Below are 72,089 nucleotides of genomic sequence, written 5' to 3' on the forward strand. Positions count from 1 at the left end.
CAGCGAAGAGAAGATGGGTAGGAGCAGACACACCTCGAGGGCCTTTTAAGGCTTTGATTTCCTTTCTATGGAGAAGGTGCTTCAGACCTCTGCAGAGAACTTCTTCAGCAATAATAAATAACATTGGAGAAATGGGGTCACCTTGGCGAAGCCCCCGTTCAACTCCGAAGTAGCCAACTGGGCCTCCATTTAGCAGAATGGAAATTTTGGAAGTGGATAGGATTTGGGAAGTCCATTTCAGCCAAATATTGGAAAAACCAAAATTTTTAAGGACTTTTAGAATAAAATCCCAAGAAATTGTGTCGAAGGCCTTTTGAATATCAATTTTTGCTCCTAACACGCCACCTCTTGTAGCAGAATGCATAATATTCGCCAGCTCGGATGCCAAGGCAATGTTGTTATGAATAAGTTTCCCTTTCTGAAAAGCTTCATGTTCTTTTGAGATTAGTCTAGGGAGGAGGAAGGACAATCTAGTTGCGAGGATTTTAGATATAACTTTGCAGAAGAAATTACCCATGCAGAGAGGCCTAAATTTGTCAAGAGACATAGCCCCGTTAATTTTGGGAATTAAAACTAATAAGTTGTTGTTCATACCCGGTGGCATCAATCCAGAAGTAAAGAAATCATTCGCTGCTCTTTCAAAATCTCTAGAAATAATATTCCAACAACATCGAAAGAAATATCCAGGATAGCCATCTGGACCTGGAGAACTGTCAGGGTCCAGATCCCACACTGCACGCTTTATCTCATTCGGATCTGGGATCGCATCCAGAGATAGAAGATCCACCTCATCAATAAGCCTTGGGATAGCATCGAGTAAATCCAGATGATCTGTCACAGGAACTCCCTTGTGAAAATCTTCATAGAATTTGGACATGTAGCTTGCTATATCATCTCTGTCAGAAATTATCTTCGAATAGTATTTTTGGCTCTCTTGATTTTTGTGTAGAGATGAAAAAACTTGGAGTTACGATCTCCCTCTTTTAGCCATCTAATCCTTGACTTTTCAGCCCATAATTTTTCATGATTTTTCATAGCAACCAAATAGGCAGATCTTGCATCAGCTTCTTGGCTGAAGAGAGAGTCATCCATTCCCTGCAACGCAATTTGAATTTGAATCTGGTCTAAAGCCTCTCTCGTTCTGACCAGTTCAATCTCAAAGTTTGGAAAATTTTCCCTAGCCCAGATTTTAATGATCGGCTTTAGCCGTTTTAGCTTCTGGGCAAGAATATAAGATGGCGGCCCGCAAATGTTATGACTCCACGAATCAGCAACTTTCTTCAAAAAATCAGGGTGCTCTGTCCAAAACTTATGAAAGCGGAAAGGACAATTAGCAGGTCTAGGGCAAGCTTCAAAGAGAACAAGAATTGGGTTGTGATCAGAAAAATCCCTTGGAATGACCAATTGAGAACAATCCTAGAAGGTGTTCAGCCATTCCTCATTACAGAATCCTCTATCGAGAATTGTAGAGACATTGCCCCTTCTTCTATTATCGGTCCAAGTGAACTTTGGCCCTTGAGATGCTAGTTTTATCAATTTACATGAGTCTATCATAGCATCAAAATCCGCGGCAGAGCCGAGGTTAAAGGTACCAGGACTCCTCTTTTCATTAGATGCAAGGGTGGCATTGAAATCACCAACCATAGCCCATGGGTCAGCCAACACCGACACTGCCTCAAGATCCATCCAGAGCTCCCTTCTAATAGCTCTAAAATTGCTAGCATGAATGGATGAAATCATAATAGATTTTCCTTTCCAATCTACATTAACTGAAATTTGCTGATCAGAACTAGAAAAAAATCGAGGGTTTAGGAATACCTCGCTTCTAGAGCAGCCATAGATTTGGAATTTTATCCCTTCTGGTGTTGCAGATGACGTCTGCTTCAAAGCCCAATTTGCTGAAGTAGTGAGTTGGGCACTTGTACACATCAATCATCGGTTCAGCCAGGCAGAGAAAGTCTGGGTCATTATCTCCTACAATTTTCCTCAGAGCCATCCGCGCTGAGGCCTTCTTGATGCCTCTCACATTCCAGAAGAGAATCTTCATGAATTATGTTTTTGGGTTGCAAGTCGATCAGACCTTCTGGCCTGCAACACAGTGTCCATCCCTTTCTCGTTTCTTCAGGCATAATGTAACTTGGATTCAGCGGCTTCAACCAACTTATCAGCCATTTCTATCTCCTCATGGTGCACTTCCACAGCCCCTCCGCGTAGAGATATGCAAGGAATAGATGAAATGATATTCTCAGCCGCATGATTTTCCTGGTGGGTTGATCTAGGATTAGATACAGAATCCATTACATGTGATAGTCTCCCCTTGTTGCTGTGCGCTGGATGCCCATTATCTAGAGGAGTTTCTGTTATAGGGGAACGGCTACTCCCCAAATCTGGGTGTCTCTCACTTGAGATAGGAAGGAGAATCTGTATGGACCCCACGTTCTCTTGATCAAGAAGTGAATTTGAATTCAAATTCACGTTCTCTCCCGACAAGGAAGGAGATCGTGAGGTTTCCATCCCCGCATTAATTTCCATATTTGGTGCAATTGATTCTGCAACCCTGCTGCCGCCGGTCTCCTCTCCCTGCTGGACCGTAGCATCATCACCATTGTTGAGGTGGCCCTCATCACCATTGTTGACAAAAGGCGCATGGGAAGCCTCTGCATTGGCGTCATCTACAGACACCGCTCCAGGAGTCACATGTGTTTTGGATTTTTTCTTCTCCTCCACTGATTTCCTAATTCTGCAGTCAGAGGTCGAGTGGCCTGCCTTTTTGCAGAACCCACAAAGTCCCAAGCTGTCTTCGTATATAACTTGTTGTTTGAACAAGAAGATCTCATGGGAGCCTGGTACCCTTCTCTCAACATGTATCTCATCACCACGGCTAGCACCGACTTCCATCTCAACTTGAATTCTTGCAAAACCTCCCATTGTAACTGCGCGAGTGTGCTTGTCGATGGCCATGGGACGACCCGTTGCCTTAGCCATAGTAAGGAGAATTTTCTCATGCCAGTATTCTAAAGGAAGATCAAGAAATCTGATCCAGACCATTTTCTTATCAATCTGTTTTTCATGAATAATAAAATCCTGTCTCCATTTTTGGAATTTGACATGTTGCCCTCCAACCTTGATAGAGCTTCTGCGCCATATCATGGTCATGTCTGCTTTTAGTTGAAATTGAAAAATGATGAATCCTTTCCCCATTGCCGATAGAGCCACCTTTCCTTTCAGATTCCATGAGTTTGCTGCCTCCTTTCTTATAAAATCCATTGATATGAATCTAAAGTTCGCTTTACCGATTAAGGCAAAACGAAACCACTGCAGTCGCTCCTCATATGCCTCCTGAGGAATAACCACCTTGGTTAGGGATCCAGCGTGGATAGGATCAGGGAGATCATCCACCTCTGGCAATCCTCTTCCCACCACCATTGAGAAGGAGGGCCTTGGTGGCGGCACTGCAGGTCTATCCACCAACGTGGGTAGCAGGACAAGCCTCATGAAATCAGTAATCAAGGCCTATCGACCGCTGTTTCTCTGATCACTGACGGGGTCTTGGGCGTGCCCAAGGCGTTTCTTGGCCACTGGAAAGTTGCTCTCCCCTCTCTGCAAATTTAGGAGGAGACTTCAACTACAAGATTCAAACTCATTAAGAATTGAAATGGGAGATTAGATTTTAATGCTTCCCCCAACACCCAATAGGTGTTGGAGGGAAAAAAAATTAATCATGAAAACAGTCTTACTTAAGCTATTCTTGATTGGCTCAAAATCATCTAAAAATTGCTAATTCCGAGAAACAAACCAAAATAATTTATAAACAGCTGCTTGTGTTAGATGCAACTGAAAGTTTTGTGGTTTTTTCATGAAATAAGAATTTGTAGAAGATTTACTTACCATTACTTTGATTACAATGGATTTGAATTATCACATTAAGGGGACCTTATCGTACTTGCTCCCAATTGTAATTGGAGGTAGGACCTCCCCACATTAAGAGCTTTTGGAAGGGAAATTAAACTATTTGTTAATCATGTATTTCTAACCTAAACAATTTGTTCTTTAGAATTGTGACTTGTATTAAGCACATAATCCCAATAATAAGGTACCTTTCTTCAAGATGCTTTTATTTTCTTTAATATATGGTAGCTAGGGTTTTTATTCAATGCCTGGACCACAAGACTATAGAAACTAGATGAACAAGAGCTGGTAAAGGACATCCAAAACCCTTGGATAGTGATCCATGCCATTTTTTTTTATTCGGTGAATGTCAAATACAAATACAATAGAAGTATGATTTATTTTTTCTTTATAATGTATGATTTGACGTTATGAATGGACTCCTAATCCCTATTGTTCAAAGTCTAAAATATTATTTTTCAATTCATTCAATCAAAGGATGAAACCCCATGAATAAAGAGATTCTCTAGAGAAATTGGATCCAAAGAAATATGTCTTCTCATTTCATTCTTATCAAAAAAGGAAATGCACTGGTCATGAAGACTTTAAGACTGTAGAAACAAGACTAGCAAGGCAGGACCTTCATAACCCTTGGATTCTTACAACAATGAGATGGGTACATGGTTACAAAACATGGACCCACACCCATTTTTTTTTCATTTATTACCACATGGCACCTGATCAATTACTAACTTGATGAATATTAACATTTCCTAAACTATACTAACACAAGGTGATATATATCTGAAAATACAACCAAACCGTTTATTACAAACTCTATTGGCATCACTGGTTTGCGGGCTGTTCTTCAAAATGAAAACATCCATTTATTTTGTAAATTTACAATATTCTATGGTTTATTTGGGACAAGGTTTTAAAACTCAGGATCGATCTTGAGATTGGTCAACCAATACAGATATAGATCAGATTGGTATTGATTGAGATTGGATTGAATTAATCGAATTGATCTCAATTGATACTGTTCATTTGATCCAGACAATTCTGATCGATCCAATCCAATTTCAGAAGCAGCCAAAATTAAAGATTCTATATTAGTGCATGAGAGGTATATATTTCCAATCCACATCAATACATTGGACATTTTCACTAAAAGGACCTCAAGTGTATTAATCAACTTTTGTGTCTGTTGTGCTTGAGATCCAGCCCAATGTACAACAGAAATCTAATCAAGTTTAGGGAAGAAGATTGGGATAAATATTTTTATTGCGCGACATGACGTGTAGCATAGATCCAAGTGCTGGGCTGTCGCGCGCTATAGAGGAGCTTGGTTCAAAAGATTGCTACTTGGTTATGTGGTCTTTGCACCAGTGCGGAGGCCAATGGGGGGGGGTGCACTATGTCTGAAGTCTGGACACAAGGGTGAGTTTATATCCAATAGTACTAATCATTAAGTAACCTTCCAACATCGGAAAGGTGTGGGATGGGAAAAAAGCATCTTTTCTACCACTTAGGCTCGTGGAAATATTGTAGAAGCAGTGAAGTGAATATTGTCCAATCTTAACTGTTTTTTTGTATAGGAAATATCAATTTATTCAAAGAAAAGAAACAAATACAACAAACAAAGGTAGCCTAAGAAGGACTCATGAATAGGGATGTAAACGGATAGGATACAGATTGAATTTGGATTGGATGTGTTCGGATCCGGATATTTCTAGACCGGATACAGATACCCCTACTAAATGAATACGGATGCGGATTGAATTCGGATTTTCAACCATCCGTTTACTCTCTGACTTGTGTAATCCAGACCTTCCTCCCCCAATGACTATAATTTGCTCTTAACCCATTTTTCTAAGTTGTTTTAACTATTTTTCTTGTTCTCTAGAACCTGTTTAAACTTCATGAACCCTCAAAATCATTAATTAATTATTTAATCGGATCACATAATTATTTTTCAGATAATTCGGATTTTAATCCGAATACCCTTTAACCGAATATGAATACCCGTAAATAAATACAAATGCGAATTCAAATTCAAATTTCGACTATCCATTTCCATCTTTCCTCGTGAACAAGAACCATGAAACCCCGAGAAACTTCAACCCCAAGAAACAGGCAAAGGAGACAACGCCATCAGGCGGCCAATCCCCAAAACTGAAACATGGACAGATTCACATCACCACCCAAATTGGATGAACCCTCCATTTTTCAGCAAGGAATAAATTTCTAGGAGATTTCCTCCCCCTCGGAATGACATTTGATTCCAACCTAGATTTAGATCGACATCTGCTAGTAGCCTATTAGAATTATGACCGATTTGACATCCTTCCTTTTTTTTTTTTTTTTTTTACCAAAATCATGTTCTATTCTCCGCATTCAGAAATCAGAATCATGCATCAGCATGACCATTCTTTTATGAAATTTGACTAGTTATTTAACCAATACAATAGTTAATTAATGATAGGACTAAACAAGAATCTGATCCAATTCAAATTAGAACTCATGTTTAGACTGATAAAAAAATCATAACCAGTCAAAATCATGTTCTAATCCTCCACATACAGAATCATGCATCAGTCATAACCATTCTTTTAATATTTTTCTCAGCATTTTAATTAATGATTAGACTAAACAAGAATCTGATCCAATTCAAATTAGAAATTTAGAATATTGGTCATATACTCATATATATATGAAATCTTGGCCAAAGGAGACCAGAGAATTGTTGATACTCTGCCAAGCCAGCCCACAGGCCACAGCCCACATTTAATGAATTTAAATCCATCCACCCCAAATGTTTTTTGTTTAAATCTGATCAAGCCCAAATTTAGTTTTAGGGCTATTTCCAAACCCAATATGGAAGTGTATGTGTGGGCCTGACTAGGTTTTCGGACTTTTAATGTTCAGGCAGGCCCATATTAAAATTGACAAATGTGGCCTTCTTGAAGGAAACAAGAACTGTTTGTAATTTAGATTCTGAACCCTTCAACTTGGGTGAAGAGAAACTTTTCCTTTTTTTTTGAGAGTAGAGATGGGACATTAATGTTAATGCAAACTGCAATGGTGCAGTAGTTTGAAACAGCAAAATACAGGAAATTTATTCTGATCAAAATGAAGGAAACCCAGGTGACCAAGATACTTAACCTTCAATCATGGCTAAAAAAACGAATGGGGGTTAAAAGTAGAGAAGATTGTGTGGTAGGCATGACTCTGAGAAATAAATAGAAACAATCTCAAGGGGTAGTCGAGTTGGCAAGGGACTTTCACCTCATGAAGCGTGTGATTTTGAATTTGACTCCTCTTACTTCCTTTGGGCCACTCACGGGGTTTTTAGTGCTCTTCACTATTTTTGGTAAAAGTTAAATGGTTCTCATTCAACCCCAGTATTTCTCAATCCATGCAGTTGTGGGATCGGTATGGGCCTGTGGGACTAGTTAGACGGAAGGCCTGAATACCCGTTGTTACCAAAAAAAATAATAGAAAAAAGAAAATTCAACAGAGAAAAAGGTGAAGATGGCGGATGTGTGGGTACCAATGGAAAGAGGCAAAGAGGACTTGAGTGAGGTCCGTGAGGATAAATATGAGCAGCAGCAGGATCAGATGAATGCTGAACTCTATATTGAGGAAAATGGTAATTGCCTGAATGCAATAAGTTTTATGGGTTCAGATACAACCTTTCAATCTAATTGACCCAAGGGAAGACTGCTATTTTGTACAAAAATATCTCATCGAACATAGCAGCATTCAAATCAGAAGCAAAGGACACCTAGGTACAAAGTAGAAGAGAACAACTCCACAAACCTCTTGGAGTAATAGTAAGTGTAGAACACATATGGTCAGAGACCTCTATTATTGCTACTCAAGAGTAGGAAATGTCATACTGATTTCATTTCTCAAGACACTGACCATCTGGCATGGAATATTGCTGAATGCCTGTAGCCACACACACACACAGAGCAAGAGCTCTCCAGGATCTGAATTCTAAAAGGAGGATAAGACCTCTTATCCATATCTGTTCATTTTCCAAATTTGATGCCCGGAAGCATTGAGTGGTGTTTCACAACACTGTGTTCTCCTTGATTACTTGGGACACTATGGAATCAATCAGGTTAACCCCATACCTGGACCTTGTTCCACTATAACATGCAGGTTTGAGGTTTCTGCAAGTTAGAACTCGAACACAGGAAAGCATAGATACCATAATAATCTCTTATGAACAAAAATTACAGTAGAAAGCAATTATGAAATTTATTGATAAATATTTTAGGAAATCATTTGCAGGGCAGCCAGATCGATTAGGTGTCTGACCACCCAATAGCATCCTGTCAGGTAGAATAGAAAAACTTGGGGGGTTTTCAGCTGCTAAACCCTAATCTAAGCTCTGAGTTCAGATAGTTTGACATCCAGATGTTCTACATCAGATCCCCAATGCCACCAGCTCTCTCTACTAAATGGACAGGATTAAGTTTATTATACTTGTATTCATCCAACATGACATGGCAATGGCCCAAGTAGTCATTCAACTTCATATTAAAGATACTAACAGAAATAATACTTGAGAAAGAATTTAGACAAATTACTTACAATCATGGACCTGAGTTTTGATCCCTTGCATGACATGTGGTTAATTAGGGTGCTTCAACAGAGAAATCATTTTGACAGCTTGTTTTGTGATTAGTAACAGAGCTTTTGAGATAGATCCCTTAGAAGAAAACAGGAGAACTGAGTAGAGTGAAGAAATCAGGTGGTATGCACAGATTTTTCCTTCCAACATTGAGCCAAATGTATTAATGCTAACATAAGCTGTATTAACAACTTTAAGAGGATTCAAGAATGAGATAATGGCTTTTCCGTGCACCATGCTAAACTCCCTAAGAGTGACAAAGATGCATAGAAACCAACAACAAACAGATACACATTATCTCTTTGGCAATGCTTCAATGGAAATGTGTTGATATTAGGCTTAAAGTGGCTTCTGGAACTTTCCATGAACCCAAACTCTTCGCATCTGCTTCCCATTTCTTCGATTGACAGACTTAATGCAACAGTATTCAAGTTCAAGCTGCAAGCATACAAACTAATTAACATGAGCAGTACTCAAGAAGGGAAACAACTAGAAATTATTTTGACATCCAATCTCCATGTATAGCAATTAAATTTAGTAGCATCAACTTTCCTGCAACTTTTGTAGCTGATAACAGAGGAAATCCCAATTTAAAATATTTTACTGCACCAGCCCAAGGGCATGATGGAGGTTCATAGTTCTTGTCCTGCCTCAGCCTTACTAGTTATTTCTGGAAAGAGATTCAGGTCCCATTGTTTTGCTGCCTTCTTTTGATAAGATGAGTTTTCTAAAATATAAAGCTTCCCCAGAGAGAAGATAAGGATGACTTTAGAAAGCCAGATGTTTAGACCCTTAAGATTTCATCATACATGATGAAGTGCATGTGAGGCATAACTTATGTAGAGCGTTATTTTTTCATTTGGGTTCTCACAGAACCATGAACTATAAGCCCAATTCCTTTTCCTCCTCATTCTCCAAATTTCTTAAAATCCTCACTAAATTTGCTTTCAGGGTTTGAGATATATAGCATTTGAAGATTTCTCTCCAAGATCTGGATGCTTTGGATACATCAGCTCACAACATAGCCCCCCTCCCCCCTTGTTTGTGAGTGTTTTATCAAAATTGAGATCCACAAGTGTATCACCTTCAGATATATATTAGTGAGCAAATACTATTTGTTTTTCAAAATGCAAGTTGCCAAAAAGGTAAATCTTAGTGAGACATTTTCTTGCTTTCCAACCTTCTCTTTTCCAACATGAATATTGAGTTGCATTTTTCTAATTCTTCAATTTAAAAAGGGGAAGTCTTTCCAGTGGGGGAGTCCAGTTCCTATTAGTGCACGAGGGCCAATGGAAACGTATGAAGCAGCATCCACAGAAGCGTCATTTTCCATTTCAAGAGGGGGCAGGCTGGTCATTTCTCCCCCCCCCCACCCACCCCCCCAAAAAAAATCTGTCTGGGCACAGGGGCGACACACCCCTCACAAAAAACATTTTCCCTTTAAAAAAAATAAAAAATAGGCAAGGGAGGTAGCATGAGGCTCCTGCCTGAAGTTGTGGTCCAGGGTTTTACTTCACATCTGCCTTTTGAAACAGACTTAGAAAGTAGGGTGCAACCACTAAACGCTTTTCACATCAAAACGAAGAGAGGAAATATCATTATTACCACAACGAAGCCTGCACCTACAAAGAGATCCCTCACAGTATCCAAACAGAAGAAACAAGAAAGAGTGCCACCAGAACGCGTGTACTCTCTAAACCCCACTCTCTGTTCTAGCGGAAATCGAAGCATAGTCATGTCATAAAGGCCTGAGGTTCAGGAAACCAAGTTTTATTAAACTGTAACATAATAAACAGAAAAATGGTAGAAGAAATTTATTCATTAAAGGGTTAAAATCTACAATCGCTACTAATAAATAAATATTCTGCACCATTCTAGTATACTAGTACTGCACTGTTGGTTCAGGTTTTTTACCATAATCCCTGAATAAGAGCAGTCCACCAGGCTTTAAAACAGAAATGCAATCTTCCAGGGCTGTTGGCATCTTTTGGAATGGCAAGGAAGCCAATGTGAATATCTAAAATGAAATAAAAAAAAAAAAAGGTTAAAAATACATTCTATTCCATATTTTGCTAGATAAATAATTGATAAGACACAGAAATGAGAAATCTATGATCCTAGTCCACAATCAGATCAATTTCAACAAAAAACTGGAGGAGCTCAAAACCCCTTGGGCTTCCAGGAAGTTTTAGGGTTACTTGACTGTTACACCTTACGTTGTTTTCACTTGATCTATTCCTCATCTCCTCATGTCAATCATCATTCAATTGAATAAAATAAGCAATTAGATAAAAAAAGAAGGAATCACAACATATATTCAGCATTTCAGTTGACCAAAATGTCAAACCATTCAAGTAATATAAATGCAACACATGTAATGAAATAGAGTTGAACTAGTACACATACCAAGGTGAACTAGTACACATACCAAGGTAATAAAATCCAATACACCAATGCAACAATGATCTCTGTTGGAGGATAACTCATTCAACTCCATTTCATTACTCTTATTTCCACCTGGAAAATAACCAACAGAAGAGAATAAAGTCATGCTGTCCTTCAGGGCCATGGTAGTTTTTGCAAACTCAAGAACTATAAAAAAGGAAAGATCATTTGGAATTCAAAAAATATTTTCTCCAGTATTACAACTTCCAACCTGAAGGGAAATCATGATACTTTTGCAGAGAACCTCTTCGGCAAGAATCACAAACCAACCACTTTGGAAATCCATTAAGAGAAAAATCACAAACAAATGGATGGAATCTATCCTTGATTAAGATACCATCAGCTGCATCTATCATCTCCTTAGCCCTATCAAGAGCCCCCTTACTGCAATCACAAGCATAAACAGCAATGCTCTGCTTTCCACTAATAAGAATCAAAATCAGGTCAAGATATCTATCCCAAAAAAAAAAAAATGCAAGGATAGTGATAATAGAAACACTAAGATAAACATGTGCATGAAAGGTCTGATATGGATCAAGAATCTAAAGTAGAAAACTAGAATCAAAAGCAAATAACTATGAGAGAAAAATGCATTGTTGCCTTCTGCTTTATGAAGTATTTTGGTCCCTTAATGTGGTGCTAATCTCGAAGCGAGATCCAGTGGGAGATCAGCTTGCAATAGGATCATAGAGAAAAGGACAAACCCTGATTTTGGAGAAAATCAATAACTCAGAGAATTACTCAGACTGGTCTGAAATTCAATTTGATAGCTTACTTTATCAGGTAGAACGGTAGAGTAGGACTGTAAGTATGATCCAGATCTGATGGCTAGATCTCAAGAACTAGAACAAGACAAAATTTGAAGCAAGAAATTGAGATTGAAAAACTGAAATCAAATACTGAATCTGAAATCAGACTTTGAAAATCAAAACAGAAAACTGAGTTTTTAAAAGAAGTTGACTTCAACTAGGAAAACTGAAATTCGACTAGAAGGCTTGAAAACAGAACTTGAAAACAATAGTAGAACTAGTATGTGCACGATAGAAAAGAAGTTCAGAAACTTACTTGATTTGATGGAAGAAAAGATAGAGGGGGAAAAAAAAGGAATATCTAATCAGGAACCCCACCTGATTTGTAAGGCTGGAATCTCACCGGTACCCAACCTAGAACCTCACTAGGGTTCACTACAAAATTTCATAGCAATTAAACACTCTTGACTTTAACCAGAGTAAATACAACTAAATCCCATAGATGCAAACCTAAATCCACAGACCAAAAAAAGAAAAAAAAAACCTTTCATTAATGCATCAAAGTACGCCTCTACATATGTTCAAATAAAATTTCAAAAAGACAGACTTAAAATAAGCCTAAAACTCATCCAGCCAATAGCTTGCCATTGGAGTTAGTCTATTGCTACTAAAAACTCTGAATAAAATAATAAAGAAACAACTTAAACGAGGCTGGACTTGTAGAACCAAATCCAATTTAACTAAACATTATAATAACAATTAAAAATAAACAATTAAGACTCTAATTAGACTAACTAATAAAGTAAATCCCATATTCCTATCTCTTACTAATATTTTAGGCTCATTAAAGTGGCCTATTATAATGAAACTCATTGGACCCATGGCCCAACACATATGTAACTCAACCAAAGGCTTATTTCCACAAAAATAAGCCCCTCTCTATGTTTTATCTGCATCATTTCTGTTCCATAAGATACATGGTTTCTGCAATGTAACCAGTTGTCTGTTCCTCTTGCTGATTTATCATGTGCTGTAGAATATGGAAAAATAGCTAAACCATAAAGGACCCCAATGCTTCTGTAGTAAATAAAACAAGGATAAAGGAATATAATAATATGCAAGAGGAAGGTCAAGTAGATATAGTAATTACATCATCCTTTAAGCAATGTATTATTGTTTAGGTCCTTCAAGTCAATTATAAAAGTCCAGTAACAGATTGAAGAAATTACTTTTAACCTGAAAAGGGAAAAATAAAAAACTTGCTTTGCATGATCTGCACCTACATATCTCCCATGAGTCAGTTCTGCAGATATCCCAGAATGGAAGACGAAAGTAGCTGTAATGATTTAATACTTTAGCAAGGAGATCCATCTCAAAACTTACAGAGTTGGCTTCAAGCAGTTAATTATTCCTTCAAAGGCTTCATCGCCAGAAATCTAGAATATGTATGAAATTAAGAGTGTACTGTTGATCTTTCAAAGGCTTCATCACCAGAAGTCTAGAATATGTATGAAATTAAGAGTGTACTGTTGAGCATGATCCCATCAACCCACCATCTACATCACTATTTTTGTACCCATTCAAGTAGGTCCTCAGTAAAACCTGCTCCTGATATCCTAATTTTTGCAATCTTAGGCCACCTATCTGATATATTCATGATGATGCCATGGGAATTAGGCACTAAATGCCATGTAGTCTCCAATGTCCAATGTCTCTCTTTGTGGCTTCCTTTGAAATAGTTCTCTTCCCATGGTATCTAATCTCCAATGACTCTATTTAAATGGATATTTTCCAATGACTTTATGTCAACGGATCTAATCCAATGGCTCTTTTTCCCAACGGCTCTTTCTCCTCCCCTATACACATGTATCTTTTGGTTTAGAAGGTGGAGTTGATAATTTGTATTTTTGGAACTTGTGGGCGTGCCATGGTGAGCCCTATTATGAGTTTTAAGGCCCTCTAGCGGTGAGTGAATTCCACAATTGGGTGAGTGTAGGGGTATCAATTTTAGGCCCGGTCCGACAAGCCTAATCTAGCTCGTCCTATTAAAGCACAATGGAGATCAACCCAACAGTTTATAATCGGCCGCTCCCTATGCACAGTGTAGCCTGTCGGGAGCCCGCCCAACATGCCCGATTACAAACTCGACGCATTTAGCCAGACCGTTTATATGTATATTTTGATTTTTTTTTTTTTGGGGCAGAATAAGGTATAGATTGATATTTTTATCAATTATTGAATGTAATTAAGTGTAAAGTCCTTTCTAAATTATTGATGATTTATTAAAATTTCTAAAATCTAAGACAATTAAAGCCCGATTACGGCTCACTTACAGTCCAATTAGTAGAAGCCTGATTAAAGTCTGGAACCTGATCGAGGTTGATCGAGCCCGACCGAGACCAACTCATTCCTTAAATAGGCAAGTCACGGTGCAAGGGCACATGCCCGACCAAGACTAGCCAAGCCCAGCCAAATTGACACCCCTAGGTGAGTGATCCCCAATAGATCCATAGTTAAGTGGTCATCTTTGACCTTTGAGTTAAGTGGTCCTCTCTGATACTTATTATCTTGTACTTTTTTCTATTTTATAGTTTATTTCGGATCCTCCCCTTTTGAGCTCACTCACCCAAGAGACCTAGAATTAAGTGACCCTCTTTGACCCTTGCATTAAGAGTTTGCTGCAGTTTCCTGCTTAGCCAAGACCTATAGACCACTGATAATAAAATTGACCCGGAGGGTGATCCCGGGAAGGAGGCCACGATGCCTAAGTTAGTATTCCAATATAAGTCGGAGGGAAAACAGGCAAAGCTCTGAGTGTTCTGACTGTTTTGCCCTGAATTTTGCTAAGTCCTCTTTATATAAAGGTCGGTGGTTTCTCTTATTGGTTGATAGGTTGCTTTCGTAGCGAATGTGGACTCATGAGCTATTGGTGGACCAATCACCATCCAAGCTAAGGTGGCAAATCTCATGACAGCTAACCTGGTTTCAACGGTTAACTCAACCATGATCACCCTTAAGTTTGACAACCATCTAACCTAACCATGGTTAGGTTTGTTAGCATTGGTTGAGTTTGAAAACAGTTGTGGATGTCGTTATCGCATGATTAGGTAAACGATCTGGGTGACACATGGACTATGGATGCCAATAATTGGATAGACTGTAGATGGCAATTATGGGATAGGGCATCTGGTCGGCAGAGATTGTTGTTCAATAGATGAGGTGGTGAGGTCCCTGGTTTTCGGTACCATGAAGGATGACCACGCCTGGTTAGAGATGTCCACTCCTGAGACAAGTTGAGGCTTGGCTTGGTTGTCCTTAGACGTGACATAAATGTGGTCGGGAGATTAAGTACCGACCAGAAGCATCATTAATGGTATATAAGTTGCCCCTACTCCCTTAGGCTCCTAGTAGAGGAGGTTAAGGAAGTAGATTGAAAGTGTATTCCGTCACGAGCAAGGCTTGGCTTGGTTGTCCTTAGACGTGACATAAATGTGGTCGGGAGATTAAGTACCGACCAGAAGCATCATTAATGGTATATAAGTTGCCCCTACTCCCTTAGGCTCCTAGTAGAGGAGGTTAAGGAAGTAGATTGAAAGTGTATTCCGTCACGAGCCTTGTCACTCGCCTTTAGTCGTTTGCTATTCCCGTGTGCGGGTTCCAAGGGCCTCACATGCATTTGATGTCCCGTAGTTCTACCTCGATATGTGTTGTCACATCAAGGGCCATCATCATTAGCCTCCTAAAATGGCATGATACCAAGGATTAAAGTATCGGTATCGGTCGTCATATCGGTCGGCCAAAATTAAGATACGTATCGGAAGGTATCGTATCATATCGGAGATAAGGTAAGATACGCTAAAGATACGCACATAAATGGATAGGAAACACTTTTTTATATACATTTGCATAAAAAATAGTTAAAAAAAGTTATATATAACATGTATTATGCATAAAAAGTAAATTGAGAGTATCGCACTAAGAATCCAAGGTTTGTAATTGTCCCATATATGTAAAATCCTTGTTCCCAACCTTGATTTCCACTTTAGTTAGAGAGAAAAATGATTGGCAACAACTTTGGAACAAAAACACCTCAAAAAATTATGTTTTTCTAAAAAATTACCCATTTTGGCCATTTTATGACCGTATCGGTACGTATCGGTGTGTATCAGTCGATACATACCGAAACGCACCGATACGTACCGATACATATCGATACGTACCGATACATACCGAAACGTACATTTCACTTCAATTTTGAATTTTTCATAAAGTATCAGTACGTATCGGTGAGTATCGGTGCATATCGGTGGTGTATCGATGCGTATCGGTGTGTATCGTGGGATACGTATCGATACATAAGGGTTATAAAATTTTTATGATACGTACCGGTATGTATCATGCCGATGCCTACCGATACGGATACGTATCGGCCGATACGGCACGATACGCACCGATACTTAAAACCGCATGATACCCAGTTGTATGTGAGGGAGGATTCTATTTCTATGGAGTATGTGGTGGACACACATTTGTTATTTCAGGCTCAGAGAAAAGGCAGAACTTACTGATTCAAGTGAGTTAATAGAGGACAGAAACTCAAATCACGATGGCGAAGAACTACTAGAAAGACGGAGACGAGCCAACCACGAAGATTTGCCAACCAATGACACTTGTGTTCAGTAGTTAATCTCCCGACCATATTTGTTACATCTAAGGACGACCAACCCATAATGTAGGACTAGCCGACTAGATTTGACAAGTCAAACTAGACCCAAACAACAAGAACTTGTAGACCAAAGAACAACCATAATAACCAAGGTAGAAACAATACCACAGATCAAAATAAAGGTTAAAAAAATAGATCTATAACTCAGAGTTTCGAATCCAGAATCTGGAATTTATGAGATCAGAATATAGCCCAGATTAAAGGACTAAATCAGATATAGGAATAGGGTCATAACAGATCATAAATTGTGAACAAACATCCACAGAAATCAGGAACAACCAGATGCTTCTATCGATCTCAGAAAACAGAACAGATTAGGTCAAAATATCCAATAATAAATAATACTTAGAACAGACCAGCAGTGAACAAATAGGAATGAGTCAGCAGTAGTATTAGGATGATAACAGTTCCAAATCAACGATAGACACTACAGCAACAAAATAGGACTGCCCAGAACAATCGATTCTGGTTCTGTTCTAGTAAAGTCACTAGAGGACAAGAAAATAGAGATTCCTAATAACTTAAGAACCACATCCCAGATGGGGACCAAAACTGGATCGAGTTGCTCTTTTAATGAGGGGAACCTCTGATTCAAATATCGGCCAAAAGTGACTAGGGGTTGAGTCAGAACAGAAGTCGATATTCCTGCCCAGAAAACCTATCGCCTGGACAGAACTGTTAAGGGAAAAGAGGTAAATGCCTGTAGCAGTAGTAGACCTTGAAAGTAGACTTGAAAGAAGAAAGATAAGAAAGCTTAAAAAGACCACTCGGGCTTCACACCGCAAAGTGTTGAATGGATCAAACACCACTCCCTTCCACTGTGATCAAACACACAGAAAATCCGGTAGATGCATGGCAGCGACCAGCAGCAAGTTCTTTTTTTCCAAAATCAAAATTGTCTCTCTATGATGAGAGCTCTCCTTTATTTATAATAATGATGGGGAGGGTTTACAAGTAATAGTAACTCAGAGTTACTAAATCTGAGTTACTAAAAATTGATTACAAGAAGTTACTAAAAACTGGAAATTAGAATCTAATGAAAATAGAAACTAGTCTAGACAGAAATTAGAAACTAACAATGACTTGAAATTAGAAACTAATTTAGGTACTGAAATTAGAAACTAAATAACCCCATCTAAAAAGGAAACTAAAGAAAAAGGAAGCAAATCACTGAATCCCGTATGCAACCTTAGAACCCCTAGTTTAGACCCATAAAAGTAGCACAATACACTCCAAACCACATGGACTGAAGGCCCAACACGTATACAACCCAACTCTAAGCTTATTCCTAATAAAACAAGCCTAGTTTGGTGAAGAATCTGCATCAACCCAAGCCTCAACCTGTATTAAGAATGGATATCTCTAACCAAGCATGGTCATCCTGCATGGTACCGACCTGAAACCAAGGACCTTCACCACCTCATCTGTTGAACAATGATCTCAACTCACCAGATGCCCTATCCCATAATTGGCATCCACCGTCCATATGTCACCCAGATCTACTACCTAATCATCGGATAACGACATCCATAACCTTTTTTAATTCAACTAATGCTAACAAACATAACCATGGTTAGGTTAGACGGTTATCAAACCTAATGGTGATCGGTACACCAATAGCTCATGAGTCCACATCAGCAAGGAAAGCAACCTATCAATCAATGAGAGAAACCATTGACCACTATAAAAAGAGGACTTAGCAAAATTCAGGGTAAGATAATCAAAACACTCAGAGCTCTGCCTATTTTCCCTCCTGCTTATATTGGAATACTAACTCAGGCATCGGATCCTCCTTCCCGGGGTCACCCTCCGGGCCAATATTCTTAACTGTGGTCTCTAGGTCCTGGTTGAGCGGGAAACTGCAGCAGCATAAGTGATCCTCTATCATCCTTGTTATCATGTACTTCTCTTTATTTCATAGTTTATTTTGAATCCTCCCCTTTTGAGCTGCATCATTATCTTGATTCTCCCAACCCTCTCCTCCATGCAACACCACATTGTCAATCCACAAGCAAAGACCAAGTCCAATAATTTCCAACAATGTATTAGGTTTCTTGTTTTTTATGCGCTTCTGATTGAGGCTATGATAATTTATTATGTCTAAAATGTTAATTCTGGCTCTCTGAGTCGTTTTAATCATTCGGTCGTTGTCCCACCAGAATTCTCCTTCTGCCATTCTGCTTTGCCGAAGCTCATTCTTTATCCGGTAAAGCACGACTTCTCATACACGTTCTACCTGATTCCATGTCCTCTTTTGCCATTTTCCTTTCCCTTTTCATTCCTTCAACTTGCAACAGTGCTGTCATTGGTTATGTTAGTTAGACTCAGGTGAGGGCGTCAGATTTTGGCATAGTTGTTAGTTGAAAGGTGTCAGGTAGGCTACAAAGTTCCCTTGAGTGCATTAATTCTAATTTTCTTTGTCTTGCAACTCATCTAGCTCAAAGAAATTCTCCTTCAACCAAAACAGGTTTAATAGCAATCAATCTAAAGAATTTATTCAAAAAACTTACTACCAAAAAGGAATTAATCCAAAGTAAGACAAGCCCTAACGTACCGTAAAATGGGCAGAACGGTGCTCCCATTCCCGCATCCCACCTCCAAAACCTTTGAAGATTCATGACAGCTTAGTAGTTCTGGGAATTCCTTCAATAGATACCTTCTTTCCTGCCCTTCGCAAAAAGTAAAATAAAAAATAAGGGAATTAGACATATACATATAAACAATAGAATAGAGCTGCATTTAAGTGAGTATTGAATCGCAACCTTGAAGAATCTCCCTGTAGAGTGACGATTATGAAAGCTCTTCCATGCTTCGGATTGGTTGGCGACAGGCGAAGACGATGAAGAGAATGGAATGGAGGATTCAATAGGGAGAAGATGATACCGAAGTGACAAATCCTTCTCGACCTCTTCTCTTAGTTCTTCCCACTCGAAATCTTTGGAGAAGTACCTCGTTTCTTCTTCGCTCATTTTATTTTTCCTGAAACTGAACGATGTGGAGGGGGCACCTGGCAGACTCAACTTAAAAGAGTGGGACGAGAGTCGACTCAAAAATGTTGAAACTCGGCCGCTCAGATCTGAAAACCAAACGAGTCCGTTCGAAAAACCCTAAAATCGGCCACTATGGCCTCTAAGACAGAACAAAACCTACGTAAAAATTAAGGTATCATTTGATAATATTTCTGTTGTTTCTGTGTAAAAACAGAAACGACTTTTCATATTTACGGAAACAAAAATAGAATTTTTAGTATTTGATAAACCTATTTATCGAAATGTTTTTTATAAACATAATGCCACTAAAAAATCCAATAGTATCATCGGATGCCCAAAAGGGAGAGAGGGTTCGGTTGCCGCTTTTTAGGTTTAAATAGTTGAGAGATTTATTAGGCACAATAGCCTTTTTTTTTCTCTCAAATTCGTTTTTAGAAACGACGAAAAAAATCTGACTTGTTTCGTCAAAATCGATTATAGAATTGCAAATAGGCATAAATTTTGATTTATATTTCTAGAAACAGGTGAAACAGAATAACTTTATCAAATGCTTTTTAGGTTGTTTCTCATTTTCTGGGAACAAGAAAACGTAGAAACAGAAGAAACAGAACATTGTCAAACGATGCCTAAAAAATCCTAATGACATCGGATTACATTCTCTCATGTTTCGTTTATTATAAATAAATCCATTCAAATTAACAACTAGATTGGCTAGGATCCAGGTGACGGACCCCCCTTAGTTGTGTTCTATGTCGTCAAAGTTATCACCAATATGTTTTCTTTAATTCTTACTTTTCCTTTTCCTTCGCTTTGCTTGGATCCATTAGCTGAACCCATTAAGTTGGGATAAGACTTTGTTATGTTGTACTTATTTCCATGGGCATATACCCATGTTCCGGAGGTCGTATTAAACACAAACTACATTATTGTTGTATTTGTTTTATTATTTGGGATTTTGAAAAATATTATTGTCATTTAGTCTATTTAATTATCAAATGTAATCCCTAATTGGTTTATTTTTGTACCTATAAAAGAAAAAAATTGATAAGTAGGCCTTAAGGAGAGGTGAACATACTATGATACATCCCCTCCTTGTATTGTCATGCATTTTTTTTCTAAAGTCCTAAATATTTGAGTGTTTTATTTTTCTATTTAATTAATTCTTTTTATTATTATTATTATTATTATTATTAAGATTCGACATGTGAGCAACAAGCCCTAGACACTTCTCACAATAAAATTTTAGCCATATCTAACTTGACATTAAAAATAGGTGTTCCTTCATAAACTCCAAATTAGATGAATCATCTAGAAAAATCGTTCCCTGGACTTTAATACTCAATCTTGTATTGATCTTCTCAGCCCCTTGAGTTTTTATTAATCTAAGGTTGTGTTTGGTTTGCTATCGGAATAGGTTCTAGGTCAAGAAGAAAAGAGGGAAATTCAAGACCTAGAATCTATTCCGAGAATGCACATCAAACACAGCCTAAATGTTCCAAGCCATCCGAACTCATCCTCTGGTTTTGTTTTCTCGGCCCAAGCCCAACCTGAGGTCAAAACCATTCAGCCTAACCTTGGGTTTGTCACAGATTTGCTCAGGGAGGTTCAACAAATCCATCCAAGTAACCACCCCTAGTTAGAAGTTGGGATCTAAGTAGGATGGGCTTCGCCAGGCAGGGGTAGGCCCAGCCCTGCCAGCAAGAATTCAGGCTAGGGTTGGGCTTGGGCCCAGTAGAACATAGCGCCCAAGCTTGGCGTAAAAGAAGTGGTTACTTTACATAGGAGGGCAATAATATATGCTACAAATCTAAGATGGGTTCTGGTGCATAAGTCAGGATATTAAAGCTGGGTTTATTATGTATTTACGAAATAGATTATGGGTTTAGAATGCATTTTAAAATCCGGTTCTTCTCTACTTTCTCGTTTCTAGTTCTAAATTGAGAATCTATTTCAAAAATACATACCAAACACAGCCTAAATTTTTTTTGGTAAAGATTTATGTTAAGCTTAGCACAACATGTAGATTGCATGGCATCGCAATTCTGTATGACTGAATGTATAGATGATAGCCTATATGTTTGATGTAACATGTATGTAATATACATGCATCAATATTGTATAAAAACTTAATATGCGATAGATAGATTCCCATACGCCCTTGATAAAAATCTTTCAATAGTTTAAGTGCCAACCATTGCCATTTTGTAGATCAAATGAGGTCCAAATTTTATGAACATGTAGACCTAAAGTCCTTTGCTCACATTTTAAGTTTCAACCATATCAAAGTTTGCCCCATGGCAAAAAGTGAGTTTTGAATATCTAGGGTTATGGGAAAATGAACAGTAGCAGTTAAAAGCCCATAGGCGCACATGAACATATAAGCGGATGCTTGCTAGTACATGGGAGGATATTTGACTAAATTTAGTTATGAAATTTTCGAGTTAATCCAAACTATGTATTCTCAATCCAACACTCAAAATAGTGACATCATCTATGAACGTGGAATGATTTGAAATGGTTGTGTAGGAAAGATTCCCACATGGATTACATAAACATGTATATGCATGATTCATGGGTCTCTTAAATAAATAAATAAATAAAAGAGAGTTTCCAACTTCAGTAAGAGGCACGATATGAAGTGGTTGATGGGTCTGGCCATTTGGGTGTCTTGGGATGGGCACCGGGAATAGTGGGAAGGGCATTATCAATTCCGTATGTATGTATAGTAAAGGGTGGAGTAATTATGACCCGATGAATGTATTTTTCCTTCACCACGGTGATGGAAAACTTTCTCCAAAAAAAAATTATTCTTTTAAGTACTTGCTCATTTAAGAGTACAGAGTACATAGTGTTATTTTTGGGCTGACCATCACACAAAACCTGGGTTATTAGTCCTAGAACAGCACATAAATTTTCAGGCTTGGTTGAAAAATGTTGAAACACTTTTAATTTGCCATGCTAATTTAGCCCTCATTTTATTAAAATGTTTTATGGATGGGCACACCGATAGTCAATAGATACTCTTGTGTGGGCACAGATATCCAGTGGTGCAGCATGGAAGGTTGACAAGGCAATCATGGTTTTTAGATATCTAGGGATTAGACTCATGTCATTCAATCATTTATCTTACCATGTAATGGTGTTCTCTCCCCTATATGTCCATGTAGGGGTGTCAACGGTCCGGGTTGGTGCGGTTTCGGTCCGGTTCCACCGGTTTCAGTGTGACTTTGGAAGTGACCGAAACCGACCCATTAAGGATTTATCGGTTTCGGTCCGGTGTTGGCTTCGGTGCGGTTTGGGTTCGGGTTGGTACCGGTTTGGCTTTATTAGGTTCATTTCGGTTTGGATCGGTTTTTTAAACCGGTATGAAGCCATTAGGAAACAACCAAATGATGAACTGTTGAACTTCGGTTTCTTCAATCGATTTGTAACCAAGTTGGTTTTGGTTTTTGGTCTAGTTTGGATTCGACTTTCCATACAAATGTATACAAAACTATGCAAATTTTGATTTTTTTAATGAATTTTGGAGTGTTTCGGTTTCTTACCGGTTTGGTTTCGGTCCGGGTTTTGAGCCGGTTTCGGTTTGGTTTCGGGTTCATCCGGTTTTCGGTGCGGTTCGGTTTGGTTTTGGGGTTGCAATACTCGAAACCGAACCGAACCAATAAGGCTTCAGTTCGGTTCGGTCCGAATTGTTATCGGTTCGGTCCGGCCGGTTTTACCGGTTCGGTTTAGGAATTGACACCCCTATGTCCATGCAATCTCTTTGTATACTTTAATTTTTGCGATGATTATTTTGCAACTTGAGGCAGTCATACATTACTTACCTACAAAATTTCAGCTAATACAAGGTACAAATATGGGCTAATCCATAGGTCTTATTTAAATTTTAGAATATGCACACACAAAAAAATAATAATAATAGTAATAATAAATAAAAAATCAAATCAAACTTATGCATTTATTTGAATAACAAAATATCAATAATAAAAAATGCTTCTACAACGAAAATACTATATAATATAATGATATAGAAATGTCAAAATGAACTAACTAATCTAAAGTTGAAAACATATTTTCTACTTGACCTATGAACAAGGCCTATCCTTCACAATCACCCATTTTAAGCCATGTGGAGGGTAAAGTCACCTTTGGTTGAGGAGTCCACCCTTGGCATTAGACATGCATCTATATTGCCCACCATGTATTTAACTTTAACACATATTTTAAGCTACCAAATAAAAAGTGAAAGTTGATTTTCAACTTCTTTATAGAAAAAAAAAAAAAGAGAGTTGGTTTTTCAACTTAAAAGAGATATGTCGTGTATGTGTAGGGGGTGGGAAGTGCACCCTCCACCAGTGTCCCCTCTAAGAGAATACTCCCCTTTCTTAAATTATATATATATATATATATATATATTTATATATATGTGGGAAGATTGATATTTCTTTGAAACATAGCAAATGAATCACAGAAATTATCGTTAAACATATGTTCACAAATTTTAAGTATGGAAAATGAGTTAACTTGGGGAGGGGGAGTTTGAAGGGCATTTTGAGACAAGTAAATTTAAAATTTATTTTATATCTACTAGTTTTGGTTTTGAAAATATTTATTTGATCCCTAAAGTTATTAGACTCATACAGCCTCCAAGAATTTTTTTTTTTAATAAATAAAAATTGAAGATGACCCTTTAAAATATCTTGGAAGATTGACATTTCGTGCAACTATTCAGCATATTTGACAAGAGAAAATTTTTAGATTTTCAAAAATAAAGTGAGAATGATGTTCCAAGTCCTTTATGCTATTGTTGACGATGTTAAAATACTTTAGTGTAACTTCTATCCAAGTTCCCAAGAGTCACTGTTTCTCACCTCTATTCACACCTTAGCCACTTTTTCCTGCTTTTGTTCAAAGTTCACCTTTTTTTTTTCCTTTTGGTTAATGTTCACACACCTTAGCCCACATATCTTTATCAAAGAACTATTTTGTGCAAGTCTTGCTCTTTCCCACATATATATATATATATATATATATATACACTAGTAAGAATTACACATGCAAATGCAGGTGGAAACATAAATGAGTAATATTTAATCAGTTTCATTTGTTCTCTTACATTGAGAGAGAGAGAGAGAGAGAGAGAGAGAGAGAGAGAGAGAGAGAGAGATTGTCCACTTAAATTTATAGAAATAAAGAGAAAGAATGCAATAACTTAAATTTATAGAGATAAAGAGAGATTATTTAAAATAGAGTATGTAAGTCTTCTACATTTATAACACAACTTTGAAACTTAAAATTATTTAAGAAGGCCCATGAGTTTTTGCTGCAATAAAAAATAATTGTTTTGGGATAAAAATGAAATGGTATTGCTTAATCCTTCTCTATTTAAATTTTTTTTCCTTTTTTGTCATCATCTTCTTCAACATCTATGATTCTTGTTTTGTCCGCATGTCGTTCTTTCATTGTATCTATAACAATGCTTCTTGATTTTCGACTTCCATCATTTTTTGAATCCATTTTGAAGTAGGAAGAATAATTCTTTGATAAACACGCATCCAATTTTTGTTTGCATTGTAACACATGAAAACAAATTTGTTATTATCATCATATATTACTATATTTTTTTAATTTAATATATATTCAACATTATTATCTTTTTTGATGATCTTGCATATTCAATTGCCGAACATCCTATAACTGTTTCAAGTTCCTCAAAGCTGATCACAATTATTGTTTCAGTTGAGTCTTTGATCTTGAATTTTCCGAAGTACCTATCAATGAGTAAAATTTATTAGTTTTCTATATTATTACAGGACATATGATGTCTATTAATGAAATTGAGTAGAATACTTACTTTTGTGTATATTGTGTATCATCATTTTGACATTTGTCATATGTTGCATGATCTCCCTTTAATTGTACCTTCTTTTTACATGTTTTACAAGCATTGTACCATGAACTTTCATTCTCTAGATTTATAATCTTTCCTTCAATGCAATAATATTGATTCTGTAAATATGTAGATGTTAAATAATAAATAAAATATATTGAAATCATATGACTTTGATATAAATAAATAAATAAAATTGATATAATTTTTTTCTTACCAAAATTGTTTTATATTCTTCATCTGTTAAATCTTTCATTTCAATCCATTCAACTCTCTTGTATTTATCTTCCTTTGAAGTTTTGAGAAGTATTTTTTTTTTTTATCCATATTTTGATTTGAACTTGCACAATAAATTTTAATATTGTTACACATATTAAAAATAAATAAATCAATGAATAATAATTTGAATAAATTGATTATATACCATTTTTTTAATTCATCTACTTCTGTGATCATTGGATTTGTATTAATTATTGTAAATGCTGCTGTACCAAGTGAGCCACCTACACATTTAAAAACTTTTTTATTTTATTGAAATAAATGTGTAATATTTTTTAATATATATACATTACCTTGGTAGTCCATCTGTTTAATTGATGAAAATGCAATCACAGGATTTTCTTCTATAACATCCATACATTTTCCTCCTTCATTTACTGCATAATTGTCCCATAACGAGAGTATTATTGGAGCAGATTAATGATAATTTAAATTGAGTGATATAATTAGTAAAAAAAAAAAATAATGATAAAAATTATATTTTTAAATGTAGGAAACATAGTCTTTGTCAATTATTTTAATTTCTCTCATATCCATTTTCACGCATTTGATTGTTGTTATGGAGAACACAATTTGTACCTCTACAAGGATTCCAATAATATCTAGACAAAAAAAATTAAAAGAAATTGAAGTTAGTATTGTATTTATTTGGATAATTATAAGTCATAATTACATTATTGAGTATAAATGAAAATATCATTTTTCTTGGTAAAGAATGAAAACATAACTACTTACCTAATAATTTATTGCTCTTATCTATGTCCAATTTCAATTCATTGATCTTGATAAATTTATATCTTGATTTTTCAATATTTAAGTGAACATCAGCTTCTTCAATTTTTGTATTGTTGCTTAGAGTCAATTCATGTTCTCTGTTCACATTTGTGAAATTGGATTGACTCTTTTGATAGTTGCATCAGATATGAAATAAGTCATTCTTATAGCCAATGTGTCAACTAATTGATCAACAATATCGTTGAACATTATTGCTTGAATTTTTGTTCCCTGCAAAATATAAATGATTTAACATTTAATCGATCTTAAAAAATAAATTGAAAAAATAAAAAATATTTCAACATACCTCATCATCCATTAAAGTATTTTTTTGTAGTTTTTCAGTTCCGTTTGAATTATTGTAATTAACGATTCCAGTTTTTGTCAATACGAATGCATTTATTTTCCAATTCTTGTCATTTGCCTTTAATTGATTAATACTGGTTAATATTGTCATCTTTCCTGTAAAAAAATATGTATTAGATTAGTGTAATGCTTGACAAACATTTTAATCATTTGCAATGAAATCAAAAGTATTGAAAGCATATTAGAATTGTGAATAATATATTTAACACTTTAAACATGTGGCATGAATCAATAGTAATAAAAAATCATTATTTTCACTCCACCCTCAAAATTCACTTCATGGTTTAGATTATAATTAATTGGAGAAAGATGAGTGTGAAGGAGGAAGGTAGTCTCACTTATTACTGTAATAATTAAAAAAAATTAAAAAAAAAAATATTTCAAGAAATTTTAGTGTAAATCTTTTTATTGGTGCAAATAAGAATAAATTTAGAATTAATAAAAACAAACTAAGAAATGAGATATAGAAAAAACAATCTAATTAAACCAGGATTAAAGAAAAAGTTGAATATAGGAAATCAGCAATGTAATAGGCCTAAAATCGTGATTTACATGGCTTTGTTATATTTTCTTTTTAAAATAGAAGTAAAATAAATCATTAACACCTTTTTGTCACCATGGGAATCACGAATATCTCAAAAGAATGGATGCATGAGAGATTGCACTTTATAGTTTAACACCACATACAAAAGTGAAATGGTTTTAGGAAAAATATAATGTACTCATACAGATGGTAACCAATGAATGAGAAAGCACATTTCACAAGCAGGGGGGACCTACCAAATATCCTTGATGGCACAATGCAGTACCTAGACAATATATACATAGACCAGGAAAACAAGTTGTTAAGAAAAAAGAAAATAGTGAAGCTGTTTAGCTCATAGATACTACTCTACCCATGTCATACACTATATTTGAAATAGAGAAATAATAATAAAAATTGAATTTAATGGATGAAAAAATCCAGACAGAAAAAAAAGTAGTGACATGTTTAATTTATTATTTTATCTAGTTAAATTGAAAGTAGGGTTTCATGAACTTTACATGATTTGGAGTTGGGCCCTTCTATTATAGTTGTGAATTCATCTCTGGTCTGAGTTTCAAGGATGAAAAGATCCAGTGTGATAGTTATTCTATTGCAATTCACTACTAAAGTAGGAAGGAAAGGATATTGGTTGAATTACTTATAAAAAATTTGTTTCACTTGATCTACAGTTGTCACCGAAATTAAAATGATCTCAAAATGGTACCAATTTTTTCTCAAAAGCTTCCTTATAAATAGGATAGTAAATTAATATTATGATACCTAAAAATAGAATAATGTGTATCTTTTTAAGTGTAAGGTGGTGATTGGATTTTTTTTTTTTTTTTTTTTTTTTTCAAGGAGGTGGCGCTCCAGTTTTAGTGTTAGAATTAATAATTTTTTTATGAATAAAGAAATTATTATTATAAAGTAATATTAGAGAGAGAAAGAGAGTGTGTGGTGGGATTTGTAGTTTAATATAGGAAAAGATTTGAAACTAACATGATATCAAAATGTATTCTGTGTGATCTTCAACAGCGAGGAGTAGCTGCTGTGATCTTCATCTTCGTTAATAGCACCGGCAACAGTAGCAAAGAAAGGGAAAACAGAGTATCAGTTGGATGAGTAGAAGGGAATGACAGAAAGAAAGAAAAAGAAAATACATAAAAAAATCATCACTGAGCTTTGGATTCAGACGGAGAAGAAGTGCTTCAAGAAATCACAACAGAGAAACAGTCATGAGTGTAAAAGATAAAAAAATAAAATAAAACGGTCACCTTCAAGAGAAGAGAGGAGTGAAGCTTTTGGCAATGGTCTTTGAATCCCTCTCAAAAACTTCTAGAGCTGTCACAATCCATTCAGGATTAAGTGAAGGTTTCGATTTACAACGATCTTCCAGAGCATCAGAATAGTTTCGAGGAAATGGAGACAGATCGTGTTAGGGTTCTGTAACAGGAGGTCTCTGCCGCCGGAAGTGGAATTTAAACACCTTCAAAGCATAAGGCTTTGAAACGCTAGAATGAAAACTGTGAACTGAAGAGCGAAGGGCCTAAGGCGGCAGAAAGAGAGAGAGAGAGAGAGAGAGAGAGAGAGAGAGAGGGTTTTGGGAAAGTGATTGTATTTTAGAATTGAAGATTTTAAATTAAAGAAAAAAGATAACATGGTTATCAAAATATTGAAAATGATGAAAAATAATAATAGAAAGATGGTATTTAAGTAAAAAATGAAAGGTAAAATAGTGAGAGATTAGCTACGAAGTATAAGTACTATATATATATATATACCACTTCTATTTATGTCTAAAATTTCTCTTTTATTTTATTATTTAGTTTTGAGATAAGGATTACAACTTAGTTGTGTGACCACTGTTCTAATGCGAAGACCAATAAAGAGAGAATCACAGGCATTCAATTAGGGGTAGAGTGGTCCTTTTACCACCTCTTATGTATGGGTGTAGGGGCACATGATTAGGCAACGATCTTTCTCCGTAGAGATATAATGAAAATTTGAAATTTTTTTTTCTTTTTGATATTCTATTGTTTCAATTGATTCGACCAACTTGGGCTGAAATATGACACCCCTAACTACTATCTTTCCCTTTCAAAACAATAACAACAACAACAAAAGAGATTCTCAGCCAGCCCTGAAAGGCCCTAAAGCCAATCCTTCTTCAGCTCTTATTATTGAAACTTGGAATAGAAAGGTGTAGAGTAAAAGGTGTCACGTACTACTTACCGATCAGATTACACTTTATCAAAGCCCATCATATTCTCATCTGTCAACGCCCAACAAGACCTAATTGGTATAGTTTTAAACTTTTACTAGAGCCATTACTAGTTGTCTGGTACTCCAAAAGGACAATCCATGCTGATAGAGCCTCATAATATATATATATATATATCAGCCACATGGCGTGTATGGGCTGCGGCAGAAAAAGCTTCCCGCCATTTTGGATCTGAGAGAAAAAAATCCCTTTTGTCATTCATGTCATGTTCTCTAACAGTTCTACAAACAAATAATTTGAATGATACTATGAACACGTGGATATGATGAAAATCCAATATTATATGAAGTTTTTCTTTTAAAAGTTTGAACTGATAAGAAGAAGAATTTCTATGTCTAAAAGGGGATTGATTGGACTAATTAGTAGTCGGAGTACTAAGGGTCCGTTTGATAACGTTTTAAGAAATGTGTTTCTATTATTTTTGTGTCCAGAAATAATAGAAACGGAATAAAAAGAGTTTGATAAAACTGTTACGTTTCACTTATTTTCAAAAATATAAATTGAAATTTCTACCTATTTATAGTTCAAGAAATGACCCATGGGGAAACAAGTAACGACTTGTGGCCATTATTTCGCTGATAACTATTGACTTCCAGAAACATGACTTATCAAATACCTTCAATTCCATTTCTGTTTCTAGAAGCGAAAATTTATGTTTCTACCGTTTCTTGAAACAGAAACGACAGAAACGTTATCAAACGGGACCTAAGTTTCAAATATACACAAATGTAAACCAGTATGATCGAATCTAAGAACTCACTTGGTTATAGAACTTCAATAAAGTATACATCAATATTGTGAAACAACTTTTAAGATAAAACTCCCTTCCTTCCCACCCCCCACCCATTTTCCTGGGGTTGAAATCGTCTGCAATTCCGATCTCGTACAATTCCGTGAAATACTACCTTCAGGGGGTGACATGTGTATTGATACCAATGTAATGGTCCAGATCTGGTACAACTAACAAAACCTTAAATCAATGAAGAGTCATTTAAATCAGATCTGGACCATTGCATTGGTATCAATACACATATCACCCCCTGAAAGTGATATTTCACGAAATTGTACAAGATCAAAATTACAGACGATTTTTTTCCCTTTTCCTGGCTTCCCTTTCCATTGTGTGCCTTCGTGTGCTCTACCATGAGAATCTTGGCTTGTTCGTGCTTTTGGGCCTTGGATTTTGTTTAGTTTTGGTGTGGCTTGGTTGGTCCTTTTTTCAGGCTCACCTTGTTCTTTAATTGGTGCTTTTTATGAGTTTTTTCCTTTGTTGGTGCTAGTTCTTAGCTTGCTCCCCTTGTTTCCTTTTCTCCTTTAGGTTATATTATATTATTTATTCATTAAAAAAAAATGACAAACCATTCTTGAACAAGAATATTATATTTAGTTTTCTAATGCATAATTAATTGGTGGGTTTCTTACTCTGAGTTATGGTCAGGAATTCATTTAATGTTCTCAGTGGGCGCTGAGGGATTATTGTAATCAGTTTGAGATGGAAAGAGGAGGAACATATAGTTTTATAAGTTGTAAGTTAAAAAAAAAAAAAAAAAAAAAAATTGTAATCAGTTTGGAGATGGAAAGGGGAGGAACATATAGTTTTATAAAGTTGTAAGTTAAAAAAAAAAAAAAAAAAAACTAATGGTTTTTTTCTTGTGATTGATTGATAACCATGCCGAAGACAAAGCATCAAGACCCCTAGTTTCTTTGCCGTTTGGTATGCTTAGATATTAATCCTGTGTCATCCAATTTTTTTTTTTTTTATCAATTCAAAAACTTTTCAAGGCGAACATTTTGATAGTTTTATTGTATTCTTTTAATTGGGGAGCAATCAATAATTTCCAACGTGAGGTGATGGATTCAAAGAACGTAGGTAATAATGTAAAGAAGGCTACAAAATACGAAGGATATATATTTATATTTCATAACTTTTTGGTCCTTCAGCTTCAAGTCAATACTAAAAAATAACATTTAAAGCTAACCCATTACCCATTTTAAAGTATTTAATCCCAAACCCAGAAAAGTATACATATTCAATTGATCTTGTGACCAAACACCCCAAGAAAGTCTCTTTAGGTGTTTTTCAAGGAAAGTTTCAGCGTTACCCAATTCCAATGAATAATGGAAAATGGAAAGCAATCTTTCCTAATTTGTTTAAAATAGAACAATAGTTAATTAAAGGGTGTAAACTGTTATCACCAAAGTGTTGAAGTAAGTAGATTTGGTGAAGTCAGGCTTCCTTAATGTATATAATGATTTATTTTAAAATTGTAGGTTGGAAAGAAAAGCTTTTATCTCCGATTGGCGGAGTGATAGCTTCCTCCATGCATATATTATGGCTGATTTAAAAAATTTCGAATGGTTTATTGGATGATCTCAAAATAGTTAGTTGCACTTTTTTGTGGAAGCAAAAACAAAATGAGCGAAAAATTCATTGGGTTAGTTGGAAGGTCTTTTGTAAGCCTAAACTTGAAGGAAGTTTGGGGTTTCGAGACCTTTCCACTCAAAATGTGGCCTTACCTCTTAAGCTACCTCTTAAGCTGGGATGGCTACTTCTCTAGAATCCTAACTCCTCATGGGCAAATCTCTTTTAATTGCAGTAACTATTTTCCTCCCGTTGTAGGCATGGTGGCTTCTTTAGAAGGGTCTACCGTGGATCATTGAAAATGGTCATTCTATGCAAATTTGGGATGATCCTTGGATTCCCCTTCTCGATGGTTATATTGTTCATTTTATAGACAGTGTGTGACCTAATCAACGCAATGGCATAGTGGAATGTTTCAAAGCTTAGCTTCCATTGAAAACGATGCCATTCTGAAAATACCCCTAAGCTCTTAGGGTTGGGCCTAGATTGTCTTTTTTGGATAGGTTAGACTAACATACACTACGCAGCCTAGCAGCTTTCTTTCCCAAACCATCAAAGTTAAGACAAAAGAGAAATCAAAAGACCAACTTTGATGATAAGAAGAGGAACCCCTTAAATTGAATAAAGAACAAAGACCAGAGGGTTGCTGACTTCCCATCATGGAGAAAAAGGAAACCATGTGATATCATAATTCCCAACAATAGTTGGAAGATTTTTGAGTCTGCAAGTATATATAGAACCTCAAATTTACCATTTAGTTTGCAGAAGTCTTTATTTACATTGGACCACTGTTCATACCATATAATGGCCCCTCCATATCCACCTATTTAATAATAGATTTTTGCAATCCCCAAAACTCTCTCTTCCTCATTTAATCACAAATTTGAATTTCTAATTTTATACAGCACAGTTGCACTTTTAAATGGATGGGTATATCAATAATTTTCATTCAACTGTGAGAAACGTTTGATTTGCCCTTGTAAGTTTATTTTGAAACTCAATATGAGAGACTTGTGGGGCAAAGCAAAAGACCTAATTTTTTGTATACAATTTGAGTATGAACCTTGTGTGTATAACATCCCTATTCATCCTGAATCTCTAGGGAACTGAAGCTGATCATGGTTTATGTTTATTTGGTAAAAGACCCCCACAAGGTTGGTAAGAATACTGACTGCTTGATGCTTGATGCTTGATGCTTGATGCTTGATGAGAATATTTTAACTTCCAACTTCTTCACACACCTTTACTTGCCTGTTGCAGGACTCTCCGAAGCTCATCTGCAAATCCTTGAAGCATAACTGGTTTTCGAATGACACCATTCATCCCAACTTGCAAGCATCTTTCCCATAAACCTTCGTCAGCACTAGCAGTCAATGCTACAATCAATGGCCAACTCCGGCTTCGAAACTTTCGGATCCTCATCGCAACATCAAAACCATCCATCTCAGGCATGTGGAGGTCCAAAATAACAATTTGAAATCTAGTCCCAGCGGGACCGAGAGCACTGAGGCATTCAAACCCTGATGATACAGCGGACACACGGCAACCAATCTTCTCAAGAAGCTTCTTAGTCACAGCCCTATTGACATCATCATCATCAGCCAATAAAACTTGAAGACCTCTGAAATCTGAAAACATGTGCTCTGAGGATCCTTGTGATTCAAACATTCCCCTCCCAATTGGATTTTGTCGCTGGAACTTAAGGATGAGTGTCATGGTTTGTGCAAGACCTTGAGTGTTTGGAAGAACCCAGATGTTGCCTTGCATCATCTGCATATTAATTACAAAGGTTAAGTGAAACAAATAATAAAATTTAAACTGAAATGAATTGTTGGGTTATGGCTCAGGAACCACAGGTTCTTCATTAATATTCTAAACAGAAAAGAAAAAGGAGGTGGAGGTGGAGGTTAGTTTTCAACATAAGAAAATTTTGCTATTCACTGCTGCACTCACAAAAAAGTGTTAGAAAGTATAGATTCAAATGCATAACTAGGAAATATATCACATTTATCTTCACAAAGTAGCTGAGATTAAGCTTCAATGAGTTTAAGTTGGATCGGCTGCTTTAGGTATACACTCTATCGATGATTAAGAATGATTTAACAGCTTGCTTTCCAGTAAAAACTTTGAATAACCAAGGAATTCTGTTCCTTGAAAAAAAATGCAGAAACAGGAGTAATCCTTACGGGTGGCCAGTTGCAACCAAATGGACAAACAATACTTTTAGAAAGAGCAAAGACAGTTTTACCAAAGAATCCAGATGTATTGGCTCCATAATATTCCTTCCATAGGCCAAATGATAATCATCGCAACATATCTAAATCCGATAAGAATGAAGATATTAAGATAATTTATTAGCCAAGTACCTCCTCTGGATATGATTTTGGATTTTTTTAGTTTTTTTTATTTTGGGGGGGTGGGGTGGTTCTAGGAATATACGACTTGGGAAGTCAAAAACATGTCACCACATTTTAGCAAATACAGATAATGCTGTTCCCTGGATCACAGAAGCAGCACACCTCCATTTTTCTGCAAGTCTAATTCCAGGCTACTTACTAGTTTCAAACAAACAAATTTTATTTACAATGCATTAAAAGAAGTGGGCCCCCAAACTTGATCAATTCATAATCCAAATCACAGAGATGACTATACGAACCATTATTATAATAAATCTTTAGGCAAGTTTTAGAGGAAGAAAAATGGTTATTGGCTTCGCAAATGATGTAATCACAAAATTTATTCATCTGACTTATTAAGAACATTCCTTCCTAACTTTCTAAAACAACTTTTGCAACCGCAGGTGCAAAGAGAAAAAAAAAAGTAGATTGTTACTAAAAGTAAAAAGAATTCTTACCTGGACAAGTTTTTTGCACATGCTGAAACTAAGGCGTCCTTCAATACCTTCACTGTTGTGTCTCCTACTTGCAAGCTGCATCACTGAAACTGAGCCTTCTGGTTGAGAACAACCATTGTCAATCCCAATTTCAAACTTTATGAAAGCATAATCATCTGATGAATTCGGTCTCCAAATAGCCCACTGTTTCTCATTACTTCCCCCATTTCCAACCTCTGAAAGGACCCGGAAGGTTATAGATCCTCCATGACACCCATCCAAAAGACTCCCAAACATATGAAGAAGCACCTGAAAGATTCTTCTATCATCACCCAGGACCCAGTCAGGCACCGAGTTCTCAACCTCAATGCGGCAATCAAGACCTTTACAAACACAGAGACACTTAGCAAGGCAAGCTGCTTCCTTCACCATAGGATGTAACCGAAAAGATCTCATTTCTAATGGAAACCTTCCCCTGTCTGTGTTTGAGATCTCCACAACATCATTTATCAAAGTCGAGAGAACACTGCTGGTCTTTATCATTGCTTCAACAATGATTTGCTGTTCACTGCTCATATTATCATGCTGAATCATAGAAAGTAAGCCCAAGATTGAGTGCATTGGCCTCCTCATGCCATGGCTCATCACCTTCTGGAATGAGTTCCTTGCTTGACTCGCCATCATCGCGTTCTTCCTAGCCAGTTGCAATGCTCGGTTTTGCTCCACTAATTTCTCTCTCATAAGTTGAGATTCTTCTAAAACGGCAGCATGGGAGAGTGCAACAGCTACCTGATCAGCAACCACCTCAACTATCTCCAGTTCATGGAAACTCCAAACTCTAGCTGGTGTATTTGGAAGAACCAAAACCAGTACTGCATAACATTGCTGAATTAGCTCAGGTGTACCCCCTTTGAAGTTCGATACCCTCAGCATTGGCATCCGTATTGCTGCAACTGCCCCTGGCTCGCCAGAATCACCACTGCTTGCGATCCCAAGGGCCGAGTCAGCCCCAAGGATCTTTACTCCCTTACTCTCCTTGACCTTTTGGATGTCCGGATCACTGACTGGTATGGAGTTACAGTAGGTATTGGAAGATCCCTTCAACTCATGAGTGAGGTACATTTCGGTTTTGTTCTCATTGGGCATCCATACTGCACAGTTCTGCAGGTCCAAAGTCTTAGAAAGCTCAACCAGAGTGGTGTACAATATCGTATGCCTATCAAGTGACTTCCTAATCTCCTGAGTCAGCATTCGGACATGCCAACTTGCTTCCTTCTGCTTCTTCATCATTCCAACCTCTCTGTCGAGCTCCCAAGCCTTCTTCTTTAAGAAAAGCTCTCTGACCTTTACTTTAAGGAGCAGAGGGATAAGGGTAATAAGAGTTATGGCAGTGGCACACGAGACCACTGCAGTAAGGAATTTGGCTATGGTGAGGGCCAGCATCAGCTGGAATGAGTGTGGAGCATAAGTCCAGCCATTTAGCAAATGGGTCAGCCCACAAAGGACAATGAAGGCGATGAACTGAAAGAGGACCCATTTGAAGGGAAAGTTGGAGCAGCTAACGAAGTAAAGGAGCTCAATGGGGATGGAGAAGTAGGCTACCGCGATCAGGAAATCACTCACTCTCTGGCATTCTAGGATGTTCTCCACGCTCCAGAAGCCTTCTTCGTCGCAGTTACAGCGGCCATATCCATTGTCAATGGCGGAAACAGAGAGAAGGAAAGAAGAAATCAACAGCCAACGAGCTACCGCCTTTAACATTGCATCTGAGGCTGCTGCTTCAATCCATTAATGAAGAAAGTCTGATCTTTCAAGACTGGAAACGAGATAAAAAGGCTAGATGCTTAGAACCACGGTCCCAGATCCATTCCCTGTTCCAAAAATGCCACAAATAAAACTGAAAAGTTATTAGAATGCAAAGAACCCCACATCTCAGATTTTAAGAAATAAGATCCAAAACCTTGATAGCCCAAAAATAAAATTCGATAAATTTCATATTTTGACGATTTCCTAGTTCTTAATCCCACTCCCTACTAAAAATATTTCCATCTTCCAAACTATTTTGAGGATCTCCTCGCTCCCAACCCCCCCCCCCCCTCCTAATTCTTCCCCTCTCTCCCTAAAAAAAAATAAAAAAAAAAAAAAAATTTGTCTTTTCCTTTTCCCGTTTTTCTCACAAATGCATTCGTGTCTTGAAAAAAATAGAAAATCTCCTCCACTAACAACTCACAAGTCATAACAACAAAAATGGAATTAAGAAAAAAAAAAAAAAAAACGAAGGTTTATAGAATTGCAAATCCAAGACCTTTTAAAAAACCAAAACCAGAAATGCGGAGCAAGTAGAAGCAGTACCTATCCTCCTTAGGAAAAACAAGAAAACCCACGTTCAGATCTCATCCTCCTTAGTCTTTCCATAACTCGACCAGCCCACCTTCAGACTTCAGGTTTCCAAATTCCACCACTCCCTAATTTGACGGCTTCATAATCCCACCGCCACAACCTCCCCTTTTATCCTTCTAATCTTCAAACCTTTCAGTTTCAGAATACACCCACCCCCAACCACCTCCTTCCCATTCTTAAACAAGCCACGCCTCCTTCCCCTTCCTCCTCCCTATTCCACCAAAAGGGAAGGAGAAAAAAAAAAAAAACCCTCCTTCCAGAAAACCAGTCTCGATGAACCCACCAAGGAAACCCCGTATTCAGAACAGGAAACCAGCCATCTCCCGCCGCAAAAGCCGCTGAAGCCCCTGTACAGAGAAGGTTGGGAAAACCAGAAAAGCACTTTCGATTTCGATTTCGGTTTCGGCTGCTGGGTTTGTGACTTTGTGTTGGACTTCAAGAAAGAAAAGTAAATTAAAAAAAAAAAAATCTGATTCTCCCTTACTGGTTTTGGTTTTTCAAATTTTTACTCGAAGGTCGAGAAGACTTGAGAGAGGCTTCAAAAGGGAAGAGAAAGATCTTTTCTGAGCATTGCCGCAGAAGGGAAGAGAAGAGAGGAGAAGGGAAGGAAAGTGCAGAAGAGCAAACAAGATTACGAGAGTGGAAACTGGAAAACCGAGAAGGCATTGTTCTTAATGCTGTGGGACCCACTATAGAGGGACCCACTTGGATACATGAAGAGAACCTAGACGCTCTTACCTTCTGTCGTCCTTCGTCAGACGACTCCGACGGGCTCAGAACCAAAGAAAGTGAAAACAAAAAAAGAATAGACAAAGAAAAATAAATTATTTATTTATTACCAAATGGGAAACTTATAAGTAATTTCTATTTATTTCGCCGTCTCGAGATGTTACTTTTGCTTCTTCTTCTATTACTTTTATTTTTCTTCGTGGTCGTAATGTATTGCATCGAGGAAAAATTAACGGACACGTGTCACAAGGGTAGAGTCGGAAATTTATTAAAAAGTTGTATTTCAACAATTTAACTGAGTTACGATTCTTGGAGAATCGGACAATGGCGAAACTCGTTCAAAGGTGTTGTGTCTTAAGTAACGGTCTTAATCGGTCGGTTCCGGTTATAAATGGTTTGGTTTGATTTGATTTAGTTCGGTGCAAATTTTTTTAAATAAAATCAAAATCGATCATTTAATCAACTATTTATAAACGGTTTTAAATGATTTTCTTATGTTTTCTAGTTTTTTATCCAAATGAATTTTTTTACTTTTAAAATTTTAGTGACATGGATATAAATTTTAACATTGAATTGAATAGCTGCTTAACGTAAATTTAATTTTTTTTATTATTGAAATATGTATAAACTTAACATTGAATGACCAAAACTTAATATGTCCATGTTAATCGATTTATCGGTTTAATAGTTTACATAAATGATTTACCGACGGTTTAAATGTTAAAATCAAAATCGAATCATTTATCAAACGAATTTTATTTTAAATCCAAAACTATACTATTTATTAAATGGTTTAATGATCGATTATTTAATTTAAACAGCTCATTTAGTTTTGGTAAACAATTTTGGATTCAAATTCACATCCTTAGTCTTTATGGATGTAAATGGATGGTTATAATTCTGTATTTGATTCGTATTCGTATCTATTTAAGAATCCATGTTTGAAAATTAATCCTTTACGTTTGAAAATGAATTGGATGTGGGTATGAATATTTAAATATCATAAAAATATGTTTAAATAATTAATTTATAAATAATATATTATAATATTAAAATGGGAAAAAGTTGGATATACAGTTGGACTAATTCTTCGTTGCTCAATGCGGGCAATGGAAAATGCTGTGTTGTTCTCCCTAGACTAATGACTCCACTCTCCAATTTCTACTAGGGATATAAATAGATCGTAAAAAATATATATTCAATTTGTGTCTATATCTCCTCAAGGGAATCGGTCTCCTGAAGGTGTTAAGTCTAAGGATGTAAGAGATAGTTAAAATTCCATATTCCATTCGTTTTTGTATCTATTTAAGGAATCTATATTTGCAAAATAATTTTTTTGAAAATTATTCAAATTCGTTTGAAAACTAATTGGATGCAACAACGGATATTTCAATTTGGGATAAAATATTATTCGTTTAGTTTAGGTCTTATTATAAAAATATGACCAGATAATATTTTTATAAATAATATGTTATAATATTAAGATATTCTGATCAATTTACAAGTATATTACAAGTAATTAAACAATAAATTAAATGGGAAAAAAAATCTTTAAAACTTCTATGTGATTTCAAATAAGAAAGTTCAACAACAACAACCATGGGGGAGTAGTAGATTATGCCTTTCACCTTCTTGTCTTCTTGAATTTTTGTCTTTGCCAATTCTCTATTCTCTACTAGGAAAGTAAATAGATAACAAAAATATGTACTTAATTTATATTTGTATCCCTTCAAGGGAACATATATTCAGAAAAATCCATTTTCTGGAAACTATCTGAATTCATTCGAAAGCTAATCGATACGAAAAATATTTTATTCAATTGGAATTCGATCCTCTTACATCCCAAGGTGTCAACAATCTTGGTCGGTTTTGATCGAGTTGAGAGGTTGGATCATAGGCATTTCGGGTTGGGACGAAAGCCGACTAATAATGGTTTTAGCCTTTCCATTGATATTGAAACCGATTTGTAATTGGTTGATCAGCTTCAGTTCCTTATCAATTTTAGGTTGTTGAGTTCCATTGGAGGGATTCGATTTGGTCTAAGGCTAAAACCGATTGCGGACCCAATACTGGCCCAATAACAACCCGAGAGAAAGAAAGAGAAAAGGCAAAGCATGATTGAGCCTCAAAGTAAACCAAATAAGATATTTTTGTGTGATTTTTGTTTGTACCATTCTAATGAAACTTTAAATTTAATTATGGAGAAAGTATTCTTTCACCACACTGAAGGTTCACCACACCATCCTAGTATGTTCCCCATAATACCTTATCAATACCCTCTTAAATCCATTTGAAACCAATTCATTCATCGTGGCTTAAAGAAAACTCGATCCTTTAACTATTTATCTAACACAAAACATGCTTGAGTGGGGTGGGGCCATTGTTGAAGATTATACCATTTAAAACGAGTGATCACTGGGATAATCCATCAGCTTATTTTCCCCAATCCACTCAGTTAATCCACCGAGTCATGATTTCAATTCAATAGAGGAAAATTAAGAAGGCGAGTCAATTGGGTGAATGACCAATCCCAAGTGGATCATATGAACCGCAAGTAAACTCACCATGATTATAAACTGTGGTTATAAATATCCCTTTTAATTTTGCTATAAAATAGTCATAGTTGTGACTTGTGAGAAGCATGACATAACCTAAAGGGGTAGTCGAGATGGCAAGAGATTTTTGCCTCATGAAGTGTGTGGTTATGATTTCGACTTCTCTCATCTCTTTGAGGTTACTCACACAGGTATTTAGTGTTATTTATTGTTTTCAGTGAAAGTTTGATGGTTCTCATTCAACCCCGATATGACTTGTCCATGTGATTATGGGGTCAATATAGACCCATGGGACTAGTCAGAACGAAGGCTTGGATACTTGTCGTTAGCAAAAGAAAAAAAAAAAGTGAGAAGCATGACATATAGTACCACGATGCTAATGATGTTATTAAAGCAATCCTTGAGAAGGTACCATTATTGTTTTGATTAAGATAATATTTAACATTCATGTCATCAATAGTTGGAGTTAAGATTCATCCTCTTTGCAAAATATGAGTAAAATTGCATACATAATGATCCTCTCCAGACCTTACAATGATAGGTTGTACCCTTTTTTTTTTTCTTCTCCCTATCTATAACTAACATGCATGATGCATATTTTGATTGATCAAACTTGTTACTTATTTTAGTATATTGCAATCGTCAATTAATTTTTATTCTAAAAAGGTATGGACATATGGCAATTGTTAGCACTAAGTAACCTAAAAAAAAAAAAATTCCCATCTTGTAGTACCTAAAAAAGAGAAAGCAACTCAGGTAGATGAGTTAGTCCTATTAGTTTATGTATAGTCTTATATAAGATTGTTACTAAAATTATGATAGATTTAGGCCTTTCTTAAATCGTTTTATGTCTCCTTTTGGAGTAGCTTTGATTAAAGGTAGGCAGAGTTTTACTAATATTATTGTGGCCCTTGAAACCTTTCATTTCTTAAGCATCCATCACAAAGGTAAAAAAAGGTAGATAACTTTTTAATTGGATAAGTTCAAAGCTTATGATTGAGTGGAGTTAGGTTACTTGAGGGTGATTTTTGAATTGATAGGTTTTAATTAAACTTGGGATATGATTAGTTATATTTTTACGGTCTGTTCTTACTCCATAAAATTAGAAGGGAGTATTTTTTTTTTTTTTTTTTCTTCTTATGATATTTGATGAGAAATCAAATATATTTTGTATCCTTATTTAATCTTTTTTTTTACATATCTTTTTCTCATATTTTGAGCAATATTGAACTATTCAGAGATCTTTTTCAACCTCACCTTCTTCATTTTTGTTTTATTCTAACAATTGATAGGCTCAAATGCCTCAAAACTTGGCATTAAGGTGGTGAGGCTACCCATCACTAAAATTTGGACCCCCACTGTACCAACCACGTGGCAGTTTATGCAAGCAAAGTTCATTAAGGTGAAAGGCCAACAAACTTGCAGCCACTCTCCTAATTAATAATACTATTACCTATTTATTTGTTTACAAGGAAAGAAAGACATCTTCCGAGTTGAAGAAACTTCTTTTAGTAGGGATTCTCTTAGTGAAACCCTCAAAGTGTTAAATGCACACACGAGTTTTTGGAAGAGACTAAAATCTTATAGGGATTTGTATGGGGTTTATGAACTGTAGGATGAAGTTGTAAACTTTATCACCTATTGAAGAAAAATTTTGTTCTAACTAATTTGTAATTTGTTTCCCCTTTTAGTATTGTACATAAATTTTTTTTTTTTCCAATAAGGGTGGTAGTATCATCTCATATTCGTAATCGACAATGATACATTTTGATAATGCCATTATGATATCACTTTTAATTTATTTTTGAAAACTTTTCTATACTTCATCTTAAAGTACTTTTTCGAATAAGAGAAAGAACAATTAAAAGAAAAGTCAAATTTTAAATATTCCAATATAAATGTCAGTCATACACTCCCCCTTAGTACTTTGTTATAAGAAACATACCAAGAGATGACTTGTATAAGAGTTTCGTTTGCATTTTTAGTTTTAACAATTTTTTGAATAGCACTTTTCAAGAAATTTTTACTGAATAGTTTTCATCCAATCCTGGTGAGAAAAGTATAATAAAATCTAAGTAAATTAGTCATATTTTTTCTTTTTTTTTTTTAATGGGTAAAGGGTTGGTAAATGATATTATTCATATATGCTTTACATGGGGCCCACATGAGAGTGTCAATATGGGTTTCACTTTTTATTATGTGAGAGTGGTATAAAGGAATACGTAAAAAGGCAGTGTGGCAATCATTTTCCAATGAAAAATTTAAGCATATTTAATAAGATATGAAGCGAAGTTAAAAAAAAAAAAAATCTGCAAAGCAAAGCTAAGTAGATTGGAAAAGAAAATTGCTAATTGGGATGAATACAAGAAAAGAACGATTTTTCCTTAAACCACTTTGAAGGAGGAATTCCTTCACTAATGGACATCATAGTGTTTGGATGAGTATTAGGAACAGTAAAAAGTGACTGCGTCCTTCATTGGACTCTTAGGTCCTGATTACATTTTCACTTCTATTGATGAGATGAAACTACTCTCATTGGCCATCGGACGCTACCAATTCTGTGATACCCTATTTTTAAAATTTAGTTTAATTACACGGTTGACTCGGTTTAACCATGCAGGACCCGAACCAGAGAAGGTGAAGGCGGGTTCCTTATGGACAATGATGGCAAGGGTGACTTTGAACACAGGTTGGCTAGACAAGTCCGAGTCAGTGTCAAAAGAGACGGGTGTACCCAAGCCGTGTATATGCACGTATCATAAGGCCATGTACGGGTAACGCTGGTATGTAGTCGTATCCTAAAGTATATACGTATAATATACATTGTGCCGAGAGTGAGATACATGCCGAGAGTCGAATTCCATTGAAATCTCACTTGTTGGTTAAGTTTCGACCAACAGGTGGGCAGTCACAAGCGGGCGTATCCGCCCACCTGAGTGACCCACCCATGTGGTTATTAGTTATTCTCTAAGTATAAATAGAATTTATTGTGTTTCTCCTTTTCTCATTTAATGCATTAAGGAGTTGGTGAGAAGAGTAAAGAGGAGAGAAAAAAGATAGGAAGAAAAGAGAACGAAGAAGAAGAAAGGGAAAAAAAGAGGAGGAATAAATGGTTTTAAGCGACGCCGATGTTTGATCTTCTCATTCCGACACTAGAATGGTGATCCCCAGCACGAGATCTACGATTTGAGGTGAGCGATAGCTATACTCCTTAAATTTTCACCAAAACCCAAGTGAAACCCTTGATTTGGGTAGCGTTCCTTGAGATATTGTAAATCCCACTTGAGATGATGAATCTAAGGTTTAATATATGGTCTATGTGTTGATTTTGAAAGTTTAAAGAAGTATTTACAAGATTTGAGAAGCATTGGTGATTTCTTGAGTTAAGAGGTGATTTTGAGGTTTTGGGGGAGTTCTTGAGCAAAGAAGGTAAGATGGTTTTTCAATCCTTAAATCTAACTTAGATCTATGTTAGAATCATCTTATAAGACCTTAGATGTGTGAAAAATGTGATTGGAACAACCCCATTTGGTTTTCCCAAGGTTGAGGAATGTTTCAAGGAAGAAAGTAGATTTTCGCCCCCACAAGTGGGCGAAGACCGACGGGTGAAACCACCCGCTTGAGGACGGCGCCTGAGGGGGCAGCACCTCGGTTCCCACCGATGGGCAAACCCGCCCGCTTGAGGGTGCCCGCCAGTTGGACTGGTGGGCAAATCTTGCCCGCCTGAGAAGAACGGTGGGCAAAGACCAGTAGGCGAACCCGCCCACCTGAGAAGACCGGTGGGCGAAGATAGGTGGGTTGTCTGGCCCACCTATTGGCCCCCCAATGAGATTTTTGAGTCTGAATGGGCCCAAAACGGACATGCAACCTTCTTTCATGATTTTAAACATGATTTAAACATCAAATCTCATTAGTTTTGACCCCAAAGTGGTGAAATACTAACCCTATTCGCTTATGATAGGTTCCACTATAATTTACGTTTCTCACGCCGGATCTCACCCGTACCGAACGTGAACTTTTGTACCCAACAAGTAAGTGGGGAGATGACATTTGACTTTATTTTAAGGCTTGTTTTGCATCATTCCATTGTATCTAGACTATTCATGTCATCATGCAAATTATGTGTAGATTAGTCATCCTCATATGCCATTCGCACGTAATTGCTTATGCATTATAAACAAATGATTATGATATGTGTGTTGTGTTTTATATTCTCAATGCTAAATGATTGATGTGCTTATGTGATGAATGGTTGGATTACTGTGCATGATGCATTATTAGACTAGACGTCGTAGTCGACTTGGAAACGAGTGCATTAGTGGCCCGTAGTATGGGACGCAGTGGCACTATGTAATCATACTTTGTCATATAGAAGCATGTGATTTAGGATTTTCATTCCCTGTGCTACGACCCTTCCCAACAGGGGTTGAGGTATTGGGTTATCACTTGAAGGGAAGCAATGGTCGCAGTTGTCGGGTCACTGTGGCGGTTAGACATACGCTCGGTTGGTCATTATGACAGTTGGCAACCTCAGTGGTATATTCAAGAGGGCCAATCGTACTGCTTTTAAATTGTTGAAGTCAAAACCTTTACTTTTCTGTCATTTACTTTTATGTTGAGAGTCGGTAGTCAGCATGCTTTACTTTTTTGAGTACTCACGGTAGACCTTCTCCTACAACCCTATGGGCGTATCGCGGGATGGAGTTCGCGATTTTTACCCGGGGCATACGCGTACTGTAGTTGTAAGTAGCACTTAACCAAAGACTTAGTAATGTTGTTTAAGCAGATAAGATTTAAAATGAATTGCATAACATATAGTTCACATGGATGTGATTGTTGTGTGGTCTTTCTTTTCACTTACTGAGGTAGTGAGCTCATCCCACGAGTGCACCTCTTTTAGATGATTTTGCAGGTCACCCGCCTAAAGATCAGGAGTCGTGCTCCACTGTCGAGTTTCCCGTTGAGGATTGGTGGGCCCCCGAGGAGTATGAGCACAATGCTGATTGCACGTGCCAGGGCTGTGCTGCGGGACCACAGTAATGACACCATACAGGATTTTGCTTTTTGATTCTTTTGATGACCTCCCATTTTTTTGTACTTGATACGTAAATTGTTATTCTTTTTATGTAAATATCATGCATGCGGGCCCACATGTACTTAGTTATATACTACAATTTGAGTATTAAGTATATTGGGGATAATTAAAGGTAATTTAAGTCTTCCGCTGAACTTTTGAACACTTATCTTAGATGTGGGTATGCTGTGGTGGGGTATTGTATCAGATGATCCTTGCAGGTCTGGGTTAACCGGAGTTAACTCGGTCATCGATCCGATTATGTGTGAACAGGGTGTGACAAATTCCCCATGAGAAAACTTGATCAATGTTTGGAATCCCAAAAAAAAAAAGAATTAAAGAAAGAGATAAACACATACAAAAATTCATTGTATAATCATACCTTTTGTTTTATTATGTATTTTGTGTTATTTTCTTTTCTTTTCTTTTCTTTTCCTAATTACCAAACATAATTCAATGTATGAGTTGTTAGTTTTGTTAAACTCATTTAGTCTATTTGCACTCCTCCAGTTTAATTTATTTTAATAGAAAAATCATGTTGTAATCAATGTAGATTACAAGAAGATTGTAAACTTATTTTCTTATCCTTTTTAATTTAACATATATATAGATATATAGAAATTTTTCTTTCATAACGATAAATCTCATCATATCACGTTAAAATCATATTAAATAATTTTTAATATTTTGAAAATCCCTTTTTATCCTTATTTTAAATAATTGAATTTAAAATTTCTTAGTTTGCCACTTTGGTGACAAGAAATTGTTCCCATATGTAATTAACTTCATTTTACTGGTGATGTTATCAAACGTTTTATTTCACTTAGGTACCGTTTGATAACGTTTCTACTGTTTTTGTGTCGGAAACGACAGAAATGATTTTTCACGTTTCTTAGAATATAAATGGATTTTTTAGTATTTGATAAATTTGTTTCTCGGATCTTTTGCATCTAGATCTGCAGTATTGACGATGGCTTCAAGGACTACCTTAAAGGAATTTTTAGTGTTTGATAAACGAATTGCCTTTTGATTGATTTTTTATCAGATATTTTTTCAATATTTTAGTGTTAACTTATTTTTAGAAATAGGGAAATAAATATAACATGTTTCATCATTCATGTTTCTTATATTATAAATTGTCATAAATTTTTATTTTTATTTTAAAAAATAAGTGAGACGGAATGAATTTATCAAACGCTTTCAAAATTATTTTCTTATTTTTTAATAAAAAAAAAACAGTTTCTAACAACGTCATCAAATGATGACAGTCAATAGTACTCAAACCATATATTTCCTTTTTAAAAAAAAAATATCAGACTCAATCCACATGTAAACAAGCAAGGCCTCCAACAACTATATCTGTAACCTAATGTTGACCCTACCATTAAATAAAAGACCTAGATTTAACACCACTTGATAGGTCAGTCCAAGAGGCCTCCATATCAATACTATCATTGAATTGAATGACATCCTGTGCAGAGGCAGAGAGGCTTTCAGAAGGTGACCAACTGACCAATCTCTGCAGGTTTTTAGATCACAGAGAATGGAATGGATCCGTCATCGAAACCCTGATGGCCATGTGAGTGCAGCAGAAGATTTTTCTAACTTTTCCTAGAGAGAGAGTCGCACGAGAAAAAAATAGAGAGACAAACAAGTAGGGTGCTTAAAGCAAATATGCATATGATAGGAATGTCAGTATGTAATAATCTAAAACATTGTTAGTGATGTCACCTCCTCCTGACCTTTTTTTGACCTCTTGTGGTTATTTGCTTCAATTTTTAATAAATGCAGATACGGGTCCAGTTTTTCAAAGATTTTTTGATGGTTTGAGAATAAATCTAAAGTTGGTTCTTCTTACATGATAAATTACTTTCTATTATTTAAATTTAAAAAAAAATAAAAACTTCTACCATAAAGAAAGAGATCACTTCTATATTCTAATTAACTTAGCTATAATTATTATTTTACCATGTGATAGTACAACTAGCACTATATTTTCTACACCAATAGGTTTCCAAGTTTTAAAGTTAAATTCATATCATATTGTAAAAATAAAAAATAAATTTAAATGTTAATTTACTTATGAGAATTGTTTAAATTATAATTTTTTTATAGATGTATTTTAAATATGTAACATTATTTTGACTATTCTTTGCTTTATTTGTATTGCAATGGTATTAACACAAGAAAATGCAAAATGATCAAGAAAATCGAAATGTCAATATTTTGGGAGTAACACAATCCCCTCAAATTTAATATGACTCTTTTTTTTTTTTTTAATGTGAAGAACAAACTTTGTGATGGTGATAAGCATATCTAATATAGAGATGAGCTATTCACCTATTGCATGGATCATTTTGTTCTTTTTGGGTACCTCTTTTTTTTTTTTTTTTTTGTTTCACATCTTACCAACCTGTAAAGAATGTAGTAAATAAGCATAATCTATATATGTGTCCTCCTTCGTTACTATTTTGTTATTAATTTTTTACTATTTTTTGTTTTTTATTTTTGTTTTTGTTTTTACTAATTTTGGGAACCATGTAACCGACCTCATTGAATTGGTAATAGGCTTTGTGATGTTGTTGATAAGCATGGTATATTCATTAGCTTAAGATCCACAAAGCTTGAAGCATAGGAATGGAATGCGGCCAATCTGTCAAACATATGATAGATAGGATGTTCCATGTTAGGGCATTTGTAACACTATTTTGAACCCTTGAAATATAAGTAAAAGAAATAAAAACAATCAAAGCACACTGATGCCGGATGTTGGTGACAATTGCAATACCCTCTAAGGGTGGTACTCGACCATAATCATGAAGTAAACTAACAATTTCCTTGTTATAATAAAATATCAATTCATATCAATATTTTTTACTAAAAAATAAATCATATCAATTTCAACCATGGTTCTAAGTATTGGTATCAGATCGGCTGTATGTATTGGCATTGGCCAAGACCAATACCGATACTTGACTGATCCGGATTGATTTTCAGTATCGTTTCAGGGGTAAAATCATAAATAAAATATATATTTTTTGAAAAATAAGAGGGCAAAAGTGACCGATACACACCGATCTCAATTGATATCGAATACCGATAACTAATCATTGATTTCGATCGAAATAGATATTTAATACCAGTATCTATATCGATATCAATACCAATACTAATACCTAAGATCTTGCATTTCATAAATGGGCCAAATTTAGGTGTGTCAAGAAAATTACTGACAGATAGGCCTAGCTAGTACAATACTGGGGTGAATGGGATATGCAGGTGCATGCCGAGGCCTTTTCTGCCATTAGATCTTCACTATCACCCATCGTTCACCATTCATCGCTCACCACAGAGGATTTGAGTCTAAATCTAATCTATATCAATTACCACGTCATATACATGTATATTTATGTATGTCCTAAAAAAATATGTATGTATGTATACACGTGCGCATGTTATCGTGTATGCACATGCATATACAGCACACGCACGTGTTTGGGAAATCTTTTAGTGGTAGAGAATTACACCCCATCACTTAGATGCATGTGTCGATTTATGTGCATTTATGGATGGATTATGCACATCCATAATATAGGGGTTTTAATTTGATTTGGAAGAGGAGATCTAAAACTTGATGGTCCCCTCACCTCTCCCTTACTCTTTTTAAAGGGATTGCTCCCAATTTACTTTTGGATCTAAATGCTCATGTCCACCATGTGCTTCCCTACAGTGGAATTGCAAATAAAAAGAATGGACATCATTATAAATTAATGCCTATAAATGGAAACTAAATGTATGGCACAGTTTTGAAAGCTCAAAAGTGCATTGGTACTTGGGAGGACTGTACCTAACGCTTCACTTTTTATTTCAAACCAAATTACTATTCAAAACAAACAAACCCACACACCCCCCCCCCAACCCAAAAAAAATAAAATAAAATAAAAGAAAGAAGAATCTCACCCGCATGCATGGTTTTACGCTAAGATACACACAGATGCAAAAAATGTATTATCCTTCTTTTTTATGAATTTACGTGATTTCTCATTGGCATAGGTGTTGGCACAGTGAATGTACAAGTAGACATAGTTCCTTCGCTCTAAGATAAAATAAAATTGAAATAATTACTAGCATAGTAATCGCATAAGAGATTGGCCCTAGGAGGTGTGAACGTAATTTAAAATTATATAAGAGGTGTTTCTCTAACAGTGACATTCTCTAAGGAGTAACATTGTAAAATTTCCATAAAACAAAGGGTAATTTATAGCGCCATCCCCTGGAGAATTCCACATTTATAAGACCACCCCCTCTGTTTCATTAAATTAGACTCAGACCCCCTACTGTTAGTCACTGTTAAGAAATATTAAATAACATTTTTGCCCTTATGAGTAAAACATTGATAAGTTAACCATTTTCATTATCCCAAAAATACCCCCCTTTACCATTTCATTCTTCTTATCTCTCTCCATGCCTACGACCAAGGGTTTAGAAGAGTTCTAGCCGATTGAGGCACATCTGTGGAACGAAATTCATGATCACCGAGTCACACCAAACTCGGCCTTCCAAAAAAGGGGGTCCAACCCAAGTTGCTTACACACTCTACCTGCGATGACACCACACCAGCATAGCCCTCCTACCTTTCCCTCTGTCGGCGCTCTCGTGAGCTAATCCATTGACGGAGAAAGTACATATAGCCGCGTTTTTGCCGGAAAACATACACATGCCACCGACATCGTAGATCCATCCCGTGGTGCGGCCCAGGCAATGGAATCTCATCAATCTTGTTTCCATCCGCAAGGCACCGCGCATTATCCTCTCTACTACTACTACTAATACTGTCGCTGCCACCGCCACCGCGGCTGGTGTCTCTATTCAAGTCGTCTGCACTAGCACAAGACTTCACCATCTCTCAATAGTCCTCGAACCGAGCTACCGTCTTGGGCAGGTGTTGAACCTTAGGCGACCAGCTTGTGTGGAAGGTTATCTCCACAATATTGCAAGAAGGGTGTCCCTCCAGTAGCTCGGTGAGTGTTGGGAAGAAGGGTTTCGGCGATCGAGATGTACGTGCTGAGATAGTGCATCGGAGCTGATTTGATGGGTTCGAACTGGCTTCAGCTTTTGAGTTCTCCTGAGTGTCTCAGACTGGATGGGGTGGGCGGCGATGGTGGGTTTGATTTCCTGGGCTTCTTCTTGGTGGTGTCGACCACGTCCTTGAGGTTCTGAATGCTCTTTCTGCAACTCGAAGAGGTGATCAGATGGTTGAGTTGCTTAGGGTTTGGACGGTAAACATCTTCGAAGGCTCTCGATTTGCATTGCAACGATTTGACCCAACCAGTCGCTGGGTGAAAGAAATAGAAATTATTGCAAGGGTATTTTAGGTACTTCATATTTAATAAGGACATTTTGGTATTTAAAATAAAATATAATTACTGACATCAGCATATATGGTATATGCATTAACAGTGACTAACGGTAGGGGGTCTGAGTCTAATTTGGTGAAACAGAGGGGGTGGTTTTATAATTGTGACATTCTCCAGGGGGTGGCGTTATAAATTACCCTAAAACAAAAGCACACTAAAGTGTTTCTTGTGTTTCCTGATTGGTAGCAGAAGCTATGTAGGGTAGACTAGAGCCAATAAGAGTTTTCTTGTCTGTTCAATTAGTAGGGACTAGAGAATAGGGTTTTAGTTCACGGTATCGAGATGGATGTTGATTAGCTTAAAAATTGATATCATATCGTATACATATTGATCCGTATTAGTTGTAACAAACATTTTTTTGTTGTCAACGATTTTGATATGGTATCATTTTTTATCATTTTACACTATGTTTGTATAAAATCATTGATCCAGTATCAATATAGATGGGGTTAATACTAATCCAATTGATCTAATAACAATTCTTAAAACCCTGATAAAGAAAGATAAGTCATTTCTAGAGAGAGAGAGAGATATGGGGCTGCTGGCAGAGGGTACACGTGGGGTACGAAATATTCTCCCTTTATGGGTTCGACATAAATTAAACTGGGTTCAAAGCGTTTTGCTTGTTGAGTCACCAAGTAATGTTGTTACATTGAGAGAGTTGAAATCAACTTGTTCAATTTTGGATTCAGATCAGACAGAGAAGCTTACATCTTCACCTTGTTAAGAAGGGAATAGAAATGTCAGCGTAAACCATGTGATATGATCGGTTGAACCACGCTGATTCACCCTTCACCGGGCTGGACCGGTTCAGAAGTGACCCAATATGGCAGTTAAGCATATAAAGAGAGAAGAGAAAAGCCATGTGTTTCACATGGAGAAGAGCCTCGTTTAATTGTTAGGTCAAACTCCAAAGTCTAAAAAAACTCCAAAGTCCAAACACCATTAAGCAAGGTCAAAATACCTATCTCATTGGGGCTTCTATTTCTAAGGCTTATAAGCACGAAAATCACGTGTCATAATACTCCATTATTAAGAAACATTGAATTTTTTTATGAAAAGATAAGGCATTGAAACTTTGTTGAAATTATTGAAATATTTTGATTTTATAAATAAATCGAAATGAAATTATTAAAATTTATTTTTCAATAAAGATGAATGATTTAATTTAGATCGAATGAGTTAAAAGAGTTAAGAACAAGCTTAAAATGATCATAGGTAAAGTGGTGAGATATGATTTGTATAGTCTCAGTCTCGTCCACAGTATGACCTTATATAAAGCTTATTGGAGGGCAAAGATTTATGTAACTGACCCCATTTAACTAAGATAGTCTTGATTTAATGGGCTTTGCTCTTTCCTCTTACTATCATCTCTTATCTTTCTGCTCATTTTTTTGTTTTTTTTTTTTAATAGATTTATGTGGCTGATCCCATTAAATTAGGATAAGACTGGATTTATTAATATTATTATTTTTATTAGTAAAATTTATTGATCAAAATTTTTACTAATATATTTTGGTTCTTACAGATCAAAATGAAATTAAAATCTGAAAATTTCGAACCTTGCTCCCAGCCTCCCACTTGATCATACTTTTCAATTGTGGGGCATGAGGTCACATCATTATGAGGGTTAGGGTTATTGAGTTGAAATGGGGTTTTTAGCCTTTTTTCTACTCCTCCACCAAAAGGGGTGGGTCAGGTGGTTGAGTCTGGTCTTGATTCAATACCTGATTGCTATGGCAGTTGAGCAATCAAGAGCAATGACGAGAACCATGGTTCTACCAGACTTAGACCAGAATCAATGGAATGGGTTGGGCCAAACCGGTATCTAATAAAACCCAATTTTACAGATACGGAGTCCAATCCATTCTTGATAGATTTTGGCAATTTCGAATCGAAATAGATAGAGACTGATCTTGTACTTGATTTTGAGTTTTAATATGCAATCTCTCGTGTATCTGGTTCCAAGTTTTTAAACCTTAATTTAAAGTAGATAAAAGATATGATTTGAGTGTACTTGGAGGATTCTCTACCCTTAAAACCCTCCTCCCACCAAGGATTGCAATAATGAAATAATTAATAGGCTGATTAGACGGCGAATCCGTGTCTTGATTCGCTGTCCCTGTTAATTAAGTATGCAAGAGGTGTATGATTTTTGTTTTGAGTTGAAAGCCAAATCAAATCTAATCTAATGCCTAATCTGATTGATATAGGAGTGCATGAGTGCAAAAAAATAAAGCTTTATACAAGTTTGATTAAAAAAAAGTTGGAAATCACTTATCTGAAAAGGAAAGAGGGAAAGAGAGAGGAAACCGTCTCCCCTTTCCATTCCATTTGGCCTTATTATACTCCTTTTAGCCTTCCAATGGATGGAAAATGGATTTCCATCATTTCCCATCCATTGTTTTTGACTTTGGCCTTTTATTTATTGGATTCTCTATGTCATCACTTTGTGAACAATTTGTGTCCCATGGAGGAAAATGAAGTGCCACCACACACAACTCCCTTGTAAAAGGCCAAAGCCCCCACTTATGGTTATCCTCTTGGAGAGGTGGAGGTGGAGGTGGAGGTGGAGGTGGGGGTGGAACTGTTTAAGGATCTAGTTAGGGTATTGCATATATTCTAATAATTAAGTTTAAAGATTTTTTATTAAATTTTAAAGGGAAAATAAAGCATGCACCGACCTTCAACAGATTCTTTTATATTTATTATCTTTAGTGGGTTCACACTGACATTCTCTTGTTCTAACCATGTGGGTGTCATGTTGACCTCCTGTGGATGATACCATTCTCCAGATCCTCATTGGTGTAACTTGTGGATTTCTTTATTACATAGTCGTTAGAAAAGACCCTCTCCACATTGGTTAATTAGGTTGAAACTAACCACAAAAGTAGAAGTTCCAACTAGGATGGTGCCAACCAAAATTTCAAAGCTAAATAGATTGATCTGTTGAAATTAATTTGATCTTTATGTCTCTCTGAATGGTGGCAATATAGGAGAGGGGTGTAGTGAGGAGGGGAGAGGAAGGGGGCTCACATAACTGCTCAGAGATGCTCAATTTTGTCTCCAAATGGAGCACTTTTTGTGTCAAGGATTGGACCCTTGAGGTTACTAGCTAAGCTCTAACTAAACCAAGTTGTAAGATGCTTTTTACATCTACTACAGAGCATATTGCTCCTCTACTCCATCTCCATTTGGTTGTTTAAAAAGCCTTTCACCTAGTGTTCAAAGTCATGATGCTCCCTCTATACCTCTTTTTCGTGTTTTGCAAATGATAATTCAGAACTTCTTGGGAGCATCAATACAAAGTCACATAATTTTCAGATTCAATCCTAATTAAAATTAAGGAAGTGATTCTTTATCCGAGAGTGCAAGTTATGTTGCATTTTCTATGTCTATGTCGAAAATTTACAGCCATCCCTTATAGGGTCAATTATAGCCCTTATACTATTCCCCGACACCCTGAAAATGCCATCTAAAAACCTTGGTCAAGGGAGACCATGGCTGAAGGAAACCTTTGCCCTTTCTTTTGTGTTTTTAAATCCTACCCTACTTTATATAGACAATTTCGTCAACCGCACCTCTCTCTTGGGATATGTGTTATAACTTTATGCAATGCATGCATCTTAACAAATTTTGATAGATATCTTTTCAGACATTGTCAATATCATTTCCTAAATTACTTAAACTCCTTCGAAAGTGTCTTTAGCTACCTAACATAAATTGTTGTTTTTGTTGGGATTCAAGTGAAGCTCATTTTAAAATTAGTTTTTTAAGGTGGGAGTGCCTAAATTTTTATAAGTCTTTACATCGGATTACTCACATCAAATGTAGGATCAGTTACCTTTGTATGGAATCTAAACAATCTCCACTTTCACACGGGGGTACACTGAAATTGCCATATCCTTGAACTCATTCTTAAAAGTTAGCCTTTAAAGAGACAGTGCTCAAGTCTTTATAAGTCTGCACATTAGATTATTCACATTCGATATGACATTCATTGTTTTCTTATATAATCCCAACAATCCTATCACACCATGTCCTACCAGATGTATATGAACTAACGGAAAATAGTGAAGTGTGGCGTCTACTCCCAGACACATGGATGATGAATTGATTGCCTTACCTTCCATAAAATGCAAAGACACCCCTATTGATGGAATAAATTTGGCTGCCATCCAGGTCGCAGCCAAGTAACTGTAACCCCTTACTGGCAGCCAAATAAATGGAATAATTTACTTTTCCTTAGGGTTTACAAATACCCTCCTAGGTTATAGTATTTTTCAAAATACCTTTTTAGGTTCTATTTCTTTGGCTGCCATAAGGGTTGCAACTACTTGGCTGCAATCCGGACAGTAGCTAAATTTCATCCCCTATTGACATACTCCAATTAAATGCGGCACAGGAACAGGCACAGACACAGGGGCCACACTTGTCCAGAGGAAGCACTTCCCCATCAACTAATTAGGTGTTTTTATAAATAAATAATAAAAAAAACAACTAATTAGGTGTGGTTGAGAAAGACTTCACTCACTACTTAAAAAAAAAAAAAAAAAAAAAAAAAAAAAAAAAAATCTTCACTCACTAGTGAATAGAGCGTGGGGGCCAGGGTGGGAAAGATTATGTCCTGAAAGACCATACCCCCTCTTTTATTTGATCCTTTCCTGCAAGGGGGGATGTATCTTACATTACCATATGCCTTTGGTTCATTGGGTGCCATAATTTTTGTTGATTAGCATATATGCGGTAGTGGTTGGTAAGGCAAAGAGTGTCTCATCACATACTTTCATTGGAAGACAGATCTAAACCTACTTTTTCATTGGGTGGTGCACTCTTGTTTTAAAGCTTCGTTTTAAGTCTTTATTAAGAACCATGCCATATGCTGGTAATGTAGAGAGAGAATATATATTTATAGAGAGAGATATGTTTTAAATGTATAGCCCATATTAGGGAAATAGTATTATTCCATAGTTTGAGATATATAATATATGTTACCAAACGCAATATTAATAAACTGGAATCATGCTTGTACGGTAGAAGTTAGAACTGCCGGAATAATATAGTCAAAAGTGAGATGCATACAATGTATCTTAAAAGCAGTTGAAAACTAATAAAGCTATCAAGTTGACATGGTTTTTGAAATCTGATCGAAATTTTGACCCTGAGTTAGGTTTTTCCGGGCAGGATTGAGGCCTCTGGTTCGACCTTGTTTTAAGTTATATTGTAAAATATATATTGATATAATTGATATATCATAAACTTTAAATATTAGATAAAATTTTTAAACATTTGTCCTTTCATCAAAATAAACATAAGCAAGATTTTGAAACAAGAAAAATCCTTCAATTTAAAATTTATAACTCTTTGAAAATTGAATTTTTTTATCCACCTGTTGAGCAGGGACAAAAGTCGAACTTAGTGATCTGATGATGCCGAGTGGAAGGACCATTGCTCAATGGATAAAAGTTACTCTGAGGATAACAGGTTGATCTTCTCCTAAAATTCACATCGATGGGAAGGCTTGGCACTACAATGTTGGCTTTTCGCCACCTGGGGCTGCAATATGTTCCAAGGGTTGGGTTGTTTACCCATTAAAATGGTACGTGAGATTGGTTCATAATGTCGTGAGACAGTTTGATCCATATTCAATGTTGGTGTATAATATATTATATATGAAGATAATTAGTGATATAATCTATAAAGCCAAATACGTATCCCAAGAGAGCCATTGGTTGCTTGTGATATTCTAATTAACTAATTAAATGATTAATTCATTTTAATTATTCTTTTTTTAGAAACCCTATATCATTGTCAATGCGCAGCCAATGGATGTGTTGCCTTAATCTTTCCAAAATTAACGATCCCTACATAGATATCGTGAGCTGAAGAAAAGTAAACCAAACTGGGTTTTCCATATTTCATTATAAAAGGTGGGAAACCTCCCTTAATTATTCTACCTAGTGGACAGAAATAGAATGCTTCGAGCCAACAAAAAAGTATGTCCAGACTTGGGAATTCATTTGAGTTTTATAAATAGCTCATGTATCAGAAGAAAAAGTGAAACAACTTTTTTTTTTTGGCTAACCAATGTGTCCATGCGTTCTAACTATTGGGGCAATCCACGGGTGAATACAGAATAAATAATAAAATACACACTTAATAAAATACACACACACATACTCCTACAATGCACCTCTTCCTCTGGGTGCCTGCTCCACAAGCCGAAGCTACTACCACTAGGTTATCCTAGTGTTTGTTAAAAAAAAAAAAATGAAATAACTTATCATTCAAGGCACCTTCCTTTGCTAATCAATTGACTAAAAATATTTCATAACAAAAAAAAAGTTGACTAAAAATAGTCAAATAAACAAAAGAAGGTGGGAGGCAGTCATGAGATTCCTTATAGTGAAATGGGAAAAATGATCACCTCATAGTCTAACTGTAGATAATTTTTTCGTAGTTCATCTAATTCTATCACATGGTAAAATGATATGATAATTCTAACAATTGGATAGATAATAGATAATTTGAATAAATTATTTGTCAAATATCATATTTAAATTCAATCACACACCATTCTCGTGTATTGGCATGCACCCCTATCTATGACCTTACACGTGTATAATACTTCAAAAACTAATGTACACATTTTTCTTAGTCCTAGACTTCCAAAGATTGATTTTACAATGGAGCAATACTCTTTTTTTGGACTATGGATTGAGTTTAACATGTGAGTATGAGTTCTGATGGTTTACATGTCAAAACTTTGAACCCATCTAACTTGCCATGTAAGTTTACATAGTCTTTTTTTAGGTAAAATTTAAATTTACATAGTCTTACTAAAATACAAAGTCCTTAAAATAGATTTTAGCCACTTGTGCAAGTGTGATTATATATGTATATGGTTTGCTTTCAGAAAATTGGCTTTCCCTTTTGTCTCTTTATTTCTATTCTTTTTCTTTATCAACTTACACAAAACAAATACATTAATACACATGTTTTTGGCACACTTGGGCCTTCCTTCCCAATTAGTATATGTAAAGACGAGAGAGAGAGAGAGAGAGAGAGAGAGATTTTCACATGAAAGAAATAATAATATAATAGGGATAGATGATCTATATGTTTCTTCTGTGAATTGATTATTCTTTGTTCTTACTCCCAAAGAAATACGATCATGTGTTTCCTTCTACTTTAATTATAAAGGCCTTGAATAGATTTAGCCACTTGTGCATGTGTCTTATATGTGATTTGCTTTCAACAAGTTGGGTTTGTTATTCTATACAAATATTATTTCTATTTTTATTTTCTTATTTTCAACTTAAATAAAATAAAGATGAAAGGTTTTATACATGGTCATATGTGAGATACAGTGAGCATTTTAATCATTAGATAGGAATACTTGATTTCCGTATACCTATAACATGATTGAAGTATTTATCGTGTATAAAAACAGGCCTCTAAAACCTAACAAATATTTTATGAAGCTTAATTTTTTTTTCCTTTATTCTACTCACAAGAAGAAAAATCGTAAACATTATGATCCTTCCCAGACCTTCAATGGCGGGGGTCTCATGCATTAGGTACACCCTTTCTTATGCTCGTAAAAAAAAAATGACAAAAAACATATAAAAATATTGATCAAAACGGCAGAAGAAAATTAAAACCACATAAAAATGATTATAAAACTAAACAAGTCCATAGACATACATCATGGATGCAATTTGCAATATTTATGATGGCATATAACACCTAACTCAAGGGGATGTTGCACCATGAAATCCATGATTATATTTCTATGGTTTCTAAGCATTCCCATAGGAATCCAATGTGCAATCAGATCCACATACCAAAATTAATTCTCTTTTGAAATTGTCTCTCTTAATTCTTACCCTCCAACCTTAACCTTGACCTTTCCCTTCTTCTCCACCCCCTCCTTTTGGCAGTAGAGCTCAAGTGTTTGATTCGATGCTTAATGATCACCTTTCTTATATCGGTTTTAATCTCTTGTGGGTAGTTTATGGTTTCACCTCAATCATTAAATGATCCCACATAGTCCCCAAATTTAATACATTGGCTGAGAGTACATCAAGTACTACCCATCAGCCATGCTCTCTCTCTCTCTCTCTCTCTCTCTCTCTCTCTCTCTCACACACACACACACTCATTATACAGCTTCAAAACTACAGCTGTGAAGGCGACCTCTTACTCATTTGAGGCATAAAGATAGACTTAGGACATGGGTGAGAAGTCATGTTAATCACTTATTATCAAGTCGCGAAGCAATTTGCTGTAGTTAAGATGTAGATGATATGCATAGGTTTAAGGCGGTATCAATTTGGGACAAGAACCGGAACTATCCCAGAACCGTTTCACCTTCCCATTAATAAACGGGATCGTATTGGGATCTGATTTTGGTACCAAATAATAAATGGGACAGAACTCCCAACAGGAGCAATACCAAAATATCGATTAGGTATCAAATGGAACCGGAGCACTGTTTCAAAAGATATATTTATTTTCTCTTGTTCAAGTTTTACGGCTATAGTTTGATGTATTTGGATAGTATTTTCTCTTATAGAGGTTTCAATGATGGACCTTCAGTTTTATTACTATAAACTTGTTTGATGATAGTAATAAAACTACATCGGAACTTGTTTATTTGATTATCATTAATTTTGTCTTTGTTATTTTGAGAAACTTACACGTGATCTTCTAGGGTTGGTCTTGTTTACTAAGTGGAATGGTATTGGCATTGACACCTTTGGTACTGATACCGGTAAAGATCAATCCCGATTGACACCCTTAGCATAGGTAGCTATTCTGCAGGTTAATTTTGTGATACTGAAATGTGAATAGAATCCATCAGCCTTGCCCGAAAGAAGGCAAAACCTATGGCACGATATTACCTGCTTTAACAGATTAGATCTCACATTTTAAAATGAGTCCTACCATATAAGGGAGACCACATCATATATGCACATTTCGTAACACATTCCTAAACAATGTTGGAAGGCTCGGCACAATAATCCACCATTACCCTCCAAATTCTATCTTTGTCTGTGATCACCAAGCATAGGACCAAGTCTGGCCCAACTTATTTGTTCTTTGTTCATAAAAGCACTACACTACAATATGTAAGTTAGGAAGCATGACACATAATAACATGAGTAACAGTTTCATATACATCCCCCACAGGAGTCCATGTCCATCTCATACTAAACAAGGGCAGAGCAAGACCCCTCTACCACCCAAAAGAAAAGACACACACACGAAAATGGGCCGAGGTGGGCCGGCCAGGGCCGCTAGGAATTCAGTTTCTATATTAGGTTTCACCAGCTTTGCGTCCAACTTGGAATGTAATATGATATGGTCTGGACAACTACACTGACATGAGGCCAATCAAGAAGGTCCATTACCACTTGTATCGCTTGCAGCGGCCACATCATCCCTCCCCGTGGCTGGAAAGGAAGGCCCAACAAGATACAAGAAGTTTTGCCAAGAACTTCCAGATCAAGGGCCCATATATTTGTCCTCTAGCATCATATATTAAGATCCACCACATCCAAGGCCGACATATTCCTTTACTTAATGGCCCTAAAGTTAATTCTTGGGCTTATTTTCTAAAAACTTTCTGCCTTTAGGAAAAAGCAAATTGGGCTATCTATGTGGATGAATAGACTAGAACCCTAACTTGTGATCAAGGAGCCTCACCAAGGTGGATTCAGATCTTCTCTTGATTGGTGATAGTCCAGGTCTTGTTCATAGTTATTTGGGCGATCGTCATGTGTTCAAACAATGACTCAAAGGTTTTTAGCGCCTCTATCAGTGCCATGTTCTCTGTACCACTCTCCAAGCGTTGAATCGTTACTTGGACACGTGACGCTCACCCTAGGTAGCTATGAGCTGTCTTGGGCGATCACCTCTAAGGAGAGGAGCCGGATTCCCCCAAGGTTTAACTTTTGATACAGCGTGCATGTCGAGTTTTGATCCTTTGCATCTACGTTCCTCTGGACTTTAGGATCCAATGAACCGCCATAAAATTGGATAAGGATCAAGACGCAGCCGGGCGCCCGTGGCTGACTCAAGTGCCCCCCTAACCGCACAAAATGGTGGCCTATTACACGGCTCACTAACTCTGCTTGGGGTGGGGATACCTATTATTTGCCAATAGTCCGATGCACGCAGAGCCTCGATTTGTTGCTCAAGTTATAAGGGTAAAGAAAGATATATATGAAACCAAAAGAATGAATAAATATTAAGATTAAACATAATTTGAATCTCAATCACTCTATGTGCTTATTGGACTTCAAACCTTTTCGATCTCATTAAAGTAAAGTTACGACTTGATAGAAAGACAAGAAGAGGCAATTTTTGTTTTTTGGTAAATCAAGATGGGGCAATTCAATACAGGTTAAAAAGTAGTATATGTTTAGAGCATGACTTTGGATAAGCAGTGGCAAACCTGATCCAGCTTGACTATGCAATTTGAGCCCAGCATACTAATTTTTTATTAGGTAAGTGTTTCCTGTTTAGTAGCGGAGGCTCGCAGACAGGAAACAGCTAATAGTAGCCTGGAGCCCCCAACCAGTTCAACCAATAGTGGGAAATGGTCATTTCAGGGGGAGGAGAGAGAAAGAAAAGGGCATTGGTAGAGGCTACAATGCCGGGCAGGAACCATTTCCCCATATTTATTTAATGGGAGAAGGTTCCCTAAAAGGTAGCATGATCCTGCATTAACACTATGATCAATGGGAGTACACATAGAAGCATCAATAGCGGCAGAATTTCTGTTTTTCATGAGGACAGATTGGTCATTTCTCTCCTATTTGTGTTTGGGTGCAGAGGCCACATTGTTTTCTGAATTTCTTTTTCCCTTATTTATGATTAATGTTATTGCAGGTTGGGATTTATATATATTAATATCTTGTTATTATAACTAAAGTTGGTTATAACAAGACTTTAACAGTATAATTTCGCTTCTTACAATATATATATATATATATATTTATATGCATTTCTAGTTTAATATATTCCTATAATTTCACACAAAAAATGTATCAAATAAATTTCAACATTTTGAAAATCATTTCCTTACCCCAAAATTAAAATATGTATTAAATCACTTTGAGAATAAGACAAGGGGTAATTAAAGAAGGTTACAACAAGGGATGTCAATCGGTTGGACCTAATTGGCTTTTCCACTTTAGAACCGTGCACTGTGACCGGCCCATTTAAATAATTGGTCCTCAGATGCTAGGCTTGGTACCATTTATAAATAGTCAATTGGGTATTGCCGTACTGGTCTTCAATTAGGCTAAATGGGCCTTAGTTGGTCTTTACATGGGCTAATGATACATTTATCTCTAAATGGGCTATAATTGGGTTTAAATAGGGTATAATCGAGCTTTAACTATTCTTGAAACATGTTGAACTTAGTAAACAGACTCTAAACGAGCTTTAATCGAGTTATAAACGGACCTTAAACATATTGGTCTAAGTCGAGCTATTAATTGGTCGATTTCTATTCCGCCGATAGCACCCTGCATCGGGAACTACGTACTAACAAACGTGCAACCCGACACTAATTTTTTAACCACCCAAAAAATATTCTAAATGGTTTAGCTGGAGGTTGACATATTTTTAATAAGGGCTTGGGCAGTGACAAGACACGATTAGGGTTTTGCAGTTGCATGAAATCTTCAATGAGTATGAGTGTACATATACAAGAGAGAATCCTAGACTTTCCATACCTCTAGAATGTTTACAAATAGAAAAAGGTTTACATGTGATATGGATCCAAGTGTAGAAGGTAACCAAATACAAGGCTCCTAAAGAGAGGAAACCATATATTTGTTGATAGGCTGATCATCACATTATCTGGCAGCTTAATTATAACTCAGTTGCATTATGCCCTAAATTCAAATTTTTTACCTAATTAATTAACTTTTAATGAGTGGAACTGATCCGGCTTTTACTTCAGCGTACTTGATTGGACTCCATCCTAATGTACAAAGTAACCTTGGAGTAAGAGCCTTTCATTGGACTCTCTTACTCAACCCACTTTGGTTATAACTTAGGATATTTATAGCCTTCCATAACAAACCTTATTACAAATCTATTCATACATTTCTTACATTATTTTATGGGTGAAAGAATCCTGCAAGTTTAACATAGGGTACATCAATCACATGGCCAATAGGATTACATACTCTCACATCTTTAGCGCACAGAGGAATAGGGCAACATGGTCTTTTCATGCCATCATCAGTCTAAATGTTTCCTACGCTACACTGATAGGGTTCTTTTCCCTTTATTTTATTCTAAGATATTTTATTCACCATCACTTATCACTAACATGCAAAGTTCTCTTAAAAAAAAAAAATGTTCCCCATTATTCTATGGAGTTCACCAAGATCCAGGAAAACCAATGAAAAGTCTAGTACTTTCCAACAGACATGTTTCTAACAATAAGGGGGGTTTTGGGCTGGTCATCACAACATCAAGAACCAGACACATTGCATATTAGCCAGCTTAATTATAACTCAGTTGCATTATTTATGCCCCTAAATTCAAATTGTTTACCCTAATTAAATTAACTTTTAAAGAGTGGGAACTGTGCTTTCACCGTAGCCTACTTGATTGCTTGTGATTTTGCTTTGATTGTGTTTGAATCAATAATTTTATTCTTCTGTCCTGTTTTGGACATTTGATTGCACGCACCTCTTACCTTACTGGGCCAGGTTGCCTATTTTTGTTCACCCGACACAGCCCACAGTTGGTTAATATGCTTTTAGGGCGTCGGTGCATGCGTGGGGTGGGGCCTTGGACTGCTACTACTACTTCTTCTTCTTCTCTACATTTTGCAATTTGGGTTGTAGCCTCAACAAAGAGTGATGACCATTAAGGTGAAGGAGCTTCTGTGCCATATACTAATAAGATCAAGCACCAAAGCCCCAAGGTATTTGTCTTTTCTTTTTCATTTTTATTTTATATTACTAGTTATCACTTTTTGGGTTTCATGCATCACCTCTCTCTCTCTCTCTGTATATATATATATATATATATATATATGATTAGTGCAACACTCCATTACTTAGGTGCTAGCTAGAAACCCTAACAGCAAACTTAAGTTCAGACCACAAGGCCTTCAGTTCTGAGGCCTGATGAGCTTCTCGGTCACCAAAATATTTTGAGTTATAATTAAGTAGGGTTTGGGTTTTTGCTTTTTGATAATAGAAGGGGAATTAGAAAAAGAAGAAGCTACAAAAGCATCCATCAGCCACGGGAGAAGCAAAAGACTTGGAAGGAAATTATCCTAAAACCTATGGCCACTACAGTTTGAAACTGTCTTTAGGTCTTTGTACTAAACAAAAGAAATGGACCACACAGTTTACATTTTAAGAGTCATAAATTAAAATGGCAGTGGCAGAACCCTAAAATCACTAGAGTTTAATTCAGTAGCTTTCACTAAAATTATTTCTTTGTCAGTTTTTACCCTATTGTCCTAAACCCTAAAATCACTAGAGTTTAATTTAGTGGGTTGCCCTAAAATCATTTCATTGTCACTTCTTACCCTACTGCATCATTTGTCATTGTGATCATCTTGTGTGTCATTGTCAGAATTGAAAGAGATTTGACAAGAGTGAGAATCGACTTATGGAAGATGAAGCTAGAAGATAATCTGTTATGGGTGGGGTGTTTTATGTGTGTCTGTGTGGGGTAGTCTGTAGCTTTATTGGTTCTCTATGTCTCCAGAATACTGGAGGATATTACTGCAAAGTAGTGTGGTCCTCAGCTTTTTTTGGGGTGCAGGAAATAAATATTTTATTTAGTTCCCTCACCATTAAACATCCCCCCCCCCCAAAAAAAAAAAAAAAAAAAACCAAGTGAAGTATAGGAGAGGTGATCCCATGACATCCATGGATCCTGCTACCTACTGGCTGGGTTATCACTAATTGCACTAATCAGTTGTCTTCCTGGTCCTCAGTTTTTCAGCCCTAGAGAGAATGAAGTAAAAGATAATGTGGGTATCACAATTAATGCTGAAGCAGTGGCCCTTCTATGCAGTTTGATATTTGGCTCTTTAGTCCAACACACTATGTATCTTTCTGTTGAAATATTTATTTACTCCTTTGAGTTAATAAGGGCCAAAGGGTTCATGGTAACTCAAGAACTATAAATGAAGCCTTAACTCCTTAAGTCACCTTCGGTTGCTAACCATGTGAAATCTGAACTTGTGTTGCACTTGGTAGTGAAGACATGTATTCAAACTGAAACTACATTCACATAATCCTATCAATACCATGAAACAAGGAAAACTGGGTACAGAATCAAGAGAGTAATATAATATTATAATTACCCCCTTCCCCTTTCTTTTTTTTTGGGGGTGGGGGGTGAATGAAATATATATTCATCGAAGCCTAGATAATCTCTCTTCCCCCCCCCCCCCCCCCCACACACACACACACAAAAAGGGGGGGGAGGGGATGGGGGGAACAAGAAAAAAAGAAGACAAACAATGGCCTATCCCTATAGCAGAATCAAGTTGGAAGGGAAAACCAAAGAGAAAAAAAAGAACGGTGTCAGCCTAAAACAACCAGACACCTGAGTCAACCCGAGAGTGCCTAGCTGACTGAGGGGCACAAGTACAGGACTGATTAAAAGGACCATAGCCCAATTAACCACAATCCACTGCTATAACTTCATCTTCAAGATAAGAGGAGACAACCCAAAACAACCAATACTCCTATTGACTCTGGCCGGCTTGGGAGGATGAGAGGCCTTCTTCCTACTTTGATTATTGGAAGGTTAGGGGGATAACCAAGATCCCAAGATGAATCTTCAAATCAATGGAAGATAACTCGGCCTCTCCATCCATTGATACAATATTCAAACTAATCCCAAACACCCCCCCTCCCAATTTTAAATCACTCATGCTAAGAAATTTTGATCCTTCTTATCTAGGATTTCTTCAATTGCACCCAAATTTATTTTCTGATATTCCAACAGATAAACTCAGTTTTTAATAGATCCACAATCAATAGTTCAGAAGGAAATCAAATCACAAATCAAATAAACATATAGAAACTTTAATTCTTCTACCAGAGATAGATGCCTACAATCATATATACTCTACCTACACACAATTGGAGTTTACAGGAACTAAACTCACTCTCCACAGCAATGATATGCAAGTTACACAAAAATTAAGCCTGTGCATTTTAATCAATTAGGTCATGTATTAAGGGGCTTATTGCATTTCCTGCTTCAAATGGCTCATCCTCAGTATGTCAACCGTCGATGCACTTAGTTTAGATGTCAATGCCACACTTGATGCATGATTGAAAGAGAAGTGAGAACTTTGTATGTTGTATTGAGACCTGATGAGTCATGCACAGGTGATGAAACCTTGGATGGTACATTCAAAATGGTAAACTAACCTTAGGGCTATACATTTTTTAAGGATAACTTAATTAATCTCTCTTTGCAATTTCTTCCATGGTTGTTTTGGTGATGCTTCAAAATGTTATCCTTGCATGAATGCTATATGTGAAGTTACATGAATCAAATTCTCAATTCTCAATTAGAATCCCAAGATGAGAGAAGCTTTTTAGAGAGATCTAATTTAGGTGAGGTGAGAATTTCCAACTCTATGTTCAACTTTTTTATTTGAACATCCTATTTGTACTCATAAATGAATTAGTTCAGTGTTAAATGAAACCCCCACCACACCCACCCACCCACCCCACAAAAAAAAAAAAAAAGAAAAAAAAAAAGAAAAGAAAAGAAAAGAAAAGAAAAGAAAAGAAGAAGAAGAAGAAGAAGAAGAAGAAGAAAGAAAAGGAAAGAATAATAGAAGGAAGTCATTTTAACTAAACTAAAATTTAGGGTTTAGATGGACAGATAAAAATTCAAGTACCTCAGGAATTTTAGACAAGGGATTGAGATGATTCATTTGTTAATGATTCTTCCTTTTTTAAGCCAGATCCTCAATTAATTGTACTTTCTTGTTCTCCTTCCATGCCTTCTAAATAGAATTGCCAGAGGGGATCTAGTTATATAACTTCCACATTTTTTTGTTCATGGCATAAGGAATATCCTGCTAGACAATATACCTAGATAGACAAAAGATATACAAGAAAATATATTGGTAAGTGACCATGTACTATGGATCATGGCCAAGTCGAAGTTCCAAATCTAGTTGATCTTCTTCCTTCTTTTGCTTCTTCTCTTTCTCACTTTGTCCAATTTGTGTAGAACCAATCTGTAAACTCAAGGCTGTGCTCCAGTCTTCCTCAAGCTGTGGTCTTTGAATGTGATGTTCATTTGCATGGTATGCATGGGGATATCTAGGGCTGGATGTGGTTGATGGAAAATACCTTTGATAACTTCTCCTTGCCTCTGGAGCTGGAAAGTGAAGTGGTGGATGACATGAAATTGGTGAAGAATCAGGTAAATTTGAAGCTGATGGAGCTTCAAATTGTTTGGTCTTTGCTCTATCTCTCCTGTGGATGTTCATGTGCCCACCTAATGCCTGGGCTGTGGAGAAGCCTCGCTTGCAGAAGACGCATCCGTAGGATCGGCCGGCGTCCGGATCATGCCCTTGTTGATCACTTTCTTCACTTGATTCATGCTGGCCAGGTTCCATTGCTAGAGTTATTGAAAATTAGTTGTCCAGACTTGGAATAAGGGCAAAGAAGCTATCAAAAGGTGTGAAACATATATATGGTGATTGAATCTGAGAATAAGAGAGTGAGGATAGGGAAAGAAGGAAAGGCTTTATAAATGGAGAAGAGGTTTGGATGGGAGGGTTTGTGAAGTGAAAAACATTGGCCTTTTCCATCTCTCCTGAAGTGAAGCTGTGTTGAGGGGTGACACAGTTTTGGCGTTTGCTTGGAGAGCTATTAATTTAGCTTTCTATTTTTTGGGTACTTCATACATTTAGCCCTTCCATCCCTACAATATATATCTTAAATAGTATATATGTTTGTTTGCTGTTACTATCTCCAGATTTTGTAGCTTACATCTCTCTCTCTCTCTCTCTCAATTATATTTAAATAGGTAGAAAAAGGTTTTAAAAAGAGACCTAGTAATATGTTCACACATGTATGCATAGTTGATAATGAGCCACTAAAACTAAACTGATAATGAGTCAAATAGTACTTCTCTTATTTAGAAGCAATTATATATGTTTGCCATAAGTTCGAGGAAAGGTATAAAGACCTTCCTAGGTGAGGTAAAAGGACCAAATTAATTAGGAAGCTAATGCTGCATATTTGTAGCTTAATTTGAGGAGATATAGCTATAAATAGTAAATGCCCCTTTTTTGGACAATGGCAAATGGAAAATAGAATAGTCTCACCATCATCATCATCATCATCATCATCATCATCATCATCACCACCACCACTACCACTACCACCCAGCCAACATCTTTATCGGGTTTATCGTCGTACTCATCATCAATAACGCGACCATCATGTTATTATCATTATCATTATTATTACTAGTATGTAACTATTTAGACAATGGGGATTATGCTTGATGAAGTTAAAAACCTCAATTAATGCCTATTTGGACATCTATGCATAAGCTACATTGCTCTCAAATGATGATAAACATCTCTACAAGTTGCAATAGTGTTTCATTTTTTTTTTGGGGGGGGGGGGGTGCTTTCTTCATCCCCAAGGTAATGAGTGTTTCATATGTTCAATTATGCATAGCATACAACACCTATAGAAGTATGGGGCAATTGCGAAAGTTTTTTTTTAGATGATCTAATGAGAAACACGGATTACAATCTTGCCATCTGCAATTGCGGAAGCTAAGTTGCACGTTATTGTGATTAGACGTAACTGACATACATATTTTTAATTAGAATCGATATAATTAAATTTGTACGAAAAAAGATCATATTAAGATTGATTTTGTTCAAAGTCTTGTGATCTTTATTTGACGGGTGTCAGGGGCCGCACTCTAGAGCTCTAAAATTCTTTTGTTTTCAAGTTAAACCACTTTATTAGAAAAGAAGGAAAAAGATAATTATACAACCGAAAGGAGGGCTGTGCTCCATCTCAAGAACAGACCACCCTTGGAGAAGAAATAGGACCCCCACCAAGCCAAAGGAAATGAGGGATCCAAAAAATCCCCAAGGGCCACAAAAAGAAGAGGGAGAAGAACTCATGCTACTACCTGACCAGATGGGATGGATATACCAATTGTGGGCCAATCCTAGCATTCTTTTGTTTAACAACGACCTACCTAAATGTGTTTTTGATATAATTTTCCTTACTTGAGGTGAAGCCCAAGAGATTCCATTAGACAATTTTGCTTGCTTTGTCTGGGTATATGCGCCTTTGTACCATTGAGCCTCTACCAAAAAAGAAGAGGAAGAAGACGACAAATAGAGAGAGAGAGAGAGAGAGAGAGAGAGAGAGAGAGAGAGAGATATGGGGTCAAACAAAAGGGCAAAAGTGTTTGAAAAGAAAGCAGAGAATGTTCAAGGCATTGGTCACTTGCTCTGCATTTCATGTGATGGAAGAGCGCAACAAACACCTTGAACATCCAAAAATAAAGGAATGATGCCATCCCACAATGGTAAGACCATCAACAACAAGGACGTGTGTCTTGCAATTACTGCTTCTCAATCCTCTCCCACATATATTGTGTTCCCTCTTTTTTTGTCTGAGAGAGAGAGAGAGAGAGAGAGAGAGAGAGAGAGAGAGAGAGAGAGAGAGGTGTTAAAGGGGAGACTTTATTTTTTCAGAGGGGGTAGGGCCAAGGAGGGGTGAACCCACTCCAAATTAGTTACCCAAAAAACCCTAAACCCATCTGTTTATAAACTCGGATCAATTCATAAGTATGGAAACACATTGGGTTCGGTTTCTACTGGTTTCGGTGTGAGAATGAGTGAGTGCAACACATGATCCAAAAAGGATGCACTGATTTTGATTTCTTATCAGTCTGAGTTTGGTTTGGTATTGATTTTTTTATTTTTTTTGGATAGGTAGGGCTCTAAGGTGAAAGGAATTCGTGACCTTAGTTCCATTTCTCTAATTGATTTAGTATTGGTATGGTTTGGCTTATCATGTACATAATTCACAAGTATGGAAAATTATGATTTTTATGGATTTTGCGCTGGAATCAATTTCTTATTAGGTTATATCTGTTTGGATTCGGTTTTGATCAAGTAATCTAAGACCAGTTTTGTGTCATAATGGTTTTGCTGCAATCTGGTTTAGGTTGACTGGTGCAAAGCTTCAATCAGAAACATGATCCAATAAGTCCATATTGATTTGATTTGACCTGATTTTGATTGGTTTGGTTCGTTTTCTGTTTGGGTCAACTTTTAACATCCCTAAATCAAAATACGTATCATCCAATAGAAAGAACTTCTGAAACGAAGAGGATAAACAGGAACAAGAGGGATCCACCAAAGAAGACCCTTACCCTTTCCTTTATTTGGAAGAAAAGGAGGATCTGGTCCCACCAGAGAGATGGGTATAATTTCAATAAAAGGGAAAAAGGCAAAAAAAAAAAAAAAAAAGGAGAAGAAAAAACCATAGGCCAGAGGTAAAGTGATCTAACCAATTATTTGAATCTGGAAATATAGGAAATTAAGAGAGGAATAGGGTTGATTCGGAGTCCACAGTAAGATCCACTCAATGGTTTCAAGAGGCAACCTCTTGTGAGGCCAATCTATATTCATTTACATGTTTGTGATCTTAGTGTCCATATCTTCAAAGGCAATGAAATGCAATGGATACATGAAGGGAACTAAGAGAAGTAAAGGGAGTGAGGTAGAAGATGATGATGACGGTGATGTAGGCCAAGTAGATTCCTTTATCCCATGCTTCTTCCTTTCACTAAAATAAGCTTTCCTGCAGGTTCTCCTTTGTCCCAATTGTCTCTCCCACTTCTTCTAAACCTTTTTACCCTTCCTCTCCACGTGTGATGAACTTTGGACTTAATTAGGGTGGGGACTCCTCCATTCATTATTTACCAACTTGTGACTTCATGTTTGTGCTGTGAAGTTTGTGAAGTGTGAACTATACTATTAATATAACCCATGAAGACCTTTTGGTAGACTAATATAAGAAATGGACACGTGAAAGTTTGGAGCTCCAAAGAGGTCCTTTTCCCTTTGAGAATCTTCATATACTTCTCTTTATTTTGGATCTAAGGGTTGTGTCTTATTGCAAATTTCCATCACAAAGAATAAAAAATATGGAATTAATAAGAGACTCCTTTTATGACTTATTTTGGTAATAGTTAGGTCTTCATTACTTATTTCATAGAATCAGAACTTTCACATTTTAGTGATAGTGGTGAATGATCATCCACATCTGATTCTCTAGAGAGAGAGAGATAGATGATTTAGTCCTATTTGATGGATGGTAGAATCATCTTGCAGTCAACATTGAAAGGGTTTACATCGGATTTCCTTTTGAAGTAGGAAAGGAGAGAGCTTTTATTGAACTCTTTGGGTATTCACATTCAAACAATGTAAGAGTCATACACATTAATAAAGGCTTTATCTTGACTTTGTAAGTTGTAACCCTCACATCATCATTAGGGCTATAGTATTGGGATTAGGCACAATGGATAATATAGGTCTGCCATTTAATCTCATTCAATTAATTTATAGGTTGGGCTGTTGGAGGTGTAAAATGCTAATTGGGTTTTCTCCAAAAAAGCTTAAATATCACGTGGACTGACGATTTGCTCATTTTGAGCATTTAATATATGGAATATAAATATTCCATGGATTGGTCAGTTTCAAAATATGACAGTCCATCTCAACCATGAGAGTATCCATGTATGGTTTTCTGAAATTCTTCTTGGTAATAGTAGAACACTATTGAAAATTTTGAACATTTTTGAAGGAGTCATGCTTGATTAAGATGTGTATAAGTTACATATATAAGTCTGAAAGGTAACTAAAGACTGCGTGATGATATTGAGGCACATAGTGTAGTGGATTTACCAGTATGCTGAAAAGCCTTCCGCTTTTATTTGGTCATAACCCTAATTCTGAAACAACCTTGATCAACAATCCAAGGACGAATCATTAGAGAATTCACAGGTTTAAGTTATGTTCAGGGCCTCCGAAGTTTTGTGCGCAAATTAGAGGCTGTTCTATATTCAATAAGCAAAACAT

The 72,089-nt window shown here is 36.3% G+C and overlaps 3 protein-coding genes across 4 annotated transcripts; all 3 read right to left on the minus strand.

The window, feature by feature from the left end:
• Positions 1-8,636: 8,636 nt before the first annotated feature.
• On the minus strand, positions 8,637-19,573 carry LOC122077314 (tRNA N(3)-methylcytidine methyltransferase METTL6). Of its 2 annotated transcripts, XM_042643229.1 has the most exons (7): positions 19,216-19,561; positions 19,008-19,117; positions 11,190-11,401; positions 10,962-11,050; positions 10,448-10,550; positions 10,139-10,281; positions 8,637-8,971 (listed from the first exon to the last, which is right to left on the minus strand). In XM_042643229.1, the coding sequence occupies exons 1-7, from the start codon at positions 19,420-19,422 to the stop codon at positions 8,873-8,875; spliced, it is 963 nt and encodes a 320-aa protein (XP_042499163.1). In that variant the 5' UTR covers positions 19,423-19,561; the 3' UTR covers positions 8,637-8,872. The 2 variants fall into 2 exon arrangements, with proteins under 2 accessions (XP_042499163.1, XP_042499162.1); XM_042643228.1 differs by lacking the exon at positions 10,139-10,281 and having other exon boundaries at positions 10,940-11,050; positions 19,216-19,573.
• A 13,258-nt stretch (positions 19,574-32,831) lies between these two features.
• LOC122077347 (protein EIN4-like) lies at positions 32,832-37,798 on the minus strand. The gene is made up of 3 exons (XM_042643268.1): positions 37,107-37,798; positions 34,776-36,625; positions 32,832-33,691 (listed from the first exon to the last, which is right to left on the minus strand). The coding sequence occupies exons 2-3, from the start codon at positions 36,513-36,515 to the stop codon at positions 33,155-33,157; spliced, it is 2,277 nt and encodes a 758-aa protein (XP_042499202.1). The 5' UTR covers positions 36,516-36,625; positions 37,107-37,798; the 3' UTR covers positions 32,832-33,154.
• Positions 37,799-66,770: 28,972 nt separating this feature from the next.
• Positions 66,771-67,894, minus strand: LOC122077438 (transcriptional regulator SUPERMAN-like). The gene has a single exon (XM_042643383.1). It carries the CDS (start codon positions 67,575-67,577, stop codon positions 67,095-67,097), a length of 483 nt encoding a protein of 160 aa, XP_042499317.1. The 5' UTR covers positions 67,578-67,894; the 3' UTR covers positions 66,771-67,094.
• Positions 67,895-72,089: the final 4,195 nt, after the last annotated feature.

Source organism: Macadamia integrifolia, chromosome 4, assembly GCF_013358625.1.
Source record: "Macadamia integrifolia cultivar HAES 741 chromosome 4, SCU_Mint_v3, whole genome shotgun sequence".
NCBI lineage: Eukaryota > Viridiplantae > Streptophyta > Magnoliopsida > Proteales > Proteaceae > Macadamia > Macadamia integrifolia.

What these genes read in the sequence shown, in the direction of transcription:
- LOC122077314 (XM_042643228.1), bottom strand. Translation starts at nt 19,422, where the DNA reads ATGAGCGAAGAAGAAACGAGGTACTTCTCCAAAGATTTCGAGTGGGAA. An exon ending in CTACAGGGAGATTCTTCAAG is followed by an intron (nt 19,118 to 19,215) that starts GTTGCGATTCAA and finishes TGCGAAGGGCAG; the next exon opens with GAAAGAAGGTATCTATTGAA. An exon ending in GTATCATGATTTCCCTTCAG is followed by an intron (nt 11,051 to 11,189) that starts GTTGGAAGTTGT and finishes GTTATTTTCCAG; the next exon opens with GTGGAAATAAGAGTAATGAA.
- LOC122077347 (XM_042643268.1), bottom strand. Translation starts at nt 36,515, where the DNA reads ATGTTAAAGGCGGTAGCTCGTTGGCTGTTGATTTCTTCTTTCCTTCTC. An exon ending in TGTGCAAAAAACTTGTCCAG is followed by an intron (nt 33,692 to 34,775) that starts GTAAGAATTCTT and finishes ATTAATATGCAG; the next exon opens with ATGATGCAAGGCAACATCTG.
- LOC122077438 (XM_042643383.1), bottom strand. Translation starts at nt 67,577, where the DNA reads ATGGAACCTGGCCAGCATGAATCAAGTGAAGAAAGTGATCAACAAGGG.